We start from the raw sequence: 58,305 nt of genomic DNA, 5'->3' as shown, positions 1-58,305 counted from the left end.
AAATGGTTTATTTAAGTAAGAGAGGACTTGGGTTTAGTGGAATGCAGAAGTTAATTTTTCACCCAGAATGGGCCAAAGGTTTAGAGTTATTTTCTGGGAATGTCCATTTGTGAAGGGAATTCTCCAGGGCTTTTCATTAGAAGTTCATAAGTAAGATATTTTAAAGTAAAAATATCTTAGTGTTTTTTAATCTTGGCCACTTTCAGTAGGATGGACTTCAACACCCAGAATTCCCCAGCCTGGATGTCATTATTTCTAGACAAAAAGAGCCACCCAACCCATTGGAGATGGAGTGCTGTCTCTTAGACCAGTGTTTCTCAACCTCAAAAACTTCAAGATGGGTGGATTTCAACTCCCAGAATTCCCCAGCCAATTCAGGAAGGTTTTCAGAGGGGGCTTCTCTCTTTCTCGTTCGCTCTGTTCTTATGTCCGTTCTGTTGCAAACACAGCTACGCTCATCCTGAGATTGTTTCTCCTCTTAAAACAAACAGGTTGAAATCTAAAACTGCTAGTATTTTTTGATGTCTGTATCTTTAAAACTGCCGAAGAAATCTCTCTGGAGAAAATCCAGGATGGGTTTGAGTGCGTGGGATGAAGGCTGCCAAACCCAGGGAGAACATTTCCCAAACAACGCTACCCAGCTGAGCCCTCACATGGCAGGGCATTTTGTTGTTTTAACCCAGGGGTCAATTGCATCTTTGGAATTGAGGACTCATGCTGGTTTAATTGGAAAATCTGCCAGATTCAATGAACATCTAAGATGCAGAGCTATCACGTTTGACCTATAGGAATTCAAGAGGATGCTAAATGCTTTTAAGCTAGAGAAACTCAAGAGCGTTGCATGCACATCCCATTTTTATTTATTTAGAACTCCTTCTGAATTTATTTGGGGGTTCCAGATTTGGACTGCAAAATCCAGAGGACCCCTAGAGGGCAGCACCTGCTCACCCACCAAGAATGGCTTTGCTGCCACCTGTTGGCCACCCTAATGCTAGCAGTCCAGGTCTGGCAGCCCTTCTTTCTTTGAAATTTAATTTTTAATCCTGGTTTTTTCCACCTAAAACCGCGTTTCTCAAACTTGGCAACTTTCAAGTATGTGGACTTCAACTCCCAGAATTCCCCAGCCGGTATGCTCGACCTGATTTAGCATCACGTTTAAAAGTGGAGAGGGGAGAAAAGAAAAACAACATCATCTGAATCTTTTTGTCCCACCCGGTCTGCCGTCCGCGAGCACCGCCTCCTCCGCGCGGCCTTCCCCCGTACACCCAGAGACTCTCCCCGCGGTTGCTAGGATACAAAAAGAGGCGGAGCTTCCTCCTCCTCCGCGCTCCCCGTTGGCTCTGCCCTCGCGGTGGCTCCTCCCCTCCCTGTCGAAGGCGTGGCTTCGCCAGCCCGAGGCGCTCCTTCCCCTCCAGCAGCGCTCAGTCGCTCCGCCGCCTCGGACGGAGGAGGCGGAGCGGGAAGGGGTGGGGCGCGCTCGCGGCCCTGCCCAGGTAGGTGGGGCCTCCAACCCCGCCCGGCGCTGCCGGGGAGAGCGACCAGGGCCGGCCTGCCTGCCTGGGGACCCGCCGCCTCCGCCGCCGCCGTCATGTTCTCCCTCCGAGCCCCCAAGGCCACCTTCAAGTCGTACCTGTTGCCGCAGGTAAGCGCCGGGGGTCCGTCTCGCGCCCTACTGGCCCGGGGCCGCCTCCTCCTCCTCCTTCCTTCCTTCCTTCCCTCCAGGCCCAGGGGAATCGACTCGCCCTCCCGCCCGCCTCCCTTCGCCCTCCTCCGGGTCCGAGAGCCTCACCTGGCGGAGCCTCACCTGTGCGGGGACCGGAGGGAGGGGCTGGAAGGGACCCTCTCCTCCTCCCCCCCCCGGAGCAGACCTCTCGCAGCCCACCGGGGGGAGGGTTCCCTTGCAGACGGGCCCCTCCATGCCCATCTCTGGGAGGGGGGTCTTTAAAAGCCTCCCCCCCCCCCGCTGCAATTGCAAGAGGCGGCGGTGACTCACCTGCTCGCCCTGTCGCCCCCCCCCCACTCCTCCTCCTCCCGCCCTCGGGGATCGGCTGCTCCCTGAGCCCCTGGAGACCCCTTTTACCTTCGCCCCGCATTAATTGCAAGCAGTCCCGCAATTGCAAAGACGGGGAAGACCCCCCCCCCCACACACACACACCGGGGGAGGGGGGAGGCTAAACCCAGGGTGCCCCTCTCACTTAAGCCCCCTACCTGGTCCTGCATGGTGGGTGTGGGGTCTCTTTGGAAGGTGCCCCTTTATTTCCAGGCTTGGCCCTAGGGAGGCTTCGGCTGGACTGCTGCCAACCCAATTAAACATCTTGTGTGCATACACACACAGAGAGAGAGAGAGAAAATGTGCCTGGGTTTTCTTTAGCAGGGCCAGTTCATTCCTGTTAGCAAAGCTGGTTTCTTCAGAGCTGCTTAGCCAGGAGAAAAGGCCCAGCAATGCATCAGGTGGTATCTGAAAGTTAAAGGGGGGGGGGGATATTAGTCCATTCAGTTGATAAGATCAGAGGAATAAACACACCTTGGAGCCAACAGTTTGCCTTGGAGGGATTTTGTGCCTTTGCAACATTAAAGGAGGTTTTTTTTGGGGGGGGGTATTGGTCAGAGTCGCCTAATGCAGGGGTCACCAACCTTTCGGATCTCAGAGACCACTAACTTCATAATTGTAAATTCCGCGGACCACTAATATGAATTTTTAAAAAGATAAATAGTATTTAGTGCAATATAAAAAATGCAAATAATTTTGCTGGGGACCACCAAAATTTTCTCACGGACCACCAGTTGGTGACCACTGGCCTAATGAAATAAACACCCTGGAAAGCAAATTGGTATTTGGCCTTGTGGATTGGCAGCTCCTGTTTAAATTCTCCACCTCTTTAAATTCATGAGAGCGTCCACCCAGAGTTCGCCCGAGGTTCAAAATCCAACGGATACCCTCTTTGGAAAACGAAGATGCTCCTTGATTAGGGTTTTCATTTCCAGAAATGCACCGTTTTCTTTGTCAGGCTCAAAGTGTGCAAATAACTAATTATTTGAACAAGCCAAGGAGTTATTTTTGGAAAAGGTACTTCAGAATGAAAGAAGGAGCCTTAAGGGTAAATAAAGCAGCAAAGCTTTATTGTGGGAGCCTCTGAACTCCAAAACATTTGGATGGAGTTGGCTGGTTTTAGAAGAAGTGGAGTTGCTGTCGCCACAAAGTTCACAGACACAAAGGAAAGTGGACACCAGGGTGGCTCAAGCCGGCTGGGTCACTTTTATGAGTCACTTAATACTCCAGTGTTACGCTGCTTTCTGAACTCAGTTGTTGCTCTGTCCCCACAGTTGTTTCTTAACCCGTTTTAAGATGGCTGGACTTCAACACCCAAAATTCCCAGCCAGCCTAGCACAGGTAGACCTCAACATATGACCGCAATAGGAACTAGATTTTCTAGAACTAGAATAACAGAGTTGGAAGGGACCTTGGAGGTCTTCTAGTCCGACCCCCTGCCCAGGCAGGAAACCCTACACCACTTCAGACAAATGGTCATCCAACATCTTCTTAAAAACTTCCAGTGTTGGAGCATTCACAACTTCTAGTGGCAAGCAGTTCCACTGTCTAATTGTTCTCACTGTCAGGAAATTCCTCCTTAGTTCTATTTTGCTTTTCGCCTTGATTAGTTTCCACCCATTGCTTCTTGTCCTGCCCTCAGGTGCTTTGGAGAATAGCTTGACTCCCTCTTCTTTGTGGCAGCCCCTGGGATATTGGAAGACTTGCTATCATGCCTCCCCTGGTCCTTTTTTTCATTAAAAAATACCCAGTTCCTGCAACCGTTCTTCATATGTCATCATTGTTGCTCTTCTCTGCACTTTTTCTAAAGTCTTAACATCTTTTTTCTGTTGTTAAGGAGGAGATTAACTAAGTCGTACCCAATGTTAATGTCCTTTTTGGCCACGGTTGTTAAACAAATCACTGCAGTTCAGTAAATCAGGCCGTTGTTAAGTGAATCTTGCTCCCCCCTCCCGCCCGACTTCTGTTGTGGGAAGATGGCTGGGAAGGTTGCCGTTGGTGATTAGGTGACCCCGGGATGCTGCAAGCATCATAAATGCCAGTTGCCAAGTGCCCAAATTTTAAATCGCATTGCCTGGGGAGGCAGCAAAAGTTGTATGTGTGAGGACTGGTCCTAAGTCACGTTTTTCAGTGCTGTCATAACTCCAAGCGGTCACTAAACGAATGACTGCAAGTCAAGGACTACTTGTGTATTTTATTTATGGTTGCACATTTGCCCTTCTCCTCCTGTTTTTCAGGCTGAAGACAAGATCATTCCGGAGCCTCGACTTAAGAAACTGGAGCCTGTCCTACTGCCAGGTAAAACATTCCAGACAGGTGTCAAAACAGGCTTTGCACCCAACAGGATTTTCTGAGCCTTTAAGAGATTGCAAGACTCTGGTTGTTCCTTAAGGGCCTGTTTTCTTTTTTTCTGGCATTTGTTGCTCCTTTTTCAAACCACAACGTTTCTGCTCTCTTTGTATGGCCAGCGTGAATGTTGTACCTTTTGGGCTCTTTGTTCTACCTATTACAACAGCTCACCTGTCCAGGGCAGGTTTTTTCCTTCCTTCGAAGACCCTCTGTCTTTCATAAATAGTCCTTTTTAAACAATACATATTCGGGATTTATTTGCCAAACTTGATCTCCTGCTTTTGAGCAGACGGCTTCTCCCACTTTCACGAAGGAAGAAAGGAGAGCTGTATTCATTTCTTTGCCAGTTGGCACTGGGTGCAGAATTAAATCGCCTGGCAGACTTGTGACCTTTATTTCTGCAAATAACCAACGGGGATGGAGGAGGATTGTGCCTGCTTCGGCCTGACAGAGCAAAGTAGAGGGATTTTCTCTTCTCCAGCTGCTCAGTTATCTCCTATAAAATCCCCCAAAGCTCATTGCGGAAGGAGAAGCTGCTTGCTACGAATCAGGAAGAAAATAAAGACAATCTACTAAATGTCTGCCAGTATTTATTGGCTGTTTTTGGATGCACAGATATTTTGCATTAAACTTGCAAAGAGTTTAATGCAAGTTGAAAAGAGAGCATTGAGCATTGAAGATATTTTTCTTAATGTTTTCTTGCTCTGAATGGTTGGTTGGAATAAGAATTCTGTAGGCTAAGTCAGTGTTTCTCAACCTTAGCAGCTTGAAGATGGATGGACTTCAACTCCCAGAATTCCCCAGCTAACAAAGATGGGTGGATTTCAACTCCCAGAATTCCCTAGCCAGCATTGGGGAATTCTGGGAGTTGAAGTCCACCCATCTTAAAGTTGCCAAGGTTGAGAAACACTGGCTTAGCCTTCAGTTGTACAGAGTGACGCTTGCATAGATTTGAATTTTGGAAGTGACTTTTGAGTTACTCGAGCAAAATTTGTAACTGAATAATCATGCTACCAGCAGAGAGGAGCTTCCCATGCTTGTACCTCTCTTTCATTGATGCTCAGTGACTTATTGGCATTTGATTTCTCTACCTGTGTCCTTGGACTTTCCTAGTACTGGCCATAGGAAGAGAGGGAGCAGACGCTGGATTGTGACCTGCTAAAATCTCAAAGTAATCTTGTACAGACAGGAGCACCTTATCTTGAAAATCCTAAGCCGGCCATAAATTTAAAAAGGATGATGTAATTTTTCAGAGAAACATTGCCTTTATGGGGAATGTGTTTGTCTAACAAGAGGAGAGGGAGAGGTAGTTGTGAGCTGGAGAGAGATATTCCTACATTCAGTTGTCTGAAGGGGAGAAGAGGACCTTCTCATGCTGAATGATTGGGCAATATAAAAGCAAAAAATACCCTTTTGAGTTAACTCTTATCTTATTCTGGCTGTCTTGAAGGTCACAAGTGTGTGTTTCTTTCCTCCCTTTTTACAACCACGTCCTTCCTGGTTTTGCAGTGCTTTCTGGAGTTATTGAAATAAGTCCCAGCTTTTTCAAGGTTTTTGCAGCTAACTCTTTCCATAAGGTGGGCAAGAATATTTCGTGGGCATCTCCATAAGGTCACCACAGTAAATCTCCATTGGCAGGAGATTTTAACGTTAGGGTTTTAAGCACATTTTCCACACAAATACTATATAATCCTAGTGGACTGCCATGTGTCTAGGATCGTCAGCTAAAATTCGCAAGATGCCAAGATTCACTTACGGTAGCCTTGCAATCAAGTAGAAATAGTTCATCTCATCAGTGTTTCCTTGCCTGGTTTACCTGGCAGAGCTGGCATCGATCTTGCAAATTTGAAAGTTCAAACTTCCACCCTGGGACTTCAGTTCGCAGAATTCCTCAGCTAGCTAAATTGCCAAGTTTAAAACCCCTGACCTAGAATGTGAGGTCCATTGAGGACGTTCCTCTTCATGGCTTACTAAATGGACTTTCGCTGTGCTTTAGACATATCAGATATTTTTTGTTGGAAACTTACCCATCAAAACATTGTTTTGTTTTGATGTAGAATTGTACAACATTAACCTAAAATGCAGGAAGGGATCTGTGATCCTACCCTTCTGCTGTCCTAAGGAATGAGCAAATAAAGTTTTAACAGATTTAGTCGGCATTAACAAATGTGAAATCCTTAATTGGTACGTAATTGTCGTCATTCTCCACTGTCAAGTAAAGGCTTTCTCTGTTGCTTCTATTGTCAAATGCTAAGCAGATATAAAGTTTATAATCCTGCAGCCCAAGGACGGCTTTACAGAAGCCAGATTCATTGGCTGGAATTTCCTTTTCCATCAGCTCTTTGTTATAATTTAGTAGGGTCAAATCAACAAGTGCATTTATTTTTCTTCAACCTCAAGAAAAATGGTAGCACTCCCTGACAATACAAAGCTCGGGGCAGATTCGTTCATTCCACCCAGAAAATGCAAATACGCTCATATTTATAGGTCATTTTCAGCATGCGAGCTTTTCTGCAGTGTGAATGGCGTAAATGAAGTTCAGAAGCATTGGGGTTCAGATTTCCACCAATTTACAGAACCGTAGAGAACTGGGACTTATCTGACTCGCCCAAGACCGACTCCGTTTACTGACTGCGAGCCCCACTTTGAATTTAAGGCTACCGGATCCCCCTTTTCATCTCCTCAGTTCTGCATTCCAGCCTTTTTATGTCAGATGCTAACTTGTTGATATTTCCTGTGTTAGACCTTTCTGGAATTTCCTGGTTGATGTTAGAGAAGCACAGTGCACAAGTCGGGTGTTAACTGAGGACAAATCCTGTGTTCGATCATTGTAACCGAGACTGGAAGCCTCTCTCATTGCAAAACTCCATCTCTCTGCCCAGCTAAATCGTTTCTTTTTCTTTCAAGAACGCAGCATCTAATAAATCCGAATGAATAAATAAACACGTTGATGTGTTATGAAATTCAGAGGCTGCCTGCGCTTCTTAATAATTTGCATCTGAGCCAGAGCTCTAATTTCCTAGTAAACCTCTGTTCTAGGTATGTGTGGCTTTGATTTACATGCCTCTCCCGGGGACTTCGGGTGGCTCTTAATTCTGGTGTGGATTCTGCAGATATGACTGTGTGTGTGCTGGGTGTTGTTGGGTTCTTGGAAAACAGTTGCAGCTTTTTTTTTTTTTTTTTTTGCCTCTGACATCTCTGTTTGAGTCATTTGCACATGATTATCATTCAGTGCTTGGAACAGCTTGTGCTTGCAAACGGAAGGAGAAGGGTGCCGGACTGTGGCTAAATTTAGAGTAGACATAATGTTCAAATACCTGCAAATGGAGACTTTCAGATGGAATTAAATTGTTCCTGAAGAGCCTTTTCTCACTTTTGGTCCTTATAAGCTTGAGATTGGGGAAATAGAAAAGTATTTAAAAATGAGCTATTCTTTTGGATTGGCATTTTACGAACGAGGAGTAAAGCTGAATTATTTCTAAGTGGGTTGGCAAGAAAGCATGGGCCACCTGCAGCTTCTCTTGAAGATGTGAAGTTCCATTTAGCTCTGGGTCAGCAGCAAAAAAAAAAAAAGTTTATGCTATTCCAAAGTTCCTCCCTTGAAATGTGAGATGAGATTTTCATTGCTTAAAAGCTTTTAAACTTCCTATCTTTGAAAACATAATTGGTCCAACCGGGACAGTATGAGATAAATAATTTAAAATCAATGCTTTAGACATTGGGATTCTTAGAAAAAAGTTTTTAGTAGGGCAAGCCATGGCTTCAGACTCAGTTTCAAACGGTCACAAGGACCCAGATGTGGCGTCTTTCTGTAACCCTTTAAAGTAGCTTCATCTTTTCTTAGACTCCCAAGGAAGCAGTGGAGGAGAGCAAGCCAAGCCAAGAAAAGATACAGCTGCTTTAAAGAGAAGCAAGGAGGTGCTGTGCTCTCATGCACCTCATGCTTCAAATCCATGCTTCAAATTTGATTTTCAATCAAATCCAAAGTTTGTACAACACTAGTTTTTAATCCGTTTTTGTCGAACAACATTCTGAAGTCACAAGTTCAGCTAATTTAATTCAGGGCTTCTTCACTTTGGCTCCATGGAGATTCTTTGGAGATCCATGGATGGGTTTCAGAGGGTCTGTGAACTTGGAAATGGGAGGATAAGGGAGGAACCCCTTTATTTTCACCATTTAATTTTCTACCATTTTTGCAAGGAACCCACAGATTTCCTCAAAGGTCCCCGTGGCACAAAGCCATTAAGAACCGCTGTTTTCGTTGAAGATTTCATCCAGGGATCTGACCAGCTTTCTTTTCTCTCTTCAGGCGAAATTGTGGTGAACGAAGTGAACTTTGTGAGGAAATGCATCGCAACGGATACAAGCCAATACGACCTCTGGGGAAAACTGGTCTGCAGCAACTTCAAGATATCCTTCATTACAGATGACACCCTCCCTCTTCAGGTCGGTTGGATGCCACGATCTGAGCAGGAGCGTGCAGAAACTATGGTTTAACTTGGCAAAATGTCTCAATCCTCCAGGCCACGGCTGTCCCAAAGGTGCTTTTTTTAAAGTCAAAAGTCAACTGGATTGTCTTGCTTTCTTTCCTTGAAGACGTTTCGCTTCTCATCCAAGAAGCTTCTTCAGACAGAACTGAAGAACTGTGTAGAATCCTAAGGCTACCAGAGACCTCACAGGCTCTTCTGGTCCAGGGGTCTTTTAGTCCAGGGGTCTTCAGTCAGAACTGAAGAAGCTTCTTGGATGCAAAGCGAAATGTTTTCAAGGGGGAAAAAACCACACACACACACAAAAGTCCAGTTGCCTTTTGAAAAAGCACCTCTGGGTTTAACTTGGCAGCTGTGGCCACGTTGGGGGTTTGCCCATTCTCTTTTGCAATACCCTGTGTGGAATCCCCACACGTGGCCAGGAGATTTCCTCTCGTGGACAAGTAGAGGAAACCCTCTTTGAACTCAGCTTTTCAGTCCTGCTGTGCAGTTCTCATTTTGCAATACAGCACAGGGAAATAACCCGATGAAAAATATCCAGAGTTTGTAAATTCTGCTGCCTGGTATAGTTACCTCGTTTCCCTGAATTTGCTCTTTGGAAGTTTAACAAAGGCAGATAGTTATTTAAGTATTTTTGGGGGAGGGATGTGTGTGAAGGAAAAGGAAACAAGCACTTCTTTTAAAAAAAGAAAAGAGAATCTTTAAAATATTTAAGCCCCTGGGGCAGGGGGTTGGACTAGAAGACCTCCAAGGTCCCTTGTAGCCCTAGGATTCTGTATAGGTTGTTTTTTAGAAATACCTTATACAAACCTTCGCAATACGGATATGGACGTTGAAATTAAATGAGGACTTGTTAGTATAAATAAGAATGGAACCAAAGGAAGTGCTTTTGAATGACTTTGGAAAGAATCCCAGTGTCAGGTTGAGATTTTGAGATGGAAAATCTGGAATCCGACAGTATCTGGGCAGCTGCATGAAATGCCAGTCATGTTAGCTGCGAGTCCAAGCAGCCAGGAATCAGGGATGGGCGATTTTACAAGAATCACAACTTTTTTCTTCAAATTTAAATCATAATATATGTGACTACCTGTGAATTACAGGTAGTCCTCGACTTAGGATCACAATTGAGCTGAAATTTTTTGTTGCTGAGCGAGAGACGGTGGTTAAGTGAATTTTGCCTCATTTTTCGACCTTTCTTGCCATTATTTATTATTTATTTATTATTTATTTAAATTTCTATACCGCCCTTCTCCAAAATAGGACTCAGGGCGGTGAACAGCCAGAGTAAAAAAAAAAAAAAACAATACATACATTGTTGTTAAGTGAATAACTGCAGTTGTCGAGTGAATCATGCTTCCCCCTTGACTTTGCTTGTCAGAAGGTCGCAAAAGGGGATCACGTGACAACCGTCATAAATACAAGTCTGTTGCCAACTGGCTGATTTTTGATCATGTGAGCACAGGGAGGCTGCAATGGTCATAAATGTGAAAAATAGTCATAAGTCACTTTTTTCAGTGCTGTTGTAACTTAGGTCACTCAATGAACTGTTGTAAATCAAGGATTACCTGTATATAAACTATAATATTTTATTTTTATTTATTAGGGTTTTTTTATATATATATAATGCCCACCTTCCCTACAAGGCCAGCTTGGCCATCTAAGAGCGTTTCCTCTCCCCACCCCTTTAAAAAAAAATCCAAAACCAAGCTAATGTTGTCCTTTGTTCAGCAAGACACAACTAAAGTTAACGAATTTCATGCGTGTATCCTGATGGCCTCTCTCCTATTTCAGAAGTTCCAGTACAAAAATCTTCTCCTCGGAGAACACGACGTGGCCTTGACGTGTGTAGAGCAAATCGTCACAGGTAAAGGACAAACGAGTTACTAAAACTCTCTGCTAATTAGGAACTGAGTGCAGAAATGGATAAATTGCAGAAACAAAAATCCATATTAACAGCCTGTATATAAGGCATGAGCTTTGTATGCTTTTGTTTTAAACGAAAGTTAGAATCTCTAGCGCCTCTTCCCTCCTTTCTCACAGTGAACGATAACAAGAGGAAGCAGAAAGTCCTAGGCCCCAACCAAAAGCTGAAGTTTAATCCAACGGAATTAATTATTTACTGCAAAGACTTTCGGATTGTCCGTTTTCGTTTTGATGAAGCCGGACCGGAAAGTGCTAAAAAGGTATCGGGTCTTGAATATCTAGAGTCAAAATCGTGGGCTGAGGGAAGTGTTGGAACGAAGGAAATGGTTTTGCAAACTATTAATGGCGGGAAGAAGACTCCACTCATCAAATAATAGAAATTTAATCAATAAATAATTGAGATCTGCCAGTTCCTCAAAAAAGCAGTTGTGAAAATTCATTAAGTAGCTTCTTGCTGGTTGGCGTCAAGAATTTTCCTGGCAGATGGTTCAAGTCGTCTTCTGCACGTATATAAAACCTCCCAGATGAATCTTTGAGCTTAGGTTAAAAAAAAAAGGGGGGGGAGGGGGGGCTAGGAACAAGAAAACCATTGAATGTGGCATGTGCCACTAGTTGGCACCTTGGTTTAAATTTCTCATACAGCTGTGTGTTTAAGCAAGGATGGTTTTTTTTTTTTCTTCTCCAGCTGGTGGAAACTGTAAATATCTTAACATCCTGAAGCAGACATGGACTGAGTTAATCTTATTTAATGGTCTAAAATAGATTTTCCCCCCCCCTCACAAAATGGAAGCATAGAATACAAAGAGACTTTTCAGTGTGTTCCTCACCTCGGTGGTTCCAAATGTTGACCCTGGCCAACATTACTAGAGTTTAAGCTCACCAACACGTACAGTGCAAATAATTCAGGTTGTGTTGCTTCTGGTGCTTTTGCACCAATCACGTACCTGTGAACTTGTGCGCACACACCAACGGGAATGGAAGACTACACGTGTCAAGGAGTGAGAAATTATTATTTCTCACATGGTGGATGACTAGCTTAGAAATCTGGGCGAAAGCCAAGTGTCACATGTCCTTAGCTAGCTGGTATATTTTGGATGGCTTCCCATGTCAAGATTAGTTAGATAGCCTCATGGGTTGACTAGCTTGTTAGTTCTTTGGCAGAGAGAGTAGTCCTGGCAGTTCCCATATTTCCTTATGATTTAATCAATGCAGGAAACACATATTTTTTTCATCTGAGGGAACATATAAAGAGTAGGCTTTGACCCTTCTCTAATCCTCCAAGACATCTCAGCTGCTTTTGGCTCGGTCATTTTTCCCAGCATGAGGCTGGTTTTTTGAGCTGTCAGAATAAGATCAACATGGCTCTGATCCTTCTTAAGAACCATCTGCCTGAGGAGCAACCCGAAAGCAGCTTTGGCGATCAGCTGCAGGGTATTTTTAGCTGGAAGACTAGGTCCATGCCAGAGACATCTTCTCAGCTTTCCATATCACGTCTATGTTTCAGCTTGCTCCAGTTCTCTTGAGTCCTGGGGTGTTGCTGATGCTACTCAGGTTCCAGGCTTTGTAAACTTGGTTGAAAACAGGACGTGGTTGGTTTGATTTGGGCTTAATGTCTCAACATGACCGCATTATTGACTTATCGAATAAACCAGGCTTAATGAAATATCAAATCTAAGCCTGATTCTAATCTTCCAGAAAGAGGCAGATGATTGCATGAGAACCCTTCCAGAAGAGAGATGAAAACAGGAGGTTGTCTACAAAGAGAGTCCAGCTGAGTGGTGTGGGACAGAAAGCACATTTTTTTCCTTTGGATCTCCTATAGGAATGATCCAAAAAAAGGACCCCTCCCCCCACACCCCACCCCTGATTTTCAGCTTGTTTCATCTGGGCTGCTGAATTCTCAGAAAATAGGAACTGAAAGCTGAAGCGGTCACTTTCAGCCCAAGATTTTTTTCCAAGCTTCCCTTTTTGCACCCTAAGCGCTTTAGAAAACTAAGAACATGATTAATCCGTGAAATATTTTCTCCCGGTAGACAGAAAAAATGTTGACCTTTTTCCTTTTCCGCGACACACAATGGAAGCCATTGGCAGCCTTGGCCACTAATAAGAAGTGGCATCCATTAAAGTCCATGACAAAGGCGTTACTGTGCACAGTTGCTCTTGTGAGCTAACAAGTTAGCCCTTCTTTTTTTTTGCAGGGTGTGGGGAAGGAAATCAAAGTTGCAGGCATTCCTAGAGGCAACCCATTTCTGCTGACCTTGGTAGTTGTTTTTCTGCCCCTTCTTCGTCATTTCTGGCCGTGAAAATAATGTGTAAGGGGTTCTGGCTTGCTTCTTCTCGTCTGAAGATCGTTTCTCTTTTTCTTTCTCCACCTTCAGGTGTGTCTTGCAATAGCACACTATTCACAACCAGCAGACCTCCAGCTCCTCTTTGCATTCGAATATGTGGGCAAGAAATATCACAATCCAGGTAAACTGGAGACTTATTAGGTGACTCAACCACTTTCTGCCCAGATCTTGGCTATTCTTGCTGAGTTGGGTGGCAACCATCTCCACTTAGTGGCCAACCTTATCAGCTAGTTCAATTTTCTAGAAATGTCTTTGGGGTGGATGCAAGTTTTATTACTTCTAGAACTTCTTCACTGAAGACCTTCAGAAAAATCTCTGGAGCTTGGGAATGTTGTGATTTGGATGTCACCCCATTAGTTTTATTCTGTATTAGATGCAGATATTATAGAACAAGTGGGGGAAACAGGTCCATCCCAACTTTTAACGTCAGCCATGCTGATTCTGCCATGAAGTTATGGAAGACATTTTGTCCTATCAAAAACCTTTTGAGTGCAGATGGACAAACTGACCTGCAAAACCACAAAAAGGTCACAGCCCCAGACCAGGAGAAACCTGGCAACAGTTAAAACAATTGGGGAAACTTAGCCTGGTGATCACTGCAGTTAAAAAAAACCCCTCACTGTGGTTTACAGTATTTCAGTTCTTCATCTCCTCTGTTAAAAATCACCATGTTGAATATTGATCGCTCTCGGTTTTTCTTCTAAAACTGCGTGCCTCTGTGCGTTTCCACTTTGAAATGAAAATACTCTCCTGGCTTTGTTTCTTCCAGCAAAAAAGGTGAATGGAATAGACCCTGGAGGAGGAGGAGGAGGAGGTTATGGCGTTCATCACCAGACTCCCTTGTTTGAAACGTTCTCAGACTGGGATAGAGAGATCAAGAGGACGGGAGCATCCGAATGGCGTGTCTGTTCAGTCAATGAAGGCTACATGATCTCCACCAGGTAAATCTGGATAAGAAAGTGGCAGGATCTGTGGGAAATGTAGGAGACCCCCTGTTCTTCCCAGGAGCTCTTCCCTTCCGAGATGACAACTGATGTCTCTTCAGAAGGAGAAAGTGTGTTGGGATGGCTAAGACGTCTTGTAAGGCTCCTTATTTTTAAGAACTTGGGTTGGAATTCAAGTGACCACACTTTCAAAGATGAGTGGTTTCCCACCCCCTGTTTTCTTTCTGAAGTCTTCCAGAATATTTTGTGGTGCCCTCGTCTCTGGCGGATCAAGATTTGAAGCTGTATTCTTACTCTTTCACCGGGCGACGGATGCCAGTAAGTGTGAAGATGAAGCGATGGCCCTTTCCTTCCTTTTTTTTTTTCCTCATGGTTTTTTTTTTTTTTTGTTTGTTTGTTTGTATTTTTGCTTTAATTTATATGCCGCCCTTCTCCGGAGACTCAGGGCGGCTTACAATGCGTTAAGCAATAGCCTTCATACTTTTGTATATTTATACAAAGTCAGCTTATTGCCCCCACAAACCGGGTCCTCATTTTACCCACCTTTGAAAGGATGGAAGGCTGAGTCAACCTTGAGCCTAGTGAGATTTGAACTTGCAGTAATTGCAAGCAGCAGATGTTAATAACAGTGCTTTACTCCACTGTACTACAGGCTCTTGCCTGTAGTACAGTGTTTTATTTATGTAACACTCAAATTTTCATCAAACAGTCTGTATTCTGGGTACAATTATGTTTAGATAGTCATATTTATACCTCTTCATTATATTTACTCATCACCATCATATTAATAATATAATAACATTATAATATAATAACCTTAATTCTTAACATTTAACATCATCATCTACGACTCTCCTCTGTGCCATTTCCTCCCTTTGTATCTCTTCCTTTCTTAAGTGTCAAAAGAGGCAGAAGGGAGGGTGGTCTATTATCAGACTGAAAGAAATGGAGGCAGGTCTGATGAGTTTGTTGTCTTTTTGGCAAGGGGGCCGCCAACCCCCTCGCCACATAATGCATGTTGGGATCCAAAAGAATCAGAGGTTTGGTAGCACCTCTTTAAACAAATTTTATTAAAAGGCATAAGCTTCTTAAATCTGTGAGTTGGAAAGGATGCAGTCAGGTTCTTAATATTTTGACACCATAGATCAGTGTTCCTCAGTCTTGGCAGCTTGAAGATGGGTGGACTTCAACTCCCAGAATTATGGGAGTTGACATCCATCCATCTTCAAGCAACCAAAGTTGAGAAACACATCCCTAGGTTAATCCTTCTCCTACTCTGAGGCCAACTAGGAAGACATGGAACATAATATAGCTGTGTTGGGATGGATGGATGGATGGATAGATAGATAGATAGATAGATAGATAGCAGTAGCAAAGAGGGTCAAGAGACCCCCAAAAACTAATCCAGGCCCCTACTCTTTGCCCTGTTATTAAGCCCCTTAAAAACCCACTTTCAGTAGCTCTCAAGCACTTTTTGAATCTTCTGCCTGCTGCAAATGGTTCTTAAGATGCTGTTGACTTTCTGGGGGCGTATTGTGATGTATGGAACTTATCATCTCTACCTTGTTTCCTAGATGTGGTGTTGGAACCATTCCAACGGGAACGCTCTGGTGAGAATGGCCCACATCAAAGACAGCCTGCAGCAACGAAAAATAGACCAACGGTAGGGATTGCACTGGCTGGCTTTCATTTATCTTGTTTTCAATCTAACTTTCTGCCCAAGCTGAGAAAGCAGAGAGACAAAATAAAAGCGAGGTCAACCATTGACTGGGATGGTTTAAGATCTCCTGCCTTGAGCAAGGACTTCCAACGTCCCTTCCAGCCCTATGACCCTGTGTTCCTTTGGCTTTCTGCTCGACGGGCTCCTCTTAAAGCCACCACCTCCCTCCAGATAACCAAAAATTGGTGAAAATTGCAGATATGTGGCTGGCTGGCTGGCTGGCTGGATTTTAAGCGTCAGATTGAGGAGAACTGGTTTATTAAGTTTCAAGGGATGTCCTCATAAATCATTTGACCCTGTTCACATTGTCAAGTCTTCACAGAAAGGCCAGATAGTTGACTCAGAGTTCTGAAGTATGGGGAGATGTGGCCACTTCTCTTATCCCCTCACAGCTGTGGCCAACTGGTGCTTCCTAGCAGGGTATTTTTTTGAGCCTGTGGTTGGGTGTGCCCTTGCCCACAGGATGCAGCTTGGGGAGGGAGGGGAAGCTTGCAGCTGTACTGCGGGCTGAGAAGGGGTTTTGGGGCCAGCTGTGGGGTGAAGCCGTCATGAGACACTTCTAAAAATGTCCTCGGTACGATTTCTCTTCTTTTTCTTGTAGGATTTGCAATGCTGTCACCAGAAGTCATCCGCAGAGGAGCGACGTTTACAAATCTGACTTGGATAAATGCCTGCCAAATATTCAAGAAATCCAGACGGCTTTCCTCAAACTGAAGCAGTTATGTGTGAATGGTAATGCCCTCCGAACCCGGGTTGGTCCTTGCGTTGCCAAAGAGGCAGACAATTTGAGACAAGCAGATCCCATGTAAAACACATTAAACCTCTCAAAGACAAGTCCAAAAAGGATGATTGAAATAACACAGAGCAGCATCCGGGGGCAACCACTCTCTAATCATATTAAGTCGTGAGATAAGAAGAAGAAACGGCTTCTTCTGTCTTTCTAAATATATACCCCAGATTATTTTTAATTCTGAAGACCCAGAAGAGAATATAACCACTGGAGGATTGCAGTATCATTTCCACTTTCCTTCATGTCACTTGGGAGATGAATGTTCAGATTTGGGTCCCATCTCGGCCTAAAGCTTTAAATATCTATTTACAGCATTATTTTGGGGGCAAAAGATTAATCTGGTTAATATTTACCATATTTTTGGTAGGGCCACCCAGAGGCTTAGTTGAAAATTCTGGAGGAATTTGTATACATGCCTTCAAGGAACGTGTCCATCTCTCCTCCCGATTCATGGTTAAGCAACATGGAACCTCTTGTGCTTGGACTGTTTTTCAAAGAGAGTCCCATCACCCTGTAAGTGCTGGTATTTGAAAATAGCTTATCTCTTTGTCTCAGAGCCTTTTGAAGAAACTGAGGAGAAGTGGCTGTCCGTGCTGGATAATTCACGCTGGCTGGAGTACGTGAGGTAGGTAAAGAGGTCGGAATCTTCTCTCCAGGAAATCTGGAGGGCCACTTCCCATAAAAACAATGTCAATTAAAGAGTTAAAAATTATTTGACTTGCAAATGATCCACAGAAAGAATCTTACCTACACCAGTTGTAGAAGACCCTAATTCTGAAAACCCGACTCTCTTTCTGGGGAAATCACATAGCCAGGCATTAAAGCTAACATTTCTGGGAATTTGGCATGATAATTAACCTGTACGTTCATCTGAAGTAATCTAGATTTTTGGGATCTCTTGATCTAGAATCTTCCTGAAGCTTTCTGCAGAACTGGTCTACATGCTGGACAGCAAACACGTTTCAGTAATTTTGCAAGGTAAGCTACTGTCTGTTTTGCAAAATTGTGTTTTGCAACATCTTTATATGGCCTTAAGCATTTATAACAAAAATAATTACTGAAGGGAGTGTTGACACCATAATCTGAATTAATTCTTCCAGTTCTTTCGCATAGACTTAACTTTACTCCATGTCATAAACAGAACTCTGTTCTTCTCTCATCCAGCATTCGTCTAGTATAGAGACACGTTAAACCAGATTAATTGCATACGGTTGACGTTTGGATGTTGTGTAGGCATTTGAAGCTGGTTTCTATCAGTGTCTCTGAAACTTACTCTGCAATGGATAGCAATAGCCCTTATGACTTAGATACCGCTTCACGGTGCTTTCCAGCCCTCTCCAATCGGTTTACAGAGTCAGCCTTTTGCCCCCAACAATCTGGGTCCTCATTTTACCGAAGTTGGAAGGATGGAAGGCTGAGTCAACCTTGAGCCTGGTGAGATTCGATCTGCCAAACTGCTGGCAGCCAGTGATCAGCAGAAATAGCCTGCAGTACTTCACTCTAACCACTGCGCCGCCGTGGCTCATTTATGCTTCTAGATCAGTGTTTCTCAACCTTGGAAGCTTGAAGATGGGTGGACTTCAACTCCCAGAATCCCCCAGCCAGCAACGCTGGCTGGGGGATTCTGGGAGTTGAAGTCCATTCATCTTCAAGCTACCAAGGTTGAGAAACACTGTTCTAGATGGTTACCTGTTCAACAGAGGCTCTGGTTAAGTTATACAACACCGGAAAGCAGTTTTGTGTTAAAAACACATCCTTCCTTCCACAGAGGAAGAAGGGCGAGACTTGAGCTGCTGTGTGGCATCTCTTATCCAAGTGATGTTGGATCCCCATTTTCGGACTATCGCCGGATTTCAGAGCCTGATTCAGAAGGAGTGGGTCATGGCAGGACACCCGTTTCTGGACAGGTGCAATCACTTGAAGAAATCTGACAAAGAGGTAATAGGATGAAAAAAGCCCCAACTTGAAGAAATATCTAGGGGTAGTTAGCTAGGCGTTTCTCCACCCAGGAAAGGTAATTCTGTGATTAGTTCAAGAGGGAAGAGCGGGCAAGGGACACAGAGGAACAGGGGACAAATCCAGTGTGCATCGACCATCCTGATCACAGCTTGAGCCCTTGTGAGTCCAGGCAAATGCCTGGTGGATCAATGCAAAAATACAATACTTGGACCAGGACTTTTAATGGTGGAATTTAGCTAATCTTTCTTGATCTTTCCACTAAAAAATATATGGAGTGCCAAACCTACTTCATACTTGGATGGAAACCAGTAAGAAATCCCACAGCTGTTGGGGACACTAGGAGGTATGAGAGGACATTATTAAAAAGGCCACGGGAAGCCAACTCATGGTTGACACTATAAAGTCATTAGAGTCGAACTCAACTTGAAGAAACTTCATTTGTTTTGCAATCAATTTAGGCTTCTCCAGAGATTTTATTTATCTAATCGGTTGTCTCCTCCTCCCTCTAGTCTCCTGTGTTCCTGATGTTCCTTGACTGTGTCTGGCAGCTGCTTGAGCAGTACCCATCGGCCTTTGAGTTTTCCGAAGCCTACTTGACCATACTGTACGACAGCACACGGATCTCCTTGTTTGGTACTTTCCTCTTCAATTCTCCACATCAGAGAGTAAAGCAAAGCACGGTGGGTGCAACAGACGACCGACCAAGTTAAGAAGGGGGACACTTGAGGGTCAAACCATGGGGCAATATTGAAATGTGTGAAGAGCTTGACCTTACCTGGAGTCAGGAGAATATCTGTCATGGTAGTGCAGGTGTGATGGTTGTTTCTGAGCAGGCGTGTTGTATTTCCGTAGAGCTTTTTCATTGTGTAGTTTACACTTTCAAGGAAAGTGTAGTGTGTAAGGCACAGAACCTTTTTTAAAAAAACTTTTTATTTTTATTTTTCATCAACATACTTAAATATACAGTCTCTTATCCATCATTAATTATTATTCATTCATCTTATCTTTTTACTTAACATTTGTTAATTGTTTGTGATTGCTCTTTTACCATTTCCTCTCCTTTATTTTACCACAATCTTTCCTCTTCCCTTCTCTTCCTTCTTCTATCTCTTTCTATTTCCTCATTCCTCCTCTCCTTCCCTTTTCTCCTTCCTCTCCTCTTTCCCCACGCCTCTCTTCTTCCTCCCTTTCTAGCCCTCTCGCCTACTCTTCTTTCCCCTTCCTTTTCTTCCTTTCCTTTTCCCTCTCCTCTTTCCTTCTCTCTCCTTACCTCCCTACTCCCCTCCTTCCCTCTCTCTGCTCCTCTCTCCTTTTCCACTCCCTTGTTGTTTCCATTTTCAATTGAATTTAAGATGGTATTCGCGCAGCCCCGATTTTCTATTTACATACATCTTCATTTCAAATTCTTTTTAGCTTTATAATTACATCTCTCCTATCATTCCTGTACATCATTCATCAATCCGTGTATCATCTGGATACAACATTTTTGAGGCACAGAACCTTTTGTGCTGTGGAATTGTGATGTTGCTGGACTTTGGTTTTAAACCTTTATCGGTCTTAAAGTGGATTTAAGTCTCAACTCAAGGAAGGGGGTCTTGGCTGCTTCTTTTGACATCTTTTCATTTGGTTTCTCCCAGGAATTTGCCATCAGCAAAAATATTCAGCTGGGTGACGAGAAAGGCCTGAAATTTCCCTCCGTTTGGGATTGGTCCCTTCAGCTCACGCCGCGGGATCGCCTGCTTTTTCACAACCCCCTGTATATTGGGAAGAGCACACCCTGTGTGTGCAACGGGACTGTGAAAACCTTTAAACGGTCAAAGGTAAGAACGGGGTGAAGTGATCGACTTACAGGACACCAATTTAGGCAAGTCTCTGTGAATTAGGGAGGTGTCTATTTGAGCTTCTTCATAATATTATCTGCCTGTTGCAGACTTTAGATGTGTTTCTCCCATCAGTGCTTGTATATCTCTTCCTTACTCTCTCTATGGAATTCAACTCTCAGAATTCCCCATGCTGGCTGGGGAATTCTGGGAGTTGAAGTCCACATGTCTCAAAGTTGCCAAGGTTAAGAATCACTGCTGTCCATAGTCTGCCTCTCCTTACAACAGATGAATCTGGCCTTTCCTGCCAGATCTTTCACGGTCATATGGGATCCCCAATATGTTATTGGAGGTCTTACTTTAGGGTCCTGCAGTGGACATGCAGAATTCTGGACTAGATCGCCACGGGTCATACCTGCAATTTCCTTAATTGCATTTCTTGATTCAATTAACATGAACCCATCATAATCCGGTGCAGTGAACCATGGAAAACTCAACCCTTTTTATTCCCCCTTTTGCTCCCCAGAAGAACTACAGCTCAACCCTCAGAGGCTTCCCATCCTCCCTCAAGAACGGCATCATCAACGAACAAGACTTCTTCCCCAGAAGGAACTCCCTGATCCTCAAACTAAAACCCGACTTCCTTCATCACATGGACAACACTACCAACGGCATGGAACAGTATTTCCGAGACTGGTTCTCCAAGCCAGCGGACCTTCACGGTGTGATCCTACCCCGCCTCTCCGGGACACAGATCAAACTCTGGAAACTCTGCTACTTCCGTTGGATCCCCGAGGCCCAGATCAAGCACGGGGGTTTCATCACAGCCTTTCACAAAATCTCTCTGTTGGCCGACGAGGTGGAGTCCTTGAACCGGAGCTTGAGGCAACACAACGGCAGCCCCCCGGTGTTGGCCAACGCATCCGAGCAGGACCAGAGTCGCCTGTATTTCCGAGCCCATGGCCTCAATGACGGTCCCACCACGCCCGACTTTCTCTCTTCCGCTTTTCCATTCTCCCCCGTGGGCAACCTTTGTCGGCGCAGCATCCTGGGCACGCCCCTGAGCAAATTCTTGAGCGGTGCCAAAATCTGGTTGTCCACAGAGACACTTGCCAACGAAGACTAACCCTGGGAGCGAACGAAGAAGAAGAAATGTTGGTCTTAATCCAACACCGCTAGCCAGAAGCTGTCCTGACTTTATAGACCACGTTGATGTTTTTGCACAAAAGTATTTAAAGGCAAAATCCTCATGTTTTCATAATGCACAGAATATTATTATTATTATTATTATTGTTTCATTTTGTCTTAACGTTGCAGCCGATCCGTTGATCGTCTTGTCTTAGTTTCACCCGGGATTCTTCCTGCTGTCTTGGTTGATAGGGAAGTTGATTTACCCTCCCTGACAACACCCACCCATCAAAAGTTGGGCATGGTGTTTTGTTTCTGTTTGGGAGGTTTCCTCTTTTGGAGTTGCTGGCGGAAGCCTGCAGCTTGACAAGAGGGATGAAGGAAGAGAAACAGCAAAGAAAATTGAAAAAAAAGAGAGAGATTTTCAGGGTGACAAACCAGTGCAAAATACTAGAGCAGTGTTTTTCAACCTTGGAAGCTTGAAGATGGATGGACTTCAACTCCCAGAATCCCCCAGCCAGCGCTGCTGGCTGGGGTATTTTGGGAGTTGAAGTCCACCCATCTTCAAGCTACCAAGGTTGAGAAACACTGTACTAAAGCAATGTCGTCCCGTACACACACACACACACACACACGGTGATAGAACAATCCCATGATGATCTCAACATTCACTTTGCTATGAATTTCAGCCAGAACTTTTACCCTTCCATTGAAGAAAATTAAATTTAAGTTTACCTCTCCCTTTTGGTCATCACGGTTACGTTTGGCCCAGCTCTCTATTTATTTATTTAGGCTTTGAGGTTGCCTTGTAGTTTACAAAAATCTGCCTCCCGAATTGCGTACGCTGCCAATGAGTTGTTGCTGGTGGGACGGTTGGTGTCTCTTGGCTGATTAAAATTAGGAAACGACAAGAACAAAAAACCTACCTGGAGAAATCTTACGGCTTTAACCTGGTTAACAGGTAAAGAGAAACAACTGCCCATATTGGCTCCAGACATCGTGGTTTGAGACCGTTCTATCAGCATGTATGCAAAAAACAACATTTTTTAAACACTAGCCTTAAAAGTGCCTTTTCTTGCATTGACATTAGTATTTGTCCGGAACTCAGTTACATTCATTTGATAAGCTAACATTCTGCCTCTTGATGATGTAGCCTGTTTCCAGTCTCCTTCATAGTGATTTCTGGGGGAGCTTTAAGGATTGTGCAAAGAAATCTTAACTGACAAATCGATGAGTATTACTGACTGTGAACGGGCCTTGAATGGGGTTGGTTAGAATCAGCATTCTTGGAAGGAAATATTGCTTTATATACAGTTATGGACTCTTTTTTTTTTTTTTTTACAGTTTAGTTCGGCGTCTCTCAACTTGGCCACTTTTAAGATGGCGGACTTCAACTCCCAGAATGGCTGGGGAATGCTGGGAGTTGAAATCCACCCGTCTTCAAGTTGCCAAGAATGAGAAATACCGATTTAAGTTGAATTCAACCAAGAGGGTTGGTTGAATTCGTTTAGGGCCCCTGATCGCAGAATTTGAGGGGTGGTGTGCAGCATGGGGGAATTATAAGAGGATTTGGGGCAATCTGGACATGCCAGGGACATCCAGTCATGTGTGTTGCCTGAGTGGGTAGACATGAGTTTTCTGCCATTCTGTAGATGAGTGTTTCTCAACCTTGGTAGCTTGAAGATGGGTGGACTTCAACTCCCAGAATCCCCCAGCCAGCAGCGCTCTCTGGATAGCTTTCTGGAAAATGGCTTGTGTTCAGCTCATTTGGGCTGACACCCCCAGTGGTTCTCAAGTATTTGAGATACTGGTGCTGATCCAACAGTAGATAAATAGCACATTGTTACAGTTCTGCTGTTTGGGACAAGGAAGGAAGGGATCCTGTTTGACCCCCTTCCCCACTTGCCCCATGTGGGGCAATCTGGGAATTGAGTGTGCCATATGCAACCTGTCTCACTGACCCCTGTTGAATTGGGGTCCCATTATCAAGTCTGTTAATGATCTCTTCCCCTTCCACCCCCGAGTTTCTACAGTGGGTCACCCAGCTGCTGTTCCTTCAAGGACATTAATGACATAACTGAAGTCTTTATCTTAATCATCTTCAATGGAGCAAAAGTTTAATTTTCCTACTGTTGAATTTCTTACGTCCAGGATTTTTCGTACGGGTGGGAGAAATCAGTTCCTTTTTACTAAGGTGGCTTTCTTACGGATTCTCTACTTAACGCTTAATAGTCTTAACGGCATTTCAGATGTATCAAATTTTGCTAATTAAAGCGGGATGAGTATATATATTTTGCAAAAAGAAAACAAAACCGTAACTACGTTAAGGTGATTCACTTTTGAGATGTGTATTGTATGCCTGAACCCTCTTTTTAACAGGAATTTTTTAATTGTGCATTTTTGTAATGTGACTTTACTTTTTTTAAAACCCTTGTGGGATGGCAGAACTTTTGACTTTAAAATAGTTGCCCTGATGAAATGGAAAGAATTTGTGTGATGGTCGCGTGTGAAGCAGGTATAGGAGATTAAGTAGAGTTAGGTAGACCTGTGGTTACCCATGTCAGGACATCTGTTAAGTTGATTTGGCAGGAAAGAGGCCTCATGAAGTAAGCATTATTTACTGTTAAGTCATTGTGCTTAGCAGGGGAACCTGACATGGGGGTCTCGGACCATAGAATCTTAATTAGTCTTAAGTGAAAATACCTCTTTGAAGTGAACATGGTGATCAGAAATGAAGGGAAGTCGCAAGTGATACAGCCTTGGGAACCTGTTGGCCTTTCAGATGGTCTAAATCAGGAGTCTCCAACCTTGGCAACTTTAAGCCTTGGTGGATTTCAACTTCAAGTTGAAGTCCACCAAGGCTTAAAGTTGCCAAAGTTGGAGATCCCTGGTCTAAATGATCTTTTTGTGTGCCGATAAGGACTTCTAAAACCAGGCTTCCCAACCACGCAACATTTAAGACGTGTGGACTTCAACTTCCAGAATTCTCCAGCCAACTTCTGGGAGTTGACGTCTACACATCTTAAAAATGTTCACGGTTGGGAAACATGGGCTAGAAGTGGTTTGGCTTAGCAACTTCTGAAGCCTCCACAAATCCTGTCCTTTTTCTGGGCACAAATTGGGTCTTCTCCGACGTTGTCCAGAAGTGATGGCCCAACTCTCAAAACATCCCAGACTGACCACCTGATTGCAGTAGCTCTGCCAGTGCCTTTGTGTGCCATGTGGAGATGATGAGATAGATTGGATGGATGGATGGCTGCTCCTTGGTCTTCATCCTGGGCAGGACAAAAGGGTCCTTTTCCCAAAAGAAGGAATTGTTAGGGAGCTCCAGAAGATAGTAGAGCTTCTCTCAAGAAGGTTTTAATGCCCATCGTAGAGTTGAGAAAGGAGCAGCTGCGTCGAGACCACGAATGATCTGTTTGTCAGTCTGGCTCTTGTCTTACCTTCTGCCAACTTGATGGCGCTTGTGAACTTAAAAGTAGGGGTGGGGGATTCCTCCCCCAACACGTGAGCAGCCCCCACACCTTAACTCTTTTTCAAAGCAGGTACTTTCCACGGTGAAGTTTTTGTAACTGTGCAAAACAAGAGATGGCTATTTTTGTACGTTTGTTTAATCGCAAGAGGGCTGCTTGAGCTGAAGGAGGTGGTTGCTGTAATTAAACTGTGTAAAAATAATAATAATAATAAAACCCACCACTTTTGATACTGTCAAGTAGATTTTAGCTGCTGCGTGCTGGAAGGTGACTGTGGTTGTGTGTTTTTTTTCCATGGGTGTATAATTTTCTTAGGCAGATCAGCAATCCTAAAGATGTGTTTCACCCTGGCAGAAGGTCCTTCCTTTCAATTCTGGTGCTTTTGCATGTCTTTCCTGTTAAAATTTGGGCTTTTTTTTTTAAAGTGTATTTTAAAAGTCAACCATACTTGACTTTTTTTTTTTTTTCGGTAAGGAAAAGTAAATTAAGCCATCAGGAAAGTGGAATTCTGTGACTCTTTATGAAAATGGGACTGGAGAGAGGAATCCTATTTTTTAAAAAAATGCTTTTGGAAGAGACTAAAGCAGAGTTGTCCATCCTTGGCAACTTTAAGACTTCAACTCCCAGAATTCCCCAGCCAGCATGAGAGAATTGGCTAGCTGAGGAATTCTGGGAGTTGAAGTCCATGAGTCTTGAAATTGGAGACCCCTGATCTAAAGTGTTGATGTTCGTAAGCAAAGGTCTGCCTGAGCACAGCAGATCTGACAAGGAGAACCTCCTTCCATCTGCCATAATGTATGAAATTGCAAATAAATGAGACTTAATAAAAATCAACTTGCCCTCTTCCCCCTCGTCTGGGTTTTTTTCTGTCGAAATTTAACACCAGCTTCTGGCGAAACCATTATAAATTGGGGTCATGTGACAGCTGGATGCTACAGTGGCCATAAATTCCTTCCCTTCCCTTCCCAGTGGTTAGAATGCAGTATTGCAGGCTAACTCACTGCCCACTGCCAGCAGTTTTATCCTGACCAGCTCAAGGTTGACTCAGCCTTCCGTCCTTCCGAGGTGGGTAAAATGAGGATCCATTTGGGACATTTGTTGGGGCAAGAGGCTGGCTCTGTAAACCACCTAGAGAGGACTGTAAAGCATTGTGAAGTGGTATGTAAGTCTAAGTGCTGTCCTTTAGCTTGGAAAATGCTCTCCATGGGCTCACCTGGACCTCTGAGACGTCCACTTCCCAAAACTTAGCCTGAAATGTGTCTTTGGTGCGAGCACATGGACGGAAAATTCAAAGTGAAGCTGAAGCGGATTCGAAAGAAGCGCCAAAGGAAACCCATTGCCGTATCGGAAGATTTTATTGCACTGGATCCCAGACCCCCGCAAGGCGCTGACTTTTAGACCCGACTGCCTCCACGTGGCAAACTTCGACCGACGCGCCCAACTTCTGCAGCTCGTCCAACCACACCGTCTGCTTGTGCGAAAGGCGGTCGCCGGGACCCTTCACTTCCACCAGCTGAAGCGCCGGATTGGGGAAGAGGCAGAAGAGAGTGTGCAGATCGTCATTCCACAATTTGAATGAGCAAAACGGTGCCTTCTCTTTAGTAAAGTCTTTCCTCCCCCCCGCCAAAAAATAGAAAAATATCACAAAACGCGGTCACACAACACTGCAAACAGCCGTAAAAGTGGGCAGTTGCTGAGCCCCCAAAATGCAGTCATGTGACCACAGGAGGGGTGGTGGTGGAGAATGCAGCTATTATAACTTTGGACCCAAGTCCTAAGTAACCTCTGGAGAGGTCTGTTGAGACCGTCGCTAAGCACCTTGTCGTAGGTTGAGGACTATGGGTAGCTTGTGATTTGTGAGTACAAGACCAATCTCTGTGAACTCTTCCCGAGGGGACTCCTCTCTCGAACCCCCAGGGGGTTCAGCCCATTCAATCGTTTGTATGAAAGTATGTTGTCGCCAGGGATTGGGGGGAGGGGGGATATTATTTTACTAATTTATTATTTTATTCTTTTTATATGGTTTGTGTAAGCCCCCTTGAGTCGCCTGGTGCCAGTAGGCGGCAATAACATTTTCCTAAAATAAATAAATAAAAAAAATCTGGGGAGGTACCTTAAATTGCCGGTCTTCCATCTTCCAGACGACAAGATCGGGGAGGCCCCCCCTGCAATGGCGCAGATCCTGGGAGAGTCGCCGGCAAACTCCACTCAGGAAGGGACCTCCTAAGCAGCAGACCAGGCTCTGCAAAACAAGGGGGGCTTTTTTAAAAACCTCGGGAAGACCATCATTTCCAAAGCAAAGCAACACGTGGGAATCTTGTTCTGTTTCTGGGATTTGCTCTGAAAAGCCAGGCGATCGGTTCCATCTGCTTTGCAAAAGTACATCTGTATGCTGTTGGTTTCCCTCCTCCTCCTCCTCCTCCTCCTCCTCCTCCTCCGGTCCTGAAGGTAGCTGAGAAGTTTCCAAGAAGCCCCTTCAAGAAACTTAAAGGCTACTTAGTAAAAAAGCGGCTCCTTTTTTTATTTCTTTCAATGGGCAGGTTACCTTGCCGTACCTTCCTTGCTGGAACGCAAAGGACTGCTTATCTATCTCAGCGACTTTAAGATAGATGGCCTTCAACTCCCAGAATTCCCCTTTTTGGCAGCAGGGCTCCAAAGTTCCCAGAACCTCGGGTGATTTTCTAAGCATCTCTGGAGATGCCAGGAGGGGACCTGGCCCTTTGTGTGTCTGCAAAGCGCAGGTTCTGCGGAGGTGCTGTTCTCTCCCACTCACCTGGGCTTGCTGGAGGGATGAGAAGAGGTCCCAGCCGATCAGCGCTGAAGCTTTGCCCTTCTGGGCACCCCACACTTCGCCCACCCACGTCTGGAGGGTCTCCGTCGACGCATCCTGCACCGACTGCAACTTTGCTTCAATGGCCGACTGGCGGTTCTTGTAAAAACTGCTCGTGAACAGGTCCAGGGGGAAAGCCTTGGGATGGGGTGGATAATTCCATTTAAAACTCCCACACATAAAAGATATAAGAAGAATCTTTTGACAGAAGAGAGTATTTGTAGCTCAGGGTTGAACTGTGGGGTCCTTGGTGATGCTCTTTGAGCTTGGCAGTTTCCTCGCAGACATTTAATTACCCAACTAGGTAACATCATCAGTGCTGGAAGGAGAGCAAACCCCATTCCTTCTAGAACTGAAGTTGTTTACCAACTCAGGTAATGAAACGTTTGCAAGAAAATAACCAAGCTCAGAGAGCACCAAGGACCTCACAGTCCTCTTCCTCTCCTCCTCCAACCCACCACCTTCCAGCACTGAAGATATCACCCAGTAGGGTGTTGAAATGTCTGCAAGAAAACTGCCAAGCTCAGAGACCACCAGGGACCCCACAGTTCAACCCTGAGCGACAAACTATTCTATCTCTTTACCCATTCCGAACACAAAGCTTACCTGGTATGAGTTCCTAAAGACATCGGGGATGCCATCCATGAAAAGGATGTCCCACATCAGGAGCCCGTAGAGGGCGGTAAAGGTAGACCCCTCGCCATGGATGCCTGAGGAAGAGCCCAGTAGAAGTCACAGGAAACATTTCGGAATATCTTTATGTGCCAACCCAAAACAATTCACCCCAATTTAGCATCATCCCAACATTGTGTTCCGCCTTGACTTAAAACTTGCCAGTCTTTTCAAGTCTAGCTCTTCTCACTAGAGGTTTTTAAGAAGAGATTGGACAACCATTTGTCCAGAATGGAATAGAGTAGGGGTCAGCAACCTCTGGCTCTTTCATCCCTCTGCTGCGGCTCCCTGTTGCCGGTCGGCTCCACAGTTGATAGGGCTTTCGGTTAGGACAGGTAGAGGAAAAAGGATGCCTCGCTAGGAGGAGACTCTGGTGGGGGAACCGGACTTCTGGTCAGCTCCAGAATTGAATGGGAGGCTTCCGTCAGGACCTTTGTGGCCCTTTGAGTGTTTAAGGTTGCCGACCTCTGGAATAGAGTCTCCTGCATGAGCAGAGTTGGACCAGAAGACCTCCAAATCTGTTATTCCTCCTCCTCCCAAGGTCATTCTCACAGGCCCTTTCATTAAGGGAGAACTAGAACTCTCCTCCCTCCTAGCCCAAACCCTTCACTGCTACACCAAACCAGCGCTTGGAGAAAATTAATCAGAAAAGTCATTTTTTTTTTAACCCTTGTGAGCTTCTTGCAAGCAGGAACCAGCAGAGACCCTTCCTTATTCTCCCTGTGGTGTAACCAAGCGAAACAAAATGGGAAAAAAAAGAAAAACAACTGGAGGACTGGAAGAAGTTTACCTTGATCAAAGCCCTGTTGCTTGTAGTGAGCTAAGGCCAGTTCCTCAACGGAGCAGACCACCGTCAAGAGTTCCGGTCCCTCCGTTTGATTCTCCAGGATAAACACGGATTTGCCCATCCCGGTCTGCGGGCAGAGTTTTCCTTTGATGGTGACCTGAGTCAAGGGAGAATCCTGGTTAAGGGATAAAGCAAGCCCAGGGATGTCTTCTCCCATCCCAAATTCTCCAGATGTTTCCTCAACCCTCTGGAGTGGAAAGAGTGGGTTAGGCAGTGGTCCCAGAGGGTGAAGTTTATCGACCAACATTTGGGCCACTCCTTGTAGAACTTGACTCCAGTCCTTTCACTGTCGTGGTTAGCTCTTCTCTGGACCTACAGCAATCAAGGTCTTTTAAACTGGGGCCTACAAAACACCCCCATTTCTCTGAAGAGAAATTTCCTCAGGCAGGGAACACCGCAGCTACAGATAGCCCTCAACTTATGACCAGTTGCTTCGTGACCAAAGTTACAATGGACCACCCCAAAAATACATACAATCTGATTTCAAAGTTAGGAAGGCCACCCATGCAGTCACATGACACTTTGGGTGCTTGGCAACCAGGTCACTTTTACGGCTAATACACAGTCCCATGATCATGATTTTTGACATTTTTTTGCTGCATTGGTTTTCAGTTTTCTGACAAAAATTCTCCATGGGTAAAACTGATTCACTTAACAAGAGAATTTTCTTAATGACCATCGCAAACAAAAATCAGGTCTGCTCACATGTGAGCCCGCTAACGACCACAATGCCTTAAGACTGTAATTCCAGGCTCAGTTACAGTTGTACGTGGAGTACTTACATGGGTAACATCATCCACAGAAAGAAGAGGCAGTTCGAGAAGAAGATGCTTGAACTTCTGGCAGGATGGGGTGTCTTTCATCCTTTGGACTCTCTGGGAGAGACCAAGCTGGTGGCCTGGGCGAAGGAAGGGATCCAGGAGGCCTTTCCGGATGGACGCAACAGCCTAGCAGCCAACCAGCCATTGCAGAGAAACGATTAACAAAATATAACCAAGATACAGGGGTCATTTCCTCAACTACCAGACAGAAAGAGCCTTACGTAGAAGAAGGTCTTCTACAAGAACGCTATTGACAAGAACAACGTTGGAGAACCCATCCTGGTCCACCAGGATACCATAACCATGAAGACCACGCCAGGCAATTACCTTCTCCGTGTCTTTCAAGTGCTGGTGTAAGTTCAGAGCTAGACGCTCCCACCACTGTCCTCGCCTGTCCACACAATAGTCTTCCTGAGCCAGAAGTTCTTGCAGCTGCTCCACTGCCTCCTATCCAGGGGACAGAGAAGCTCATGAGAAGGTTGCAGAAGGACAAGCCCAGTAGGCCGGCAAGACTCCAGCATCATGGCCAGCCTCCTGACTCAGCAATGGATGTGGCCATGCGACGCCTTGCGGCCGTGGAGAGATTAAAGGACAAGGCAAGGCTGTCGTGCAGAAAGCAGGAGAACAGAAGGACAACTCTTGGAGGTGCTAGTGAAGACGTGGAAACGGCAAGCATTAAAAATAGCAGCGGGGAAAGAGCAAAGCTTAAAAATAGACCAACATTAATAGCTTGCAGAGGATGTGAAGGAGGCGGAAGATTGTGGGAGATCTTTAAAGGGTTTCTTGGCCATGAGCCACACCGCGCACCTCCAGATGGTGAAAAGTTATCAAAATGCTTTATATGCTGTTGAAAAAAAAAAAAAAAAGTAAGGGAGAAAAGATTGGACGCTACAGGTAGTCCTTGGCTTACGACCATAATGGAGCCTGCCCATCACAGTTTTAAAACAAGTCAATTAGGTGACCAAGCTGATTTTGTGAGCTTTTTTGCAGAGGTGGTTAAGTGAATGCTATCGTCGTAAAATGATGCCATGGTCACAAAGCGAACAGCTCTCTTGTTAAGCGAGCCAATGGTTCACTATGGGCTGGCTCAGGAAACCAAGTTCAAAGCTAGTCCCTCCTTGGACAGGAGGCCACCCGGCGATCTACATGAAGCCCTCGGGATAACAAGAAGGTGCAGATCTTTTGAAGAGATCTATTACCTGAAACATGCGAAGCCTCTGCAGGATCTCTACCCCCTGCGACAGGATCCGTGTGTACAACCATCCCACAGTGAAACGCCGCAGGTATTCTGGGAGGGCTCGGTGATGGCTGCAAGAGAAAACACGGAAGTCAACCTTCTTTGCCAGATCATGGCTGATTGCACACCAAATCTCTGGGCCATATATATACTGTATATATATTCAAGATATGGAAAAGATTGGGGGAGAAGGGGATTTCTATCTTACCAGCAGTTATAAGTACATAAAGTATACTTTTCTCTCTCCCTCTCCCTCTCCTCAGGTTAAAATTTCCTTCTTTCCATCATCTCTCACTTCTATCAGCCTTGCAAGACTCTGTCAAGGTAGCCTTACAATAAAGTAGAACTGGCTCATCTGGTTGTGTTTCCTGTCTTTCTAGGTGAGAAGGCTGAAAAAAACCCCTCCCTTTTTATGACTCTGCAATCCCTTAAACGGGGTAGAGTCGGGGCAACTGAATGGAGCTGAGCGTTTACTGGCTGGATGCCCTTCCCAACGCCTATGCAGAGTTCACAGCAAATATCATTTCTTTGCACCCTAAGAAACATCTGCCGCTACCTAGGATTGAACTCTCAACCTTCCAAGTGGGAGGCGAGTGTCTTCACCACTAGGCCACCACGTTGCTCATGAGAAGGCTGGCATCAATCTTGCAACTCTGATAGTACCAATCTCCTTCTGTCCCTTTTACAGGCTGAGAAGTTAGGGAGGTTCCTCTCTCGAGTTTCTTTCTCTTTCCGTTATGCAGCTCGGGGCTACGTCCTCTCTTATTGGATTCTTCCTTAGGCAGCATCTCTTCCCTCCCGTCCATTCCCATGTCCCATTACAATGGGGAATCTTTCCACCCTCCATCCACACACCTGAGGGAAGAGTGTCCTTTCAGCTCCTGCCAAGATGCTTTCGCGGCCTCGTACAGGCAGCGTGCCTCTTCCCAGTTCCCGCCGGTCACTGCCACAGAAATGTCATTAGAGGTGTGTGCAGCGGCAGCGTACCTATGGAGAAATTAAAATTGGTCATTGCAACTCGTTCTGAAGATGACAGCTTCCCTGCCTTATCCTATCACAAGTAATACTACGGGAAGAAGTAATCCTCGGTTAATGACCTCAATTGGGACTTGCAATTCCATTGCTAAAGGACACTGCTAAAGTTGTTAAGCGACACAGCACATGACCGCGACACTTAAAACCTCACTTCCACCACGGATGTTAAGTGAATCACATGGGTTAAGGGCAACATGACAGGATTGCAATTTACGACTTCCCGACAGCTTCCCCACTGACTTTGCTGGTTGGAAGCCGGCTTGTGAAGCTTAGACTGTCATCAATGTACAACAGTTGCCAAAACCCCCAATTTTGATCAAGTCACTGCAAGGACATCATGGCAACCATCAGTGCAAGAACTGATCATTTCAACACCATCATAATTTTGGTCGCTAAACAGGGCAGTCAGTAACCGAGGACTGCTTATAAATGTCTCACTGGCACACAATCAGAAGCAAGAACGACCAATAACAAACTCAAAATTAAAAAAAAAAAAAGTTCAATGCTATGAGTGCCTTAAAACAAAGTCTACCTCTTGGGATTTGAAAAGAATTGTGAGGATTGTCTGTAGTCAGGACACAATGCGAGTGTGTGTGTTTTTGTGCCTAACATCATTCAGGCCACAAAGCTCATTTTCTTAGAGGATTTTCTTTGCGCACACAAAAAGAAGAGGATGAAAATATATTTGCCGAAACTTCTCAGTGGAAAAAAGAAAAATCTACGTCAGGAAGAAACAAGAGTAACCTAGAACATCCAGATAAAAACCTAGAACCCAGTCAGAACTGAAGAAGCTTCTTGGATGAGAAACGAAACACCTTCAAGGAAAAAACATCCTTGTCCAGCTGGCCTTTTGAAAAAAAAAAAAAGCATCTTTAGGACAGCCATGACCTGGATGAATGAGAATCTCCATAGACAAACCTAGATTAATTTTCTTTCCTACCTAAGGAAATCATCCCGATCTTGAAAGATTGGCGTTTTCCTGTTGACCGTGTAAGTGGGGAAGACCGTCCGGCCCATGTTGACCATGAGCACCGTAGAAAGTTGTCTTTGGCCGCCACTTCCGGCTTCTTCCTCCTCCACGGGATCCGTCAGGGAGAAGAGTAGCAGCACGTGGGAAAAAACAGCCCGCGGATCTCTACAAACCTTGATGCATTTCCCCGCAAGAACTTTAGCCCTGGAAACCAGAGGAAGAGAAGGAATCGGTGCTAGAATCCTCTACGCCCAGCTGCAGAAATAGCAACCGTGCGACTAGTCCCTGATTTACAACCACTGTCAGGAACACAATATCTGTCCTAAATTGGTGCAATTGTAGGTATGAGCCATGGTGGCGCAGTGGTTAGAGTGCGGTACTGCAGGCTCCTTCTGCTGGCTGCCGGCTGCCTGCAATTTGGCAGTTCAAATCTCACCAGGCTCAAGGTTGACTCCGCTTTCCATCCTTCCGAGGTGAGTAAAATGAGGACCCAAATTGTTGGGGTCAAGAGGCTGACTCTGTAAGCCGCTTAGAGAGGGTTGTAAAAGCACTGTGAAGTGGTATACAAGTCTAAGGGCTATTGCTATCAATAACTGCATTCTCTCCACCCAGCTGCAGAAGAAGCAATTGTGCAATTCTTCTGACAGTCCTCAGCCTACGACCGCTATTGGGACTGGAATTTTCTTCATAAATTAGTGCAGTCGTAGGTATCTATACTATTTCTTGTAAGACCTCGAGTTACAACCGCAATCGAAAGGGGAAGTTACGTCATAAGTTGCAGAATATCACTGGTTGCCTTCTCTCAAACCAGTTGCAGAAACGGCAACCGTTAAACTCTACTTGACTGTCTTCAACTTACAACCAAAATCTGGGACTGGAATTTCCATCGTATGTTGTTGCAGAATTACATTAAATCATCGCATGACCGAACCCAATTTTACGACCAGTTTTAAAGCATCATTAAGCTAGTTTTATGCTGTCTGTTCAGATGGTACCAATTGTACGTACAGGATCTGTTGTGCAAAAATCTCCCATCTTCTGCTATATAATCTCCACCGCCCCACCCCCAAAAGATAGGAGAGGATCAAATCAGAGACCTGACCAAAATTCTCCCCCAAAGTCCCTCTGGAATGGTTGAGAACAGCTTTCTTCTAGAACAGGGATCTCCAACCTTGGCAACTTTAAGCCTGGCGGACTTCAACTCCCAGAATTGAAAGCTGGCTGGGGAAATTCTGGGAGTTGAAGTCCTTCAGGCTTAAAAGTTGCCAAGGTTGGAGACCCCTGCTCTAGAATGACATTTCTCCTTTCCCATTCTCCCCTTTGATCCTCCAAGCATCCTTCCGTCTTTAAATTTTTTTTAAAAAAACCTCTCCAAAATCCCTCCTTAAAATTCCTCCTTTTATCTGAGTGCTGTCATTTGGCATCCGGCTCCTTCCTTTTCCCCAAGACAGCCTCGCAGCTGAAGCGTCAAGATCTGCCTCCCAATTATCCACGCATCCATCAAGATAAATCCCGCTGCTCAGAATTAGCACGGCGTTCAAAATGTGCATTATCAAAAGAAGCAGGACTGGGAAGCAACTGTCTGCTGAAAAAAAAAAACCTAGGTTAAGGATGGAGGAAAGAGATGGGCCTTCCCCGGAGGAAAATCTCGGCTGCCATTCACAGAAGCCCCAGCAATTCCATTAAAAAAAACAAAACAAAACTCACCGTCTACTCTTTCCACCTTATAATTCTGTCCTATCAACAGAATTAAAAGCCTGGGGGGGGGGAATCCTAACAACGTATCAAGACAGCTTTCTTGGAGCCTGGGGAGGGCAAAAACAGCCTTCCCCACCCCCCAGAGGCCCTCCGGAGGTTGGAAATGGCCCGACTTCCGGTGGGACCGGAAGTCCAGTTTTTCACTCTCCCCAGGCTCCAGAGACTTTCTAGGAGCCTTGGGAGGGCGAAAATGGCCTTTCCCAACCCCCCCCGGAGGCCCTCTGGAGGGTGGAAAGAGCCCATTTTCCGACTTCCGGTGGGCCCGGAAGGCCCGAAAATCAGCTGGCTGGCGTGCATGTGTGCACTGGAGCTGAGTTGGGCAACGCTTGCGTACCCACAGATACGGCTCTGGGTGCCACCTGTGGTACGCGTGCCATAGGTTCGCCATCACGGGTATAGGGTTTCCTGCCTGAGCAGGGGGTTGGACTAGAAGACCTCCAAGGTCCCTTCCAACTCTGTGATTCTGTTGTGATGCAGACTTCTGCTCTTTTGTTCCATTTCTTTTACAAGGGCCCTGAATGTTTTACCTCTTTAGAATGACACTGCCAATCCCGGCTTGGCACGTGCCAAAGATGGAGCGCTGCCTTGCCAACCGGAGGAAATCATCCAGAAGCTGCTGCTTGGGAGAAGTTGGGTTTTTCAAGTGAAAGGCTTTTGCTAAAGTTTTCAACTCGGGGGCGGAAAGTAAGTCAAGGACTTCTGACAGGTTTTGCAGTTCGGCCTCTGTGAAGAGAGGGAAAAAAAAATGGACAACCATTGGGGACAAAAATTAAGGAGAAACTTCCTAACAGGGAGGACAATTAATCAGTGGAACAGCTTGCCACCAGAAATCGTGGGTGCTCCGTCACTAGAGGTTTTTGAAGAAGATACTAGACAGACACTTATCTGAAATGGTATATATAGGGCAGTGTTTCTCAACCTTGGAAGCTTGAAGATGGGTGGATTTCAACTCCCAGAATCCCCCACCCAGCGCTGCTGGCTGGGGGATTCTGGGAGTTGAAGTCCACCCATCTTCAAGCTTCCAAGGTTGAGAAACACTGGTATTGGGTCTCCTGCTTGAGTAGGGGGCTGGGCTAGGAAACCTCCAAAGTGTTGTGGCCCGTGGCAGACTTGGATATGAGGAGATTGGGGAAGAACTCTTGCCTGGACTTTCTGTTGGTGAATGCAGTTAATTCCCAATGTGTAATTAAAGAGGGATTTTTCTTTGCGGGGGTCTGTTTCTTGCGTCTGCAAAGGCTGGGTCAGAACTCAAGATCCTTTCCAGCTCTATTCCATTCCATTCCATTCTTATCAAATGCAGTTCTCAGCCCTCCCCGAAAGAACTCTGGGTCACTGATTTAGAAGCCTCGAGCTCTCTCGGGCCAACAGGGAAGTCTCTGAATTAGTGGACCCAAATGGCTCTGCACCCACCCGATCACTGGACCTACCAGACTGCAGGAATCCTGCTTCGACAAGCTCTTGGATGACCGGTGAAAGATCCGAGCTGATCTCTGCGTATTCTATTTTATTCGTCTTTATCCAGGCCAATTTACGCTGGAAAAGCCGAACGTAGAGTTTCTGTCCAGGGGCTGCAATGGAATTGTAACATGAGAGAGAAGAAAATATTTTCTACAAAGATGTTTGAAAAAGTGGCATTGCGTGGAAATTCTGGACCTTTTGCCAGAGAATCTCGCTCGGGAAGTTCGGCTGAGCCAACATTTCCGATGTGTCAAGCAATTTAATGATAAGAAGTGAGACTTTCTGAACAAACACAATGGCTTATCGGCTAAACGCAGAATCTTAAATACATTTAAGACTGCAATTGAATCCAGAACTTTTGTCATAAATAATTCTGCTCATAAATCAAGTCACCACATGACCCAATTTGATTTTACATCCGTTTTTACTATGTTTGTGAAGCCTGTAACCGCAGTCATTAAGCGAATCCCCTGGTCATTAAGCCAGTTACAAATTAAAGCTACCTGAAAGCTTGTAGAACCGAGCAATGACCTCCGAATCTTCCTCACTGAACAGTCTCCGATCATCTTCGTTCTCCAGCACGGCCTCCAGGACCATGAGAAAATTTCGAAGGTAATAGGGGTGCCCAGCTGAATCCAGGCCAGGCCCAACGTTCCCACTTGATTGTGGAAAACCAGCTTTTTCTAAAGTTGCCAAACATACTTCATCCTCGACTTCACTTCTGGCCCCTGCCTCATCTTCTATAGAAAGCCGTTCCGTTGCATCTCCTGTGGAACTGGAGAACTTTTGCATCTCATGGTGATAGTCTTCTTCTAGTGTTGGATCTGGCTTGTTAGAGGAGAAACTCTGGGATTCCAGCTTGGATGGCTCTTCTCTAGGATAAGTTGCTGTCAACCCTTCCTCCTCAACTATTGAAGGTATTCCCAATTGGCGAACATCTTGATTCTTCTGGGGGTGACTTACTTGCTGATGACCTTTTCTTGACAGTCCAAGTTCTCTGCAACTGAGTGATACCAGAGCAGAATCATTCAGACCATCAGAGAGAGATCTTGAGTCATCTTCTTGTCCCAAACCTGAGATATCACACTCCTTATTTAGAGCTCCAGTTGTCCATCCGAATCTTGACAGGGACAACTGGTTCTCTTTCAGGGAATCTTCACCCCAAGGTTTTTGGTTGAGCTTCTGCTCTGTGATGCCAACTTGAGTTGGAGAAGGTTGGCCATCTTGAATCAACCCATCCCTGCTGCGACCACGCCACCTCCTGGACAATCTGGTCGACAAGCTTCCCAGGGAAATATTTTTAATGGCACCAACTCTAGGTTGATCATCAAGCAGAGCTAGTTTTCCAACTTTCTTGAAATATGGACTCGTCTGTCCTCCAGACCCTCTTTTTGTTTCCAGATTGTCTCCTCCGGAATTCTTCTCTGGAGTTGAGAGTTTAGCTGCAAAATACGGACTCGAACCCACAGGCCCAGTTTCAGCTGACGGCCCAGGGGTGACAGCCGATGCGAAGCCAATCACATTCACGTTGTCCTCGCTCTGATTATTTTTGCATTCTTCGTCCATATGCTGGTTGATTCTGTACCTTGGTATCGTCTGGCCACACAAGGGACAGGCAATTCTGGCGGGAGGAGCATTGTTAAAAAGGGAAATAATGGAAGAAGAGCTTGGGATGGAAGACAGCGCCTCTTTGCCATTTTTTCCTGCAGTTTTTTTATCGCTCTTACAGAGGGACAACTTTCTTCTGGGTCTTTTCTTATCTGGAGGCCCCTCTTCTGCCATTGCAGGGCCCTAAAGCATGGTGAAAACAGAAGGGCTGCCTTTTCACAGCCTTGTTTCACGACAAAATTCCCTCTGAGCCCACTTGCTGTACATTCTCTTCTCTCTTGTCTGAAGAGGGGAAAAAAGAGCAGAAGCCACGTTAATGTTTTGCAGAAAGAAATAACCAAGAATAATGTCTGTATTTGCCCTTTGTGAAAAGCAGAGAGCCCTTTCAAAAAGGGCCAAAGAATTTCATGCATTAACCTTCGTAGGATCCTTCATGTGTCACTTATGCGGTGATAAGGATCTGGATAATTTTTTTTAGTAGATAGGTGATGCGTTAAAACTCGATTTCTTCTAGATCTGCTTTCAAGTTCAATTTCATGGAGAACTTTAACTTGTCCAGGTTTGTTGATTTAACAAGAAAAGACTTCAGCACCCTGTATAATTAAGAGTGACAGCACTGCATTCAAGGGTTTGGTAGTCCCTGCAGGTATCACAAATAATTATTTCACTCTTCTTTGTGAATTTAATTGTAGATTATGCGTATACTGACAACCATTATAAGCCTCCCAACTCTCAAAGACGCTGGACAGAGTTTAGATATATTCCATTCCTACACATTTTTTAATCATCTGTATCTATCATCTATCTATCTATCTATCTATCTATCTATCTATCTATCTATCTATCTATCTAAGCTATTTATCTATTGAATCTATCTAGCATTTATTCTATCTATATCTATCTTTCATCTACCTTCTATCATCTATCTATAATCTATATCTTACTATCCTTTATCATCTAGCTAGCTTTACCTATTTGTCTCTATCTTTTCCTTTATCTCCCATATTTATACCTGTATGTATTCTTTTATTCATTTATATTCATATATTTGTCTTTCCCCTTTTTCTTTACACGACAGCCACTTCTAAAAGCAATACCTTTATGCTCTGTCTTCCCTAGCGCCCAATATAAGATGCTAACACAAGCAGAAAAGTTTTCCAACCGCATTAAAACACTGCAACTGAGAGTGACAATTCTGCGCAGGCACAAAATACCGCGGAGCGATGCTCTCCGCAGTTGAAGGGCTGCTGCCATCTCAGCTTGCAGCGCTCAGATCTCAGCAGCGGCTGGCATTTCCCAAGCTTTCATTTTACACTAAATATTGAAAATGGGATTGTCCATTACTTGGACCCCAAAGCCCACCAGAGAGGCAAAGGCGAAGCGAAGCGAAACCATAAGCCGCAGAGACAGCGGTGCCAGTTTTCAGAATAAGCAGTTTAAACACTTCCTCCTTCCCATGCATCTAGTCCGCAGTACCTGCTGCTCCAGCCTGGGATCCTATTGCATTTTGCAAAAATAATAATAAAAATGGTGTTGGTGGAAAAAGGCGTCCCGGGTGAAAAAGCAGCGCGAGGTAGCAATGCAGGGAGGGGAGGGCAGAGGAATGCAATTAAAACGAGACCCGGGCTCGGCTCGGCTGAGCGATAAATTCATTCAAAAATAAAATTGCAATGGCTCACGGGCTGCGCATGCGCGGTGCTATAAGTTCCCGCGTGCCGGGGAAGCTTCTTTGCCTGCACAACGTTCCATCTCGCCGCCAGGCCGTTGCAATCCATCCCAGATCCAGGCATGCAAGATCGATGCTGGAGCGGTCGATCGGTAGCCAGAAATTAGTTGCAAATTTTGTTGAGCCTTGTTTTCGTCATATGTATAGAGTCCAACCCTTCCAATTTCAGTAAAAGTAGCTCTTTTTTTTTCCCTTCCAGGCCTGAAATGCATCTAGTTTTTCCCCTGGGTGCATAAATTACTCAATCCTTGCATGCTTATTTTGCAATCTCTACCTGCAAAGGACTCCAGTTCAGTGTTTTTCGAATTGGGAACTTTAGGTGGGCTTCAACTCCTAGCATCCCCTAGCCAGCATGCTTTTAAATAGATGAACAACGTGCATGAGGATTGCGAAATGATGGGAGTTGAAGTCCACTCATCTTAAAAGTGGCCAAGTTGCTGTAGTTCCTAAAAACCAGATTGTTACCATATCCTGTGGCAGTAAGTTCCACAGGTTAATTACCTGAAGAAGCCTTTCGAACTCTCGTATCTTTGAAAAGGAAACAATGCCTCCAAGTGAGGCTTAACTCCTGATGACTGGCAGTCAAAGCCTTGTCCCCTTGCCCTCTCCTTCCCACCCCTCCTTTAAGGACCCCCCCTCAACCACCTCCTTCATCTCTCCGCTTTGCCCAGTACCGTCCTTCCCTACAATTCCCAGGAAGGGTAGATTCACCTTTTGTATTTAGGACAGAATCTGAAGGCAATTTTGACTTCAAACTCTTTGCTGAATACCCCAGAAGCATCTACCTGCCAGGTCTGTAAGCAAGATTTTGGAACAAATGCAGATGTTGCTACACAGCCCTTTGGAGAGCATTTGATGGCTCCGTTGGCAGCACACAAACTTTTTCTGTGCAAGAAAATCCCACCACTTCCCTGACTTTTCCCCCCTGCTTCTTCCATTAGCTGACACAACCTTACACTCCGTCAATTAGACCAGCTTTTCCATTTTTAAAGACGGCAGCGGTATGTTTCCTTTCCTCCCTTTTACGCTGTAAATGCTGCTGCCTGCTTTTAGCCCAAAATTGGAAAGCAATTCAAATCCAGATTTGGCCTGACTTTAATTGCCTTTGACAGATTCCCTCCCTCCCCAAAATGCAAAAAGATAGAATTATGCAGCCAGAGAAAGAAAAAAAAAGAGTATTTAATGCCTTACTAAACCAATACTGTTCATTTCAGGTGCTAAATGGCATCTTTTGATAGACTGTCTTCCCCCACTCTGCTAGAAGGCATTAAGGGCGTACAACTTCTTTTCAGCTTAAAAGGGATAATTGTAGCAAACGATAAGCCTGAAAGGTAATTTTCCAAACTGAATAAGCATCTTGAATAGTGATCAAGATTCCTGAGCTATCTTGCTTGCTTTTAGTGCTGTTAAGATGAGAAAACGGAGCTGCTTTAACCAGACAAGTATGAAAGGTCTCTTCTTAAATTTAAATTTCTACAAAAGGATTGTTTTTAATGTACACCAGGCTACGATTTGAAATATAGTAGCCACCCATCGTCCTAGGGGCATTAGGAGGAATTCAAGCTCATGAAAATACAATAAACTTTTTACAGAGTACAGAATAACGGAGTTATAGGTAACAGGTAACAGAGTTGTGTTGTAAATTAGAGGTCCAGGCTTTTGCTCTGTTCCAAGATGTCTCTCCTGCCTTCGTAGAGAGCTTTATTTTTATACAGTTTTACACAAGCAGATAAAAGCCTGGACAGTAACAGTATTCTAATTGGATAGAAATTATTCACCCCCCTCTCAAGATGCCATCCTCTCTAGATGAGATAATGCAGATAAAAGCCAAGAATTAGATCATAGAAGCAGGAAAGACCACAGCGCATGAGCTAAGGCAGTGCGCTGCTCGAAGCTTGGCACCGTGACCTTTGACCTATCTCTAGAGAGTTGGAAGGAACCTTGGAGGTCTTCTAGTCCAACCACCTGCCCAAGCAGGAAACCCTCTACCATTTTCTTATCATTCATCTTGGCCAAGGAACAAATATATCAAATCCCAGAAGGTTCCAAAGAAATGCAATTAGAAGTGTGGAATGGAAGATAGATGAACATCTTATTAAGCCTTCCACCTTCAGAAGAAGAAGTGTTATGTAAAATCTTCAATTGTGCAGAAATGGACAGACTCACTTTGGAACTCAAAAATAAAAGTGAATCAACATATTATGAAATCTGGACTAAATTTTATGAATGGTTAGACAAGAGGACGAATGCCAAAAAGGAGGTGTAGTGAATCTCTAGAAATATATATGTCAATGTATACTGAACTTGGGTGTGTGATTTAAGTTTATTGGATATGGATATAGTTGTTTAGGAGGAATTATGTAGTATGCTTGACATGTAATGAAGTAAGATATATGTAAACTTGTGTATAGATTAAGGAATATATTATTTATTAATTTGAATTAGATGGAAATGTTAGAAACCAGAGATGTCAAACCATGTCCATTGTTTTTTAAATTTGAATTATTAATAAAAAACTTTTTTAAAAAAATTAAGCCTTCCATTGAAACCCCTGGACTGACATAGAACTTATACACCGATTTAATATTAATTCTGTCCAAGCTTAAAAACCACCCGAATCCCTTCGAAGATTCACATCAAAGTGTGTCTCCAGCCAGTACTGGCATTTTTGCAAGGGATTCACAACAGAAGGCAGGGAAAAAGGAACTAGGATGCTGCTGGAAAAATTTGCAGGGTTGCAGTTGGCTGATTGGGGAGGAAGATCAAAGGCAAGCCTGAGAAATAAATAAAAAATAAAAATGAATCACTTCTATGTTATTGCTGAGAATCAACAGGACCTCATCGTCCCTAATTCCTTCGTTCCTTTGACTGAAAAATGCTTGGAATGACAAGTAGTCAGAAGTGACCGGAGGCTGCGGTCAAAGAAAGGCAATGTGGCAGTTTTAAATGTGACCGTACTGGACGGAGACCCTGCATACAGCAGTGACTTCAAGAGAAAAGGGGATATGATAGGCGTATGCCTATCAACAGAGTTTAATTCAAAACAGAGTTTTAAATTAAGAAAATAATAAAAATCCCACCCTTATTTTAATTTATACAAAGCAGGGCATGCATAATTTATCATAGCTTTAGCTTCTGGGCAGAGAGTTCCCGCTTCTTTGGTCTCTTCTGGCTTTTCTTCGCCTCCTTAATTTGCATTTTCACTTGATCTTGCAGCTGAGAAAAGAAAGCCTTGGAGGACTTCAAAGCTTTGTCTCGGCCGTCATTCTGCAAAGGAGAAGCGTTTTATTGCGCATCACTGAAATGAGCCGAGTGGAAACACACTTATCCTTTAAATAAAACGGACCCTTTCAATAAATGTGAAAGTAGCAGGCCGAGCCACACAAAGCTTTCGGGGAAAAAAGCCCGTTTGTATTGTGACCGTGACGAAAGAGCATTGGCAGCCCTTGTGTTAAGCAGCACAATCTTCCCAGCAGCCCAACGTTCCCCCCTCCTCCTCTTCCTCCTTCAGAAGGGCTTGGCGAAATCTACACATTTGTGCTTCGCACATGCTAATGAGGACGGAGGATGAAAGCGGTGTGTGTGTGTTTGTGTTTCTAATGGAGGGCAGAGAGAAAGTTGGTTCTACTCAAATGCTTCAAGATTCTTGAAACGGCTCCTTTGTAACTGTTGTTTTTTGTACCATTATCTTTTTAAAATTGTATTTGTGGCGCTGCTCAATCAGTTAGAAGCTGCATAGAGGTAGTCCTTGACGTACGACTGATCACTTAGTGACTGATTGAAGTTACAACCTTCTTGGAAAACGGGAATTGCAACCTGGTCCCGGTGGCTTTCCCCCCAGGTGGTGGAAACCAGCGATCATGTGACTGCATTTTATGACAATTTTACCAAAATGCCAGATGTTGCTTCCCATTTTTTGGGCAAAACCGCACCATAGTGAACAATGGGTTTGCTCAACAGCCTTGGTGTTTTGTTTAACAACCGTCACAAAAAAGGTCCTAACATCAGGTGGGTTACGTGACCAACTTGTTTTACGACTGTCACAGCATACGACTGCTCTGTTACGGTCGTCTCTTTCCAACCAAGCCTGTCTTTTGATTGGAAAGAGCATAGATGGGAATCTGATCCAAGACCATTCAGAGGATCTGAAATGATGGAAGTCCTCCCCTACCCCCACATCTGGATCTCCCTTCCGTCTGCTGTGGTTTGGAACAGCTCTGAAAATCTGGGATTTTTGGACCATTTTTTTTCCAGCAGTAGAAAACAGCCTACCAGCTCATGGCCAGCCAATGTTATAAAAATGGAAGGTGTTCTCGTGCTGAAGGCATCGGACAGACAAGCTTTGGGGATCTGGGGGTCTTCGGCCCCACTTTCTTAACCGTACCTTAAGCAAGGAGGTGCCCCTTTCCTTGGTCAGCTTTTTCAGCTGGGCCTCCGAAGCTTTTTTGCTGAGCTTGGCGCTGTGTTCCGATTTACTCTCCAGGAGTTTCTGCCTCCTCTCCTTCTCCTTCAGCTTCAGGCGTTTCATCATCTTCTTCTTCCTACGATCCCGTTTCTTGTCCGTGGGGGTCTTCTCGGCATCGGTTTTCACATCGCCCCCTTTGTGCTTCTCCTAAAATCCAAGCGAGTTAAGCATTTTGGCAAAAAAACCCCAAACCAACCAATTTCGATCCCACAAATCTTAGCAGGGAACTCGGAAATCTCCGTGACACCCAACCCAGGCCCACCACTAACATGTCCACAACCCAAGAAATGTTGCTTTCTCTTTGGAGCTGAAATGACATCGTTTTACTTTAGACAAGGCGGACACCGGTGTTAAGAAAAGCAGCGGTGGGTACGTGGGTCATATCAACTACATGAGCTCCCTCTGACTTCACCCCAACCTGGCAAGGAACAAGATTCCCAAGGATGGGATCAACTAGTGATGGAGAGCAGGAAATCTCAATGCCACACCTTGACTTCTTCAGGTGCCAGTAGGGCAGCATCGCTAACATGCACCGGAGCGACCTCTTCCATGGTGATCGCTGGGAGATTGGAGACGATTTTAACTTCCGGCACAGGCTACAGGAAAACAAACAAACAAAAAAGAGGCATGATGTATATACATCATTCAACCATTGCGGTCCTAAAAATAAACGAAGTGTAATTGGGTGGGTCAAATGCCTAAAAGCTGCATTTCGTCTCTACTTATCATCCTACAGAGACATAAAAACATTGAGAACTATGTTTCTCAACTGTGGCAACTTTAAGATGGGGAGGCTTCAATTTCTCCATGCTGGCTGGGGAATTCTGGGAGTTGGAGTCCCCCCATCTTAAGGTCACCAAGGTTGAGAACCACAGATGTGGACTTTAAAAGTCTCCTAAGGAGACTAAATTTCTCAACCTTTCTACTCAAAACTTTCAGCTTTTATTCATAAAATACTTGCTCCCCCAAGTCTGCAGGGACACCGTACTTACCGGTTTCGGCATGAAGTGGAAGTTGGACAGGGCATCCAGTTTGACGAAGAGAGAGTCCATCGTTTTCTGTATTTCGATATGCTCGGGTTTTTCTTCCTCTTCCGTTTTTTTCTGAATTAACACAACGTGGGATTAAGGAGAGCAATTCCCATTTTTTTAAAAAAGTATGGCAGGATATAAGGTATTTTAATTTTAATCTCGTATAAAATATAAGGTTTGGTTTCTTTTATAAAATGATTTGTAGTATTTTACCGCTGAATGCCAAGAAATTAAATATGTGGGTATAAAACAGGGTCTGAGAAACTTTTTGATCTGTATCTACCCAGGTTACCCTTGAGCGCTGCTGAAGTATTTCTCAAAAACGTAGAATATTTCCATATTGTTTCTTTCTTAAAAACCCAAACTTAATTTCTAACCATCTTGTCCAATCCTAACATATAATTCAAGCAGAATAAGAAAACAAAAGCAAATCAGTAAAATCCACTTAAGAATTAGCAATTGACTTGCAATTCTTTTTTTCCCCCCCACTTACCCTGTTTCCCCGAAAATAAGACATCCCCTGATAATAAGCCCAATCGGGGTTTTGAGCGCATGCGCTAAAATAAGCCTCCCCCCGAAAATATTCAAACACAGAGCTGGAAATCAGGCAAGAGAAGCCCCATCTTTTCCATGCACACCAAAATAATAAGGCCAAGCACTTATTTTGGGGTTCAAAAAAATATAAGATAGGGTCTTATTTTCGGGGAAATAAGGGTATTCACACAACCACCAACTCCTGGGTCTTCAAGTAGAAATAACCAAACCGCTTCGGCCGAGGCACATCCTAAATTTCAGTAATAGACACTAAGAGCCTCGGTGGTGCAGCGGACTAAAGTGCTGTTAAGTGCTAGCACTTAGCTGCCAGCTGCCTGCAATTAGTGCAAGTTCGAATCTCACCAGGCTCAAGGTTGACTCAGCCTTCCATCCTTTCGAGGTAGGTAAATTGAGGACCCGGATTGTGGGGGCAATAAGCCGACTTTGTATAGAACAACACCGCTTGGGGGGGGGGCGAAAGCCCTAATAAGCAGGTATATACAAAAAAGTATGCAGGCTATTGCTATAATGCATTGTAAGCCGCCCTGAGTCTACAGAGAAGGGTGGCATTTAAATTGGACTAATAAATAAATAATAAATAAACATACCTGGTTCAGTTTCAAATATTCCTGCTCGTAAATTTCAGCCAGACTCAATTTGCTCTTCTCATGATCCAGAGTCAAACGCTTCTTATACTCAAACGGATCGTCTTTCGGTTTTTCTTTACGGACAACATCATCCCAAGCCTAGGACACAAAATATATTAACATGATACGTTGGGAGGGGTTTTTTTGTTTGTGTGTTGTAAAAGAAACTCCAGATAGCAAAGCTTGCCACAGGTAGCAACGAGCATCTCATTTTGGGTTAGTTTCGCCTTGATGCAATTCTTTCTCTGTAGTAAGCCATAAAATTAGCTGACAAAATTGCAGGAGTTAAGAACACAAATCTGTACAATGTAAAGAGAGTTTTTTTTAAAAAAAAGCCATGCCAGAATAATGAAAATTTAGCAACCTTTTAACCCTGGAGTATCTAATTGCTTCCTTAGAAAAATTCCACAGCAACAGACTCTTAAGCAGTGTTCTTAAGGATTCTTATAAAACAGAAAAACCATCTTCTCCACCGCCTTCAAGCAAGGATACCCACCATCCAGACAACACGAAGAACAGCAAACCAGCATCAATCACGGAGCAGCTATGGTGGCCAAATGGACAGATTCCTCTCTCAAGCAGCATAAATGAGAGAAAGATTAACAATTTTTACTTGCCTGATCTTTTATTCTTCTCTTGATAATCTCTTCCAGCTCAAGCGTCGTTTCTTCTGTGACCATAGGAGCTGAGAACACACAAACCCACAAAACAAACTCCAGTGAGATTTAACAATATCCTTTCTGAGAATAACCAGATGATGGACATGTACAAACTGGCTTTCCTAGCTATAAGAGCCAGTTTGGCTCAGGTGCTGGCCTAGAAAGAAGGGAAATTGTGAGTTCTAGTCCTGCCTTAGCTATGAAAGCCGACTGGGTGACTTTGAGCCAATCACTCTCTCTCAGCCCAATCCGCCTCACAGAGGCAAATAAGAGGAGGAAGGTGGGTTGGAAATGTTCACCACCGTTGAGTTATTTGTATAAATAATAAAGGAGAGATAGAAATCAAATAAACCAATACGTAAACGCTAAGGAGCATTTCTTCCCCGGAGCTTTTCAGAGAAAGCGTCTCTGTGCTGAGTTCAAGGGTTACCCATTCGGACTGCGTGGTCAAACAGCAGCATCTCCTCCAAGAGGCTGTTCTCTGGTCTCTTCTGCCCCACAATTTCGCCCTTCAGTTGCCACGGCTTCTCCTTCAGCAGCTCCTCTTCGAGGGATTTTATTTTTTCACTCATCTGTTAAGGAGGAAACGAGCAAACTTTAATTCCCAAGGCACAAATGTTTTCATCCGTTTCTTGTTCCTTCCTCACTTTGTTTTTTTTTTCCCTTCCAGCCTGAAGATTTTGTATTTATAAAGATAATTTCAGATAACAGCGCAAATGGATTTAGGCCTAGTGCCGAGGCGCATGTTCACCTTTTCCTGTCTTTTCTCGAAGGATGATTTCATTTCGGGAGGCTTGTTAGATTTTTCCTGGAATGGCTCAGTTTCCTCTTCAACGTCGTTGTCGAAGGGCAAGGAGAAAGTCACTCTTTTCGAAGGGTTTTTGCTTTTCCCACGTTCGGTCTCTCTTATTCCACCCACGTCCTCAGCGCTCCTATTCAACCACAGGATTAAAAAAAAAATTCATTAGGCATATATTTTTATTTATTGCATTTTTATCCTGCCATTATTACTTTATTAGTAACTCAAGGCAGGGAACATACCTAATGCGCCTTCCTCCTCCTATTTTCTCCACAACAATCCTGCGAGGTGCGTTGGGGTGAGATAGAGTGATTGGCCCAAAGTCACCCATTGACTTTCATGCCTTAAGGGGATGGGACTAGAACTCACTGTCCCCTGCCGATTGGCTCAGTCACACAACTGGCTCTCATGCCTAAAGTGGGACTAGAATTCACAGATTCCTGGTGATTGGCTCAAAGTCACCTAGCTGGCTTTCATGGCTAAGGTGGGACTAGAACTCACAGTCTCCTGGTTTCTAGGCCAGCAACTGAAGCACCACACCAACTGGCTCTTACTGAATATACTTGTTATTGGAGTATCTACAAAGTTTGCATTATATATGTACAGTATTAAAGATTTCATAACTCCTTATTAAAATAGAACTGTTCCTTTATAGATCAGCCACATACTCGGGAGCGCTCTCAGCACTGCCTTCTTCCTCTTCCTCCTCTTCTTCTCCACCTTCCCCACTCTGGCTATTTTGATCATCTTCCTTTTCATCCAGGGGATCGCTGCTCTCATCCACAGGATCAAAGTAATCTTTATATTTAAGATCCCGAGCACTTTTAATTGCCTGAGGAAGAAGAAAAGAGAAGTTGATGGACAGTGAATATTTAACACACTGGAATGAGAATGACTAAAAGAACTGTTCTTCTCAAAATATGTGGGATATATCTGCAGAGTTTTGCTGTAGGATTTTCCAGAGTCCCCTTTCTGTCAAAGGATGCATGTAAACAAAGCAGAACTTTTAAATAATTGTACAAATTTGATAAATATTCCGTCTGCAACAATATCTGTGGACTTCAATTTCCAGAATTCCCCAGTCACCTATTCTAAGTTGATCTGGAGAATGATTTTGAAATCCAGGTCTTTCTTTGCCTGTCTCAGAGGGTCTCAAAATAATATCACCTTTAAGAGCAGACTAAATTTACCTTATAAAAATACAATATTTTCTCCCAAGCGCTTACCTTCTTCTTCGTTGCTCCAAACTCCTCCTCCTCCTCCTCCTCCTCCTCATCATCTTCAGAGAAAATCTCTTCGAAATAATCTATTCCATCGCTGTCATTATCTTTGTTTCCTTCTTTCTCCTCTGCCTCCAATGCAGCCTCCATCTCGGAGAGTTTGAAAAATCTGTCGTCCACCTGGGAGTCTGTCCCCGTCTTTTTCCTAATGTTCTTTGACTTTTGGGTTTGCTGCTCTAACTTATCGATATCAAAGTCCAACTCAGAATCCTCGTCACTGAAAAGACCATTTTTGGAAGCTTCCAAATTGCTTTTCTTCTGCTCAAGATCTTCTTCCTCTTCACTGTGACTGCTGCTGGGTTCCATCTCCGCTTGGTCCTCCGTATCCATGTCCTCCTCACCATCTCCTGCCTCATCTTCCACCTCCTCCTCAATGTCTGGAAGAAGGGAAAGCAACCCCTTTCCCTCGTCCTCCATGTTTCTCGCAACCGCTTTCTTCAAGGACCCCAGGATGGCATGGTTCTGGAGCTCCAGCTGTTGCCAGATCTGCTCCTCATCAAAGTTCTCAACCACCAGCTGTTCTAAAGGGCTTCCAGCCACGGTTTCTCCTTGGAGGGTGTGATGAAAATCGTACAGCGCTTTGGTCAAGGCGACGAAGTCAGCGGCAAGGCCGTCCTGGACACTGGAAAGCAAAGAGGTTACAGGCCCCTCGCCAAATGAAATTTGCCCCTTCTTTAAGCCTGGCTGACCCTCCAGGTCCTCATTTCGTGGCACACACCAACTTTTATCTTTACTTTTTAGATATTTTATTGGTGCCATGGTAGGGTTTTGTTTTTTTTTGTGAATCACCCAAAGTCATTGAGAATCAGGTGGCATACAAGCTTAATCATTAGGATTTATCAATTTTATTGAAATTTCATTTGATGGCTGTGAGTCACAGACTCATTGAAAATTGGACAGCAAACAAGTTTAATAAACCATTAATATTATTTTGTTTTTACTGTTTTTATTGTAATTTGTTGCAAGCCACTCAAAGTAGTTGAGAGTCAGTTAACATACAAGCTTAATAAGTCACCATTATCAGAATAGAATAGGAATAGGAATAGGATAGAATAGAATAGTGGAAATGAAGAATAGAATAGAATAGAATAGAATAGAATAGAATAGAATAGAATAGAATAGAATAGAATAGAATAGAATAGAATAGAATAAGAGTAGAGTAGTAGAGTAGAGTAGAGTAGAATAGAATAGAATAGAATAGAATAAGAGTAGAATAGAATAAGAGTAGAGTAGTAGAGTAGAGTAGAGTAGAGTAGAGTAGAATAGAGTAGAATAGAATAGAATAGAATAGAATAGAATAGAATAGAATAGAATAGAATAGAATAGAATAGAATAGAATAGAATAGAATTCTTTATTGGCCGAGTGTGATTGGACACACAAGGAGTTTGTCTTTGGTGCATACACTCTCGGTGTACATAAAAGACAAGATACATTCATCAAGAATCATATTATGATGAAGTTTTATCGGCTTTATTGTTAATTTGATTGTTGTAAGCTGCTCAGACAGAGCCATTGAGATTGGGGCAGCATCAACCATTACTATTCTTTCATGTTTCATTGATTGCTCTGTAATTTATTTGTCGTGAGCCCTTCAGTCATGGAGAGTTGGGCTGCAAACTAGCTTAATCAATCATGACATGGCTATTATTTTATTGCAAAGGAGGTTCCCAGGACACAGAGCCAGCAGGCGCGGGGATGAGACAAACAGCCCAAGGAAGGAAGGGAGAGGGGCGATTCTTCCCTGGACCCTCCCTGGAATCCCCCTCCTTCCCCAACCGGGCGCCCTCTGGGCTGCACCTGACGGACCCAAGCCGCCGCCGCCCTCCAAGAGGGTCCCTCTGCCTGCCCCGCAGGCTGGGAGCGATGGGCGTTGTAGTGCAACCCTTCGGGGGAGACCGATCCCCGCCCGAACCCGCCTCTTAGCCCGCCTCTACCTGAGGAACTGCTCGGGGCGACCCGCGGCGGCCCCCAGAAGCTCCAAACACGTGTCCAGCCGCTGCCGTGGAGACGGCGCCGCAGCGAAGTCCGCCATGCTTCTAGGGCGCCTCTTCGGCGCGTCCGTCCCCCAAACGCGTCCGCCCGGCAACGCACGCTCCGCGGAGGAAGGTTCCGCCGGGGAAAAAAAAGGTCCGGGTGGTTTTGCTCTATATTGACGGCTGGTTGCCTGCCCGGGCAAACAAGTGTAGTTCCCGAGCCCTTTGCAATGGGGTGAAGGCTCCGTCCGGACGCTTTTATTGCACTGCTCTCCCTCCTCTCCCTCCCTATCTCTCTTTGCTGCTTTCTCTCCCTTATATCTTCCCAACAGCCCTGCAAGGTGAGGCGGCCATCCTATGGAAAGGCTGAGCGAGAGTTTGCACGGGGTGGGCATGCACAGACAAAGGCGGGTCCTTTGGGGCAGGTGGCATCGTCGGAGCGCATTCAACCTTTGGAAAAAGAAAACCCTGCTTTGCAACAGACACACAACCCCCACGCATCCTTTGAATTGCTCTCCAACCTCCCGCTGATCGGAAAGAGCCTCGCCGCCCCTAAGTGTTGCATCCCCTGCCTTGCATTGTCACCTCTCTTTTTGTTGTGGTGGTGGTTGTTAAATATATACATGAAAAGGTAGCTATTTGGGGCGGGAACCCTTTAAAGAGGTTGGCGCTAGGACCCAGCGGCGGTGCTTTGCGAGCGGCTGCTGTTCCTTCGCCGCCTCCTTTTGGCCCCGCGGCGACGCCGTTGCCAGTTCTCTTTTGGCTTCACCTCGCCGAAAAGGCGGAGGAGCCGAGCCTGGCCGTGCCAGGTATAAAGATGGCCGCCCTCAAGGCTAAACTGGTGGCAGGTACGTGCTGGGGAGTTGGGGGAAGAAACGGGGCTGGGACGGGAGGGAGGCGCTTTCCGCACGAGACCCCTTTGCAACCTTGCTGGGTGGCGCTTTTTGCACATTTTGCATGCTTGCATTGGTGCAGGCGCGCATGAATGCCTGCAACCATCCTCCATTCTGCCGCTTGGCGAGATTAGGGGTTGCAACAGCTGGAATCAAGCTGGGTGCAATGCTCTTTCCCTCTGGGACCCTGCTTGGAACCGCGCAAGGCGGGACTCAGTTCCTCCCCTTGTCTGGAATGCATTCTAGGGGCAGGCTGCTCCTGTACATGGAGGCTCCATTGCCACCGCAGGGCAGCTCCTGCCTCTTTTACCTACCTGGCTGCTTTGGGGAAATCGCAGGTTGTGGGTCTCTGCTGCACGTGGGGAGAAGACAGCCCAACATCCCTGTTTGTAGGGTAGGCAGTCCTATAGTAGCTTTTCAAAGAGAGCTTCATTTTGTACAGTACTCCTGAATCACCTGAACTGGAGTCGATAGAGCGCTGTTTCTCAATGGACTTCAACTCCTAGAATTCTCTAAGCCAGTTTATAGTCCTTTAAAATGGGTAGACTTCAACTCCCAGGATTCCCCACTCAGCATGGTGGCTGGGGAATTCTGGGAGTTGAAATCTGCACATTTTAAAGTTCCCAAGTTTGACAAACGCTGCCTCCAATTCTTGAACTTGATATATGGACAAAAATGGCAAATCCAGCCTAAACATCTGGCTGGCTGTGGAACCAACCATAATAATAATAATAATATCTAACATTTAGGATGGTGGGAAACTTCCAAGACTGATTTTTTTCTTGCATCATGTCATTATTTTGTTGCAGCGATCTTTCCAATAATCCAGCAAACAGTAAACTGCTTGTCACATTTGTCTACGAGTTGTGGCAGCTCCAAGAGGCACATCTGTAGTTTCCCCCAAAGTCCCTGCAAGGCAAAGTCACTCGCCACTCAGTCCTGCCTGCAGCTAAATTGGCAACGAGTTCAAAATTTGAACAATGGAAGCGCCATTTTCTTTCATGTCCGTCTGAAGCTGCCCCTGCTGCCAAGAATGTGGTACCTACTCTCAGCCTTAATGTGGGGAGGAAAAATGGATTAGCTTATTCATATTTGCAGTTTAACACATTTGTGAATGTGAAACATCAGGCATTTTGCAGCGTGCTTAACAGCTGGGGAGAGAAATGCTAAAAGATTTCTCCTGTGAAACAATAAACATTGTATATAGGACATTTGGGGATATCAGGCATGGTACACAATCCACACTTTCTGCAGAAGGAAACCAGGCTCTTTGTCAGTCTGGAAAAGTTTGATATTTGGCTGTTGAGAGTGTAACTTTTGTGTGTCTGTAAATTCTTGAGAATGAGGTAGCATTTTCAACAATACAGTTAGTCCCTGATTTACAGCACATTTAGTGACTGATTGAAGTTACAGTGGCACTGAAAAAAGTGATTTATGACCGTTTTCACACTTATGACTGTTACAGCACCGCTGTGGTCACGTGATTAAAATTCAGATTCTTGGCAACTGACTCACATTTATGACGGTTCCAGTGTCCCAAGGATCAACAGGGCAGCCAGATTCACGTCACAACAGCGTGACTAATTTAACTGCAGTGATCCACTTAGCAACTGTGACGAGAGTGGTCATAAAATGCGACTGTCCCACTTAACAACAGAAATGTTGGGCCTCCATTGTGGTCGTAAGTCGAGGACTACCTGTACTTTCAAACACTTCTTTTAATTTAGCCTTTTCAGTTGTTAGACCAACATCATCCTGGTCCGTTTTCCAGAACTGAGGAAAGGAAAAGCATGAATGTCAGGTGTGCTTCCTTCAAAGTCCAGGAAATACTGGATATTGAGGAAGGATAAATTTGAACCGGGGACCAGCTGATTCTTAGCTCCATTTCTCTACACAAACAAGCACTCGCTATTTTTTTTTTCCTTGGGAGTAAGTCCCATTGAATCTTTTTCTGAGTAGGACGGCACTGTTTAACGCAGTGCTGGCTGGGGGATTCTGGGAGTTGAAGTCCGTCCATCTTCAAGCTTCCAAGGTTGAGAAACACTGGTTTAACGGACTTTTCTCCATCAAACACCCTCATGTCGTTCCTAAAAGAAAGGGGGAAGAAAAAACCACCCCAGGAGAAATTATTTGCACTTGTACAGCACTCTGGGGTTTTGAAAATAATAATAAAAAAGTGTTGCAGAAATATTTTAAATAATAAACACGGGCATAATAAGGATTGCAACGTGGGCTCCAGAAGGTTAGTTAATAATATATGAATAATGCTTTTCAAGATGTTAGCAGGAGGGGAAAAGGAAACTTTTGTAGAGACAGATCTATTAAGGAAACCCCACGTGGATTTTCTGCCCCGGTGAAATGGAAAAGCAAGACTTGAAAGGGCAAAACAGAACCTCAGCACTTTTTCCTGGAGGGTAAAAACAATCAGTTTGCTGACAAAGACCATGCATTGGAGCTGCCCTGAAAAAAAATATATTGACAGGGTCTATATTTGTAAGGTCTAAATGTCTTCAGAGCTGACATTTCAACCCAGCAACTAAATAGTTTTTTTTTCAACCTTGACAACGTTAAGAGGGATGGACTTCAACTCCCAGAATTCCCCAGCCAGCCTCTTAACGTTGCAAAAGTTGCGAAACAATATTCTAGAGTGCAATCTAACTGTAACCGCCCTAATTTTCAGAGCAGGAGAAAGAGCAAAGATGGCAAAACATATCAGGAAAATACGATGATCTCACAGGGTCCTCATCCAGATCTGGGATGTTGGTTATCTGAAGACCATTGTTCTTCCTTCATGGTCTTACCGTCCTTCACTCCTGCAGGGCTTCACCTGGGACCCCGCAGAGGTGAAGAGTCGTAGCACCCAGGCTTTCCAACTGTTACCCTGCACATCTGGAAACATGGTTTTTCTTCTTGTCCCAGGGCTTTTCGCGCGCCTCCACTGGAGATCTCCAATAGTCAGATGGTTCTCAGACCAGGCGATTCCCCAACCTTTGTGGAAGTTGGGTCAGCTCAACCACGTGGCCATCGCCGTGCCTGACCTGGAAAAAGCCACCGCTCTGTACAGGGATGTGCTACAAGCCCGAGTGAGCGAGGTCCTTCCCCTTCCCGACCACGGGGTCTACACGGTCTTCGTGGAGCTGGGGAACACGAAACTGGAACTTCTGCACCCCCTGGGAGAAAAGAGCCCCATCACGGGTTTCCTGCAGAAAAATAAGGCCGGGGGAATGCATCACATCTGCCTGGAGGTATTTTCTGGGTTTGGTTCCAACGCACGTTGAGCGGTGTATTTGAGGAACATCTGGGGCCCCAGAGGTTTTCTCTTCTTGTTTTAAGAAGGCACACCTTTATTTCTCACAAGTAACTCTTCGAAAACTGATACCTCTTTTGTTTTGCCAGGTGGACAATATTTCCAACGCCATCGAAGAGCTGAAGAGGAAAAAGATCCGCGTTCTGAGTGACAAACCCCAAATCGGTGCTCACGGAAAGCCGGTGGTTTTCCTGCACCCCAAAGACTGTGACGGGGTGCTGGTAGAACTTGAAGAAGCCTAGTTCTCCCAAAAGGAGGATGCGTCCATCCCACGTTGCAAGAGCCAAACTCCCCTTAACCAAGGAGAGACTTTGCACCTCTCTCTTCTCCGTGGCTCATATCTGAGGTGCCCCGGTGGGGCTCCCAAAACTTCAGGGCCCCTGTTTTGAAGGGGCAGGAACAGGACTCCCGGCGGCAGTTTCCGCTGAGAGATCCTGTACATCAGCAGGCAAGTTTCGGGGAATGCACCCCAATAAACTGTGTAACCAGAAATATGGAAGTAGAACTTCACATAAAGAATCACAAATTTACAATTAAAATCCAAGGAGAAAAGGGTGATGGGTGTTTGTGAGTGTTTGAGCCAACTTACCCACACAGGGCAGGGCAGTGGTTTTCAACCCTGGCAACTTTAAGATGGGTGGACTTCAACTCCCAGAATTCCCCAGCCAGGTAAAGTTGCCGAGGTTGAGAAACATTGCTTTAGGGCCTGCATTTTCTGTTCCTTGGAGTATGTATTTCCTTAATCAGCTGGGTGCTCATTAGGATTTTTGGTTTTTCCTCTAACCGTTGCAAGTCCAGGGTCTAATTTTACACCACCTTGAAAGAAACCATCTGAAAAATCTCAATTTGCAAGCGAGAAGGCAGGAGCCCAGTGGAGATTCACAGGTGCTTTTCTTCATAATTGATCCGTTATTCCCTTAAGAAAACACTTGAAGCCTTTTTTTCCTGTTGGTTTTCTTATTCTGAAGCATCACTTAATAATGAGAAGGTAGTTGTTATCCTATGAGCAATTTTGCCTTCCTGTAACAGTTGCTCTCAGGCAGCCTCTTCTCTGTTGTTGCCTTCTTGGTACGCTTACACATACAGTATATATATATATGGAAGAAACACTCTTTAAATCTTTTTTAAAAATTCAGCTGCTAGCCCTAAGAGAATTATTTCTAGTTATTAGAGCTGCTCATAATTTCAAATCCTTTGAATAAGCAATGAGCAATTAAAAGCCAGATTTGTTTAACCAGCTAAGAAAAATGTGTAGCTGCATCAAAACGAGCCGGTAGATTTTTTTTTTTTTTTTGCTGTAATTGAAAACACGGCCCTCTTGTCTCCCTATTCAGAATTTTACTTCTTTATTTATTTAGCGTATGGCATATCGTACATGGACTAGCAATATATATTAACATTTCATCCAGAGTAGTAAAACACAAAATATAAATGCTAAAAAGATCTATGTTCAAATACCAATGTCTCGCCCAGCTAACCATCCAAATGCAGAATCGTTTATACGAAGAAAAATCAGATACTGGACCAGTATATTCCCTCAGTTTACAGCCAGTCATGATGTGATCTTAGTTTATTCCAAAATAAGTCCCTGCTTTGCCCTATATCTGCTACCAATGTATGTCAGTAGGAAATAACAGATGATTACAAACAAGTTACTACAAACTATACAATCAAGCTTCCTAACATTGCTAAGCCAACAGCAAGAACTAAGCTTGCAAAAAGTGAATATTTTCACGTTAGACTATAAATAGCAGCTAACCACCAATGGAAAGAGTGCTAAAAGCAAGGAAAATTTGTAGATTTTAAGGAGGAGAAGATGCACTAAGCTAGATTCCTCCAGGTTTGTTCATCTTAAACATGGACAAAGCATCAAACATTTGTGAAGATTTCTTAATGTTCTGCTAGACCTAGATTTTTGCTGTTTTAACTGGAGGACGGTCACCATGATTTTTTGTTTAGAAGCTGAGCAGCTGAATCTGACTTCGGTAGGACAGTGAACGAGCCTTGGGATCAAAAATGAAGGTTCAGGGGAAGAACAGTTGGGGTGGCTGCAATGCACCCATTTTCTCTCGTTCCTTTACGTCCTACCCTTATATCTTATATCTTCCAATGACTTACAGCCATTCGTTTAGTGACCAAAGTTGCAATGGCAGTGAAAATAGTGGCAACAGGCCCTTGCGCTTAATCATTGCAGCATTCCCATGGTTACCTGATCGAAATTTGTGTGCTTGGCCACTGGCACATACAGTATTTATAAAGGTGGTAGCCTTCCGGATTACTGGGGTTGCCATTTGTCACCTTCCCAGTGGCTTTGCTTAATGACTGTATGACTCACTTAACGGCTGCAGTTATTTGCTTCATACCCGTGGCCAAAAAAAAAGTCAGAAACACTGGCACGACCCATTGACCAACCATCTTGCTTAGCAATGGAGATTCTGGTCCTAATTGTCGTAACTCGAGGACTTCTATAGTTGCTTCAAGGCCAGGCAGACTTTGAACTCTGCAACCTTGGGGACCTGGTGTCTGGGATATTTTGACCTCGTTTGCCTGCAGTGATAACGCAGCTCCCTTTTTATGCTTAGCGCCACCTGGGAGAAATGGAAATTTGAGCAAATTTGATGGTGTGTTTTCTGCTGGTAGAACCCAGTAAAGTGTCTTAAGTGAGCTGTGAGTCAGAGATAATTAGCCATCGGATGACACCAAAAGCTTTTATCCCGATTCGGGAAACTGGACTGTAATTTAACATCGGCCGATCCTCACTTA

At 44.6% G+C, this 58,305-nt stretch overlaps 4 protein-coding genes across 5 annotated transcripts; 2 read left to right on the top strand and 2 right to left on the bottom strand.

Moving 5' to 3' along the window:
* The first annotated feature begins 1,453 nt into the window (after window positions 1-1,453).
* On the top strand, window positions 1,454-25,836 carry MTMR10 (myotubularin related protein 10). 2 transcript variants are annotated; one of them, XM_070953900.1, is made up of 16 exons: window positions 1,454-1,642; window positions 4,288-4,348; window positions 8,709-8,845; window positions 10,678-10,750; window positions 10,927-11,069; window positions 13,188-13,278; window positions 13,927-14,098; window positions 14,332-14,419; window positions 15,676-15,764; window positions 16,423-16,553; window positions 17,167-17,236; window positions 17,519-17,589; window positions 18,380-18,549; window positions 19,080-19,250; window positions 20,208-20,390; window positions 20,920-25,836. In XM_070953900.1, the coding sequence occupies exons 1-16, from the start codon at window positions 1,589-1,591 to the stop codon at window positions 21,514-21,516; spliced, it is 2,301 nt and encodes a 766-aa protein (XP_070810001.1). In that variant the 5' UTR covers window positions 1,454-1,588; the 3' UTR covers window positions 21,517-25,836. The 2 variants fall into 2 exon arrangements, with proteins under 2 accessions (XP_070810001.1, XP_070810000.1); XM_070953899.1 differs by having other exon boundaries at window positions 20,917-25,836.
* A 499-nt stretch (window positions 25,837-26,335) lies between these two features.
* Window positions 26,336-38,401, bottom strand: FAN1 (FANCD2 and FANCI associated nuclease 1). The gene is made up of 13 exons (XM_070953467.1): window positions 37,123-38,401; window positions 36,589-36,729; window positions 35,689-35,884; window positions 33,374-33,607; window positions 32,254-32,385; window positions 31,361-31,469; window positions 30,489-30,608; window positions 30,123-30,287; window positions 29,284-29,437; window positions 28,428-28,531; window positions 27,765-27,959; window positions 27,105-27,233; window positions 26,336-26,504 (listed from the first exon to the last, which is right to left on the bottom strand). Exons 1-13 carry the CDS (start codon window positions 38,399-38,401, stop codon window positions 26,346-26,348), a joined length of 3,117 nt encoding a protein of 1,038 aa, XP_070809568.1. The 3' UTR covers window positions 26,336-26,345.
* A 4,551-nt stretch (window positions 38,402-42,952) lies between these two features.
* MPHOSPH10 (M-phase phosphoprotein 10) lies at window positions 42,953-51,418 on the bottom strand. Its single transcript, XM_070953688.1, has 11 exons — window positions 51,304-51,418; window positions 49,315-49,990; window positions 48,757-48,920; window positions 48,041-48,221; window positions 47,720-47,861; window positions 47,248-47,315; window positions 46,592-46,729; window positions 45,411-45,521; window positions 44,907-45,014; window positions 44,338-44,565; window positions 42,953-43,220 (listed from the first exon to the last, which is right to left on the bottom strand). Exons 1-11 carry the CDS (start codon window positions 51,399-51,401, stop codon window positions 43,074-43,076), a joined length of 2,061 nt encoding a protein of 686 aa, XP_070809789.1. The 5' UTR covers window positions 51,402-51,418; the 3' UTR covers window positions 42,953-43,073.
* Window positions 51,419-52,089: 671 nt separating this feature from the next.
* MCEE (methylmalonyl-CoA epimerase) lies at window positions 52,090-56,776 on the top strand. The gene is made up of 3 exons (XM_070953621.1): window positions 52,090-52,190; window positions 55,155-55,480; window positions 55,632-56,776. The coding sequence occupies exons 1-3, from the start codon at window positions 52,160-52,162 to the stop codon at window positions 55,782-55,784; spliced, it is 510 nt and encodes a 169-aa protein (XP_070809722.1). The 5' UTR covers window positions 52,090-52,159; the 3' UTR covers window positions 55,785-56,776.
* The last annotated feature ends 1,529 nt before the right edge of the window (window positions 56,777-58,305 follow it).

This window comes from Pituophis catenifer, unplaced genomic scaffold, assembly GCF_029215685.1.
Source record: "Pituophis catenifer annectens isolate HBS135680 unplaced genomic scaffold, rPitCat1.0.hap2 SCAF_14, whole genome shotgun sequence".
Taxonomy (NCBI): domain Eukaryota; kingdom Metazoa; phylum Chordata; class Lepidosauria; order Squamata; family Colubridae; genus Pituophis; species Pituophis catenifer.
Note: the sequence above shows the minus strand (reverse complement) of the source record. Positions and strands in the feature narration are given on the sequence as shown.

Excerpts from the sequence above, each read along its gene's own strand:
- MTMR10 (XM_070953899.1), top strand. The coding sequence starts at position 1,589 with ATGTTCTCCCTCCGAGCCCCCAAGGCCACCTTCAAGTCGTACCTGTTG. Across the intron at positions 13,279-13,926 it reads CAAGAAATATCACAATCCAG|CAAAAAAGGTGAATGGAATA; the intron begins GTAAACTGGAGA and ends TGTTTCTTCCAG. Across the intron at positions 19,251-20,207 it reads AGAGAGTAAAGCAAAGCACG|GAATTTGCCATCAGCAAAAA; the intron begins GTGGGTGCAACA and ends GGTTTCTCCCAG.
- FAN1 (XM_070953467.1), bottom strand. The coding sequence starts at position 38,401 with ATGGCAGAAGAGGGGCCTCCAGATAAGAAAAGACCCAGAAGAAAGTTG. Across the intron at positions 29,438-30,122 it reads CTGTGGATGATGTTACCCAT|GTCACCATCAAAGGAAAACT; the intron begins GTAAGTACTCCA and ends CCCTTGACTCAG. Across the intron at positions 27,234-27,764 it reads CATCCCTCCAGCAAGCCCAG|AGCCTGGTCTGCTGCTTAGG; the intron begins GTGAGTGGGAGA and ends CTTGTTTTGCAG.
- MPHOSPH10 (XM_070953688.1), bottom strand. The coding sequence starts at position 51,401 with ATGGCGGACTTCGCTGCGGCGCCGTCTCCACGGCAGCGGCTGGACACG. Across the intron at positions 49,991-51,303 it reads CGCCCCGAGCAGTTCCTCAG|TGTCCAGGACGGCCTTGCCG; the intron begins GTAGAGGCGGGC and ends TTTGCTTTCCAG. Across the intron at positions 44,566-44,906 it reads TGGCACCTGAAGAAGTCAAG|GAGAAGCACAAAGGGGGCGA; the intron begins GTGTGGCATTGA and ends CTTGGATTTTAG.
- MCEE (XM_070953621.1), top strand. The coding sequence starts at position 52,160 with ATGGCCGCCCTCAAGGCTAAACTGGTGGCAG. Across the intron at positions 52,191-55,154 it reads CAAGGCTAAACTGGTGGCAG|GGCTTTTCGCGCGCCTCCAC; the intron begins GTACGTGCTGGG and ends TTCTTGTCCCAG. Across the intron at positions 55,481-55,631 it reads TGCATCACATCTGCCTGGAG|GTGGACAATATTTCCAACGC; the intron begins GTATTTTCTGGG and ends TTGTTTTGCCAG.